This window comes from Cornus florida, unplaced genomic scaffold, assembly GCF_030987335.1.
Source record: "Cornus florida cultivar Cherokee Brave unplaced genomic scaffold, ASM3098733v1 CherokeeBrave_3.0.0_Hap2_Chr09, whole genome shotgun sequence".
NCBI classification, from domain to species: Eukaryota; Viridiplantae; Streptophyta; class Magnoliopsida; order Cornales; family Cornaceae; genus Cornus; species Cornus florida.
This window is the reverse complement of record NW_026775579.1, coordinates 85467156-85530645: the sequence shown is the minus strand read 5'-3', so window position 1 is coordinate 85530645 and position 63490 is coordinate 85467156. Positions and strand designations below refer to the sequence as shown.

At 34.6% G+C, this 63490-nt stretch overlaps 4 protein-coding genes across 4 annotated transcripts; all 4 read right to left on the bottom strand.

Annotated features, from left to right (window-relative positions):
- Positions 1–6890: 6890 nt before the first annotated feature.
- LOC132273045 (F-box protein FBW2-like) lies at positions 6891–8510 on the bottom strand. Its single transcript, XM_059774078.1, has 3 exons — positions 8173–8510; positions 7287–7385; positions 6891–7194 (listed from the first exon to the last, which is right to left on the bottom strand). The coding sequence occupies exons 1-3, from the start codon at positions 8508–8510 to the stop codon at positions 6891–6893; spliced, it is 741 nt and encodes a 246-aa protein (XP_059630061.1).
- A 3025-nt stretch (positions 8511–11535) lies between these two features.
- Positions 11536–18206, bottom strand: LOC132273044 (uncharacterized). The gene is made up of 3 exons (XM_059774077.1): positions 18135–18206; positions 16136–16582; positions 11536–12905 (listed from the first exon to the last, which is right to left on the bottom strand). The coding sequence occupies exons 1-3, from the start codon at positions 18204–18206 to the stop codon at positions 12525–12527; spliced, it is 900 nt and encodes a 299-aa protein (XP_059630060.1). The 3' UTR covers positions 11536–12524.
- On the bottom strand, positions 17445–19643 carry LOC132273422 (F-box/LRR-repeat protein At3g48880-like). Its single transcript, XM_059774378.1, has 2 exons — positions 18849–19643; positions 17445–18740 (listed from the first exon to the last, which is right to left on the bottom strand). Exons 1-2 carry the CDS (start codon positions 19172–19174, stop codon positions 18278–18280), a joined length of 789 nt encoding a protein of 262 aa, XP_059630361.1. The 5' UTR covers positions 19175–19643; the 3' UTR covers positions 17445–18277.
- Positions 19644–26716: 7073 nt separating this feature from the next.
- On the bottom strand, positions 26717–27907 carry LOC132273420 (F-box/LRR-repeat protein At3g48880-like). Its single transcript, XM_059774377.1, has 2 exons — positions 27754–27907; positions 26717–27645 (listed from the first exon to the last, which is right to left on the bottom strand). The coding sequence occupies exons 1-2, from the start codon at positions 27900–27902 to the stop codon at positions 27183–27185; spliced, it is 612 nt and encodes a 203-aa protein (XP_059630360.1). The 5' UTR covers positions 27903–27907; the 3' UTR covers positions 26717–27182.
- Positions 27908–63490: the final 35583 nt, after the last annotated feature.

Genomic DNA, 63490 nt, shown 5'->3' with positions numbered 1-63490 from the left:
GCCACTTGGCTTTAAGTTTTTAGCAAGCGTCTGGCGTTCGGCTTACAGTGCCAGCTGCCACTTATCTTGCTTAAGTGCCTGGCGCTCGGCTAGAATGCCACTTGCCACTTGGCTTTAAGTTTTTAGCAAGCGTCTGGCGTTCGGCTTATAGTGCCAGCTGCCACTTATCTTGCTTAAGTGCCTGGTGCTCGGCTAGAATGCCACTTGCCACTTGGCTTTAAGTTTTTAGCAAGCGTCTGGCGTTCGGCTTACAGTGCCAGCTCCCACTTATCTTGCTTAAGTGCCTGGCGCTCGGCTAGAATGCCACTTGCCACTTGGCTTTAAGTTTTTAGCAAGCGTCTGGCGTTCGGCTTACAGTGCCAGCTGCCACTTATCTTGCTTAAGTGCCTGGCGCTAGGCTAGAATGCCACTTGCCACTTGGCTTTAAGTTTTTAGCAAGCGTCTGGCGTTCGGCTTACAGTGCCAGCTGCCACTTATCTTGCTTAAGTGCCTGGCGCTCGGCTAGAATGCCACTTGCCACTTGGCCTTAAATATTTATAGTAGACCGTTGGAAAAGAAAGTTCTTTTTTGTAAATTTCAGTAACTTGCTCATTCATACGTATTTAATTGACAACAAACAACATCCAATTAAAGCCGGAACTTAGCTTTTATTGGTAGTACCTCTTCAGAGACGTGGCGTTCCAGGGCTTGCTGACCAACCTTCCCGCCATGGTTTCCAACGTATATGCCCCCTTGCCAATGACTTCTGCAATTCTGTATGGGCCTTCCCAGGGTGGCATCATTTTTTTGACCATCCCCACCTTTCTTTTCAGAACCAGATCGCCAGGGGCAAAATCCCTGTGTTTTACTCTCTTGTTGTGACTATTCGCCAACACTTGCTGATACGATGCTAACCTTATAGCCGCTGCGTCCCTCCTTTCGTCTATCATATCGAGGTTCAATCTTAACATCTTGTCGTTCTGATCTCGACTCCATGCTAAGCTTCTGATAGTGGGGACTAAATGCTCAACCGGTATAACTGCCTCGGTACCATACGCCATTGCGAACGGGCTCTCCCCAATCGGCCGCCTTGGGGTGGTTCTGTAAGCCCATAGAACGTTCGGGAGTTCATCCAACCACTTCCCCTTATGATCTTTCAGCTTCTTCTTAATGCAGGCGAAAATGGTTCTGTTTGTGATTTCCGCTTGTCCGTTGGCCTGAGGATGACTTACTGCAGCCAACTTCTGGTTGATTCCATACTCCTCCAACAGCTTTCTTACTTGCCTGCTGTCGAGGTTTGTGCCATTGTCCATGACTATTGATCTGGGAACACCGAAACGGCAGATAATATTGTTCCAAATAAATCGTCTCACATGAGTCTGAGTCACGCTAGGATATGGTTCTGCTTCCACCCATTTAGTGAAGTAATCCGTGGCCAGTAACACATACTTGTTCTGAGCTCTTGCAGTTGGCAGAGGACCGACCACATCCATCCCCCATTGCGCGAAAGGCCATGGCGAGGCCATTACGTGCAATTCCTCAGGTGGTTGGTGGATCAATGGTCCATATCGTTGGCATTTATCGCACCTTCGAGAGAACTCCTCCGCATCTCTTGACATGTTTGGCCAGAAATACCCTTGTGTCATTGCTTTATGCGCTAACGATCGCCCCCCAGAATGATTGCCACACACACCCTCATGAATAGCTCGCAATACCTGCTGCGACTCCGCGGGGGTGACACATTTCAAGTATGGGCCAGAATAGGACCTTCTGTACAGCTGGTTATGCACGATGGCGTACTTTGCAGCATTCTTTTTGAGTCTCCTAGCTTCATCCCTTTGCATAGCCAAAACGCCATCTCGAATATAGGTAATGATGGGGTCAATCCAACTCGGTTCATACGGTATGACGTTGACTTGCCAAGGGTCAGAGCCCAACGGTTCTTCGAAAATAGATGGTTGGGTCACTATTCCTACTGGAATCACCCTCGCCAATGTTTCACCGCAATTCGAAGCACTACATGCTAACCGGTCTGCATCTGCATTCTGTTCCCTCGGCAGCTGTATGAATTCAATCTTTGCAAAGTCCTTGGCTTTATGCAGAACGGCAGAACGATATGCCCCCATCGTGTCATCCTTGGCCGCGTACTCACCATTTATCTGCCGAACAATCAGCTGCGAGTCACTATACACTGTCAAACTTTTGATCTGTAGCTCTCTGGCCAACTTTAATCCATTTAGCAACGCCTCGTATTCCGCTTCATTATTAGTGGCTCGGAACTCAAGTCTGAGTGCTTGGCTCAAGGAAGTACCCTCTGGGGTTTGCAGTTTGATCCCAATTCCAGCCCCCATCTGGTTAGAGGAGCCATCCACAAAAAGTTTCCAAGAGCCGCATCTAAGGTCTTCTTCCGTATCTTCGGCGTCACATTCTAGCAGGAAATCGGCCACCGCTTGCCCTTTAACAGCTGTTCTCGGCTCATACGTTATGTCAAATGAACTCAACTCTATGGCCCATTTTGTCATTCTGCCCGAGAGCTCTGGCTTGTGCATAAGCGTTCTGATTGGGAAAGTCGTTAGAACAGCTATGGGGTGGGATTCGAAATAATGCCTCAACTTTCTTTTTGCATTTACAAGTGCAAGTACCACCCGTTCGGCCTTTGAGTATCTTTTTTCTGCCTCCGTCAGTGTTTTGTTTACATAAAATACCGGGTATTGCACCCCTTCCTTGCAACGAATCAGAACAGCACTCGTCGCGACACCAGATACTCCAAGATATAGAAATAACTTTTCTTCCGGATCTGGGGCTGACAGGACTGGTGGATTCTGCATATATTCCTTCAAATGAGTCAATGCTTGCCGTTGCTCATCCCCCCAGACCTGCCTTCCATGGCTCCGAATCGTGTCAAAGAATGGTTTGCAGTGATCTGACAATTTTGAAATAAATCGACTTAATGCAGCTATTCGTCCTGTGAGGGCTTGCACCTCTCTGATCGTCTTTGGCTCGGCATTCTTAATCAAAGCCTCTGCTTGAGCGGGGCTAACTTCGATGCCTCTGCGGTTGACCACGTGTCCCAGAAACTGTCCGGAACTCACACCGAACGAGCACTTGGTTGGATTGAGCCTCATCCCATATCGCTTTAGTACATCAAATACATCTTGCAGATGCTTCAGATGATCATCCTTCTTTCTACTCTTTACCACCATATCATCAATATAGGCTTCCACAATCTTACCCATTTGATTCTTAAAAACTTTGCTAACAAGTCTTTGATAAGTTGCTCCCGCATTCTTTAGTCCGAAAGGCATAACTTTGTAGCAGTATGTTCCTCGCTCGGTGACAAAAGAAGTTTTTTCTTCATCTGCGGGGTCCATAGGAATCTGATTATAACCTGAATAAGCGTCCAGAAAGGTTAAACGCTCATACCCAGTGGTGGCATCCACCATTTGATCAATCTTAGGCAGCGGGAAGCTGTCCTTCGGACAGGCTTTGTTCAAATTGGTGAAATCAATGCATACTCGCCATTTCCCATTCTTCTTCTGCACAACAACGACGTTGGACAACCAATCAGGGTAGTGCACCTCTCTGATAAATCCCGCATCAAGCAGCCTATCGACTTCTTCCGCTATGATCTGATTACGTTCTGGAGCAAATCTTCGCTGCTTCTGTTTCACTGGTTTGAAATTGGGATTGACATTCAGGGAATGACAGGATACGGAAGGACTAATTCCAGGCATGTCTAGGTGACTCCATGCAAATACGTCGGCATTGTGGGACAAGAAATCCACTAGCTCTTGCTGCTCTTCTCTGGTCAGTCTTATACCTACTCTGGTAGTTCATTCTGGCCTGGACTGATCGATCTGCACATCCAGAAGGGGCTCCTCGGTCAAGTCAACTGACTCCTCCACCCCATTCTGCTCGAGCGGAGGTTCCTGTAATTGCTATCTGGGGCTTGCCGAACGGACGGGCGCCTTTCCTTTCCCAGCATGCTTTAGTGTGACGGAATAACACTCTTTGGCTGCAACCTGATCCCCCCGAATGTCTATCACTTTATCTCCATCGGGTCCGAGGCACCTCATGACCTGATGCAGAGTTGAGGGTACACCTTGGACTCTGTGAATCCATCCTCTTCCCATCAGGAGATTATACGAGGGGTGAATTTCCACAACCACAAAAGTTTCCATAAGAGCTCGTTCTGCAGCTTGAACTTCCACTTCCACCATCCCGACGGGCTCCACCCTCTTCCCATCGAACCCTAACAAGGGATTTCCAGTGGGCTTGAGCCTCTCTGGTTTAATCTCGAGCCTGTCAAATGTGTCCCTCGGCATGACATTCGCACTGCTCCCAGGATCGATCAGAACTCTGCGCACCAAGCAATCTGCCACTGTCAAACTGACTACCAACGGGTCGTCATGAGGCAGTTGAACACGCTGCAGGTCTGTCCAGTCGAACTTTATCTGCATCGACGGGCTCTGCTGGTGTAGAGTATTCACACTGCCGATCCTTTTCTTCATCTGCGCCTGCCGCAGGCGCACCCGGAGCAGCTCGTCTGACTCTTCACTAGGCTCGGGTCGACCATGGATAGCATTGATTATACGAACTGGTTGTGAATTGTGGGAGCTTTGTTTATGACTCCTTTTTATTTGTTCCACCGGTCGATTCTGCTCCATCGCCGAACCTTAAACATAACTCGCGAACTCCCCTCTAGCTATCAACATCTCCACTTGCCTCCTCAGGTTCCTGCACTCGTTAGTCTGATGACCGAAATAAGAATGAAAAGCACAATGTTTAGTTTGATCCCTCTGTTCGAGGGGTTGCCTAATTGGCAGTGGTGGATGAAACTTATCTTTGTTCTCCTGATACAGCCTCGCCAGAGTGACCTTCAGCGGAGTAATCAGCTCTTCCTCCCTGGACCTTTTTTCTGCCTTCCAAGAGGTCTGACGTTGCGGCTGAGCCTGCTTCTGCCTGATCTTTGCCTTGGACTTTTCCTCGGTCGACACAAGCGACGTTGTCCGAGCATTAGCTACCTCCTCTTCTTCTAGGCGCACAAAGCCATCGGCTCTTTCATTGAGTTCATCCATAGTAGTCGGCGTGTTCACTACCAGACTGGTGTGAAACGGAGTTCCGCGTGTCATGGCTAACTTGAAGGCTTGAACTGCTGTAGAAGGGTGACATTCGATCACCATACTCTTAGTGAGATTAAACCTGGTAAGAAAGGCCTGGAGACGTTCATCCTTGTGCTGCCTCATCGTGAATAGGCTCGAGATGTCCTTCGGCGGGCGCTTGTTCCCATAATACTGGCTTATGAACCGATCGCACAGGTTTCTGAAACTACCAATGGAGCTCCTAGGCAAGTTTTTGAACCAGCTGAGTGCCGGTCCGGCTAGGCTTGTAGGGAAACATTTGCACATTAAAGAATCGTTTTCCGTATTCAGGGCCATCTTCAACTGGATATGATACACATGATCGATCGGATCGGTCGTTCCGTCGAACAGAATAAAGACTGGCATAGCAAACTTCCTTGGATGCGGGGCATTCAAGATCTCGTCGGTGAATGGTGAATCCACCGTCCGAGCTGCGGATCGGAGAGCTTCATTCTCTCTCTGGAGTCCAGCGGTAGCTCTGTGAGTTACGGTTCTGCCCTCCGAACCGTGATGAGTGATAGTAACCATGGAGGGCCGGTAAGACGGATCGAACGACCGTTCCTCTATGAACTCTCTTTGCCAAGGCGACGCTACTCGACGGCGATCAACCTCCATCACTTCCTCTCGGTTGAACCTTTCCCGATGCGGATCAACGTGAGTCGATCCTTCGTGATCTTCAACTCGACGAACATTTGGCGGCAAATTGTCCATCATCCTTTCATCACGGTGGTGAGCTGACTGATTGTTCTCGTCCTGTTCGCTTTGATGCGCGATATTAGATTGAACACCTCCTTCTCCGACCGGAAGTGGATGCGAAACCGCAGGTATTTGCCGATGTTGCATTCCAGCTTTCAATTCTGCATTCTCTTTTTTGAGAGCTTCAATCAAGTTCATCAATTCCTCAAGCTTTGTTTGCTGGACAGCCTCCATCGGATTGGAGCTTTCACCTATCATTATTCCCGAACGGAGTAAAGGCATTAATCTCAAGTTCGCGAGTAGATCCGAGCTTCGTGAGTAGGAATTTTTAGATCTGGCTTCTAATTCTCCAAATTATGCTCACTGTTTACGAGATCTGAATTGTCTGAACTCTAAATCCGTCAGATCCTGCCACAATCGAACAACTCGTTGTTGCGTAGATCTCAAGTCACTCCTGCCAAAGCTTCAAGAATTGTAATTCCTCCAGAGTAGGTCACAATCGCTCAGATCTGGATCCAAATCCCAAAGATCGAGTCTCGATCAACCGAATTGGTTTGAATCCACTCGATATTCCTCATTGATCAACCAAACTTTCATGCGTTTCCCACAGACGGCGCCAATTGAAGATGCAAGAAATTCCTTCCCCTCTTTCTCTCTCTAGAATTCTTACACCTCAACCCCAAAAAGATCCCCCACCTTTCCATTCCTTATCCTATTTATAGATATTTACAAGATATTTACAAGATATTTACTGATTGCTAGATCTGGGCCTATTCCTCCATAAGTCCTGGTCACCTTTGATGGGCTTACTCGCGTTCGGCCCATATGGCAGTGTCTTTATATGGGCCGACCCAGCTGTACGGACTGAATGTAGTGTTTGCAAGTCGGATCCGGCCCATGTCATCCGGGGCCTCCTCAGTACTAGCATAGAACCATTGTTATATAATGGATTGTCTGAGAAATGGATGATAAGAAATGACGAAATAAAGAAAATAAAAAATCTGTTAACAAAAACCTATTACAAAATCAAGTTATAAGATAAAGTTTAATATAGTATAAGTCCCTGCATAATTTTCATCCATATATAGGAGGATAAAGTTCTTTTTGTCTGGACCAAAATTTATTTACATGGTATGCTTCTTCATCATCTGACAAGTCCCCTCGTATTGAACCCTCACACAAGAATGTAGGAATATGAGAGGCAAGCTTCAATATTTCATCATCATCCTCCTCAAAACCTACGCAATACCGAACATCAAGATAAAGAAGTTCTTTGCAGCCTTGCAAAATAATATCTAGATGGGCATCGTAAAGGTGTGCATAACTCAGATCCAAATACTTAAGGTTTGGCAGTAATGCGGCTACATCCCATGCATCCCTGTCCCAAAAGCTAACCCAACAAAGTTCTTGCAATGAAGGCTGACTTGTGTAAGAATTTCTTGCATATAAGAGCTGTATTCTAGGGTTAACCTTTCCAAATTTTTCCATTTGCTTATAAGGCCGGGAATGATGGACATTTCACTCGCTGATAGATCAGTAGACAATGTCAAATCTTTCAAGACAGGACACCTGAAAAAAAAAAAAAAAAATTCAATGTCAAATAAATTCCAAAAGAATTGAACTTAAAATCTTTTATGGAGATATTCATTTTCCGGGAGAGACAGATAAGATATCCCGACACGGTGGCATCTTGATACCACCAGAAATTCCATGGAATCCAAAAAATTGAAAAATTGGATCTATGTTCAATGGATCACACCTACCAAGAATTTTTTTTGTTTTGTTTTAGTTTGACCTAGAGTCGCATATGAAATAACGGATGGTATAAATTTAGCAACACTTTTCCCCCCGGATCTCACCCATCAATGCATGGTGTTATTCAACTCATCGTTACGCTAGATGGTGAAGATGTTATTGACTATGAACCAATATTGGGTTATTTACACAGAGGGATGGAAAAGATTGCAGAAAACAGAACAATTATACAATATTTGCCTTATGTAAACGTTGAGATTATTTAGCTACTATGTTCACAGAAGCAATAACCATAAATGCACCAGAGCAGTTATGAGTTTTTCTATGTAAGAAAGACATTCTTTTTTAAGGCTATAATATTAGGTCACAAGCTAACATATGACAGATTCCGAAAAGATAAGAAGTGTTCAATTTCATTGAAAAAATGTCAAAGGTTAGATATGTCTCAAAGTTAATTTCCTCTCAGCAGATTCACGTGTACTAATGTTTCATTCAACGTATTTTTCACTTGGCACTTCATCTAATAAGACTAAACAATTGTCAAAATGGTTAAGAAACACTGGAGAAACAGGATTCTCCTAATGTAGTTTAGATAACTTACTCATTTGCAATATAAACTAAGAGATCTTTATCAGATTTGCAGGAAAGATTGCCGGGCATCTCTAGTGAAACAACAGATCTAGCACTACGCTTGATGGCAAACTTAATGATTCCACGAACACCAAGCTCTTCAACACGATCCGCATACTTTAATCTTGACCCGAAATCACATGATAACATAGGAAGCTTAATGTGCCGCCAACATTGTGGACTGAGAGTTGCTTTGTACCATGACTTGCACACGAAGGGAATGTCCAATACCAGAGATTCAACTCCCAATCTCTCATACACATTCAACAAGCAATCCAAGTTTAAATCCTCCCATTTTCGCTCTTCCATCTATCTACAAGGGAAACAAAGATTAACTTTGAATTGTATGCATTATAGTAACAGAAAAAGCACACACAATCTCTCTTCCATTCTATAAGATGGAAGATATTCTGCATCGACTACATGATGGAAAATGATACTTTTTTACGGCACACATAATTAAAAGTATTAATGGATCAGCATAGCCTCATCCTATTGCATGGATCATATATATGTGAGCCAAAAGGAGACGTATTCGATTAAAGTTTCCTAATTTTTCCTAATTTTTTTAGGGTGAAGTGGTTTTAACACCCTTGTAATATACTCGGCATCCTCTATTTTTTAAAATGAATGGTGTCAAGCTTTTTTTTTTTTTTTTTTTTTTTTTTTTTTTTTCAAATGTAAAACATATGCTTTGGGTAAGAATAGTAGAAGGTTGGTAAGTCACTTACCGTAAGTGCACTTCACCCTATATTTTTTATTATTTTGCCACTTGATTTATACAATTAAATTTCAATGGTAAACTTTAAACAGATAACATTGAAGTCCATTGATGCATGTAGCCAAAAATCTAACCCGATTAAAATTCCCTAAATGACCTTCTTTTCATAATAATACTAGAATTTAGTCATCAAAGCAGTTACCTTAAGATGAAGAAAGAAAACTAGTAAATCAATACCAACATATTATATGGAAGCTTGAATTGTGAAAAAAGAAAAAAGAAAAAAGAAGCGATCCTTCAGACAAATCAATACCAAAATATTATATGAATAACACTTGAACTGTTAAAAATAAATAAACAAAGCCAACCAACTACCCATCTATAATAATAATTTAAGCATGAAGATGGAAGACTAGTAAAATTACAGAATCCTATCTGTCTAAAACCTATTGAATACCATTGTGTGTGCATGTATATAAAGATGGCAAATTACCCAAATTACCGGTTCGTGTGGATATCAATCCTGTCCCAATTTGGGACAGTTACCATTCCGTTTATATTGCATAATTACTTTAATACTACAAAATAATCCTAATGATAGTAGCATACTTTTCATAAACTAAAACGCAATTAATATTTTCATCCCTTTACCAATTCATAAACTAATATAATTTCTTTTGTTTTATTTAAGAAATCATTTTTTTTTTCCGGAATGTGATGGAAAAGGGGGCCTGCCCCAAACCTGTCTCGGACAATTTTGATGTGATGATTAGGGTCTGACTATAGAACTCTAAATGATTTTCCATATATATATATAGTATCAACAATTGAAATTAAGATTGAGATACACACGCAATCAGTGCAAAAAAACTAGAAAACAACGCTAAAGTAGAAACAAATATGGAACATATTCAAAACAAAAAGTTCAAGAACAACACGGATATAAACCAGTTAATTATACAAAGTTAATACCAGCATATATAGATAACACATGGATAAATAAAAAATCAAGAATGAAAACCATAAAAAGCAAATACAAAATCAAGAATGAAAACGACAAAAAGCAATACAAAATTACTTACTCTGCAAATTGGGTTTCAGAACCTGTATATGGACGCAGAAGAGGAACCTTGTCTAATCTAATTGTGATCACTTAAGAAAATAAAGCAATTGAATGCTTAATTAATATTGTATCTCTCTCTCTCTCTCTCTCTCTCTCTCACAAACGCACACACACACACAACAGTAAGGCCCACCACTGTTGGAAGTCGATGGCCCACGCAGCGAGAGATATGTTCCTAGTAGGAAAAGACAAAAGTCACCCTTGTTTACACTCGTATTAGGCCTAAATTTTTCCATGTGACCGAATTATATGAAGTGCTTTAAATGGCCAAAATAATTGTTAAGTGGTGTCTCCTTTTTTACTTTTTAAAAGTGGATGGTGATTGTATTAGTTTTCGTGGGAACAAAGTGAATATATGAATAGTATATGTAAGTACTTGTCAATAAAAAATTAAAAAAAAAAATTATAATTTGTGCATCACTGTGCATATTCAGAATTTACATTATAATAATCAAAGGTGAATCTACGTTCAATATCCTCCATTTTTCTTGATTAGTTGATAAAAATATATTTGTGCAAAAATAAGTCTCATAGTTGAGAGTTGAACTCCATATTGTTTTAAAAGGAATAGAAATGCCGTGCACTTTGCCTTGTAAGTTTGTAACTAATGAAAGTGATTATTTTCAATTATTAGTTCCAAGAATTTAGCCAACTTATTAGTTCAACTCATTCTTTTGGATCCTACTACTAGCTAATTTAATGTTAATGTCCTCTTGATTAGTTAATGTCACGACCTATTCCGCGTAGATATTATTTTTTTTTTTTACAGTCTGCACACTCTTTCTTTCGGTGCTAATTAATGCACGACTTGCCCTACTATGTGTATATATTGTCTTCTTTGCATACCATATTTCAGTGTTCACGGTTGTCCTGCCAAAAAATTCTCATCCTGTAGAAGGTCACTCTTGGGACCCAACCTCTTCTCTTCCATTTTCAACTAGAGATTGGCTCCGGATGCTCAAAGAATGGGTCCCCATTTTCGTAGTAATAAACCAAATTTGTAGTAGCATTGCCTTTAAAGTACATAAAATACATAACTGCATAAATGACAAGATTTGTTATAAAGATACAAGATTATATCAATCTAATAAATAGTTTTATATATCTAAAACTCAAAAACTTGCAATTTTATAAGTGACATCACAATTTTGCATTACATTGATATGTTTAAGAATACTGAATCGGCGGTTTTAAATTTCCTCTAATTCCAAATTCAAAGCACCCGACTCCAACAATCGTGTATATATTCAAATTTCTCGAGTACATTGGTTAACCAACCAATAAGCAATCCAGGAAGCAGTGAACACAACAGTCTTTTGTTGACTTCAATTAGGGTTTCAGACCCTGTCACCAAGTTTATGTGAGTTATGACGACGACTTTCCAATGTATATACAACGATTAATTGTTACACAAAGACATAGAAAGATGATATGAAAAAACATAAGGCAGATTATAAAATCAGGCAATTAAGAGCTGAAACAAGAGGACATGTTAACAAAAGCGGAAAGCCCATGTATTAAATATAGTTCGATAATACAAAGTACCTGGATAGTTTTCATTCGCATGGTAAATAAATATAGATATGACATATACAATTCTTACTTCATAATACCAACTAATTATTCACAAAGACATCATAATCGTCACCACCTACTACCCGTCTGCAGTCGAAACCTTGCACTTGAATTTTGCAATATGAGAGGCAAGCTTCAATATTTCACCATCACACTCGAAACCTATGCAATTCTTAACATCAAAAAACACAAGTTCTTTGCAGCATTGCAAAATCATCACTAGAAGCTCCCGTTCAAGGAATGCACTGCCCAGATCCAAATACTTAATGTTTGGCAGATATGTGACGATGGCTGATGCACTGCCCAGATCCAAATACTTAATGTTTGGCAGATGTGTGACGATGGCTGATGCTTCCTCTTCCCAAATATTGGGATTTGTAATAGCTAACCAAACAAAGTTCTTGCAATGAAGGCCGACTTCTGCAAGGATTTATTGCATATTAGCGTTGTAGTCTAGTGTTAACCTTTCCAGATTTTTCCATCTGCTTATAAGGTTTGGAATGATGGACATATGATCTTCAGGTAGACCCTGAGACAACGTCAAATATTTCAAGGCAGGACACCTGGGAACAAAAATTCAGTGTCAAATAAATTCCAATATTTTCCATGTAAGAATGGCATTCTTTTTTTAAGGCTATATTAGGTCATATGTTAACATATGATGGATTTCGAAAAGATAAGTGTTCATCAGGATTGAAGAGCACCCTTCATTTATGTAACCAAATTAATCACTGGCATGGTCATCTTTCCCTTGACAATTAAGTAGAATCATATGTAACGTCTCATTCAGCGTATTTTTCACTGTAGCACTTCATCTAATAAAACTAAACAATTGCCAAAAATGGTTAAGAGTCACTGAACTATCTTAATGTAGTTTAGAAAACTTACTCGTTTGCAACATAAACTAAAGCCTCTTTAGTAGAATTGGAAGGCATAGATAGCGAAACAGCAGATCTAGCACTATGTTTGACAACAAACTTAATGATTCGAGGGATTCAAGCTCTTTTTTTCGATTTGCAAACATTAATTCTGACCAGACATTGAATGAAAACATATCAAACTTAATGTCAAGCTCTTTTTTTGGATCTGCAACCCTTAATTCTGACCTGACATTGAATGAAAACGCATCAAACTTGAGGTGTCGCCAACATTGTGGATAGCGAGTTGCTTTGTACCATGACTTGCATACGCGGGGAACATCCAACATCAGAGATTTAACTCCCAATCTCTCAAACACATACAACAAGATATCCAAGTTCAACTCTTCCCATTTTCGCTCTTCCATCTATATAAATGGGAAACAAAGATTAACTTTAAACTCTATGCATTATAATAACAACAAAAACACTGAGAATCTGTCTTCCATTCTTAAAAGATGAACATATTTTGGATTGACTATAAGATAGAAAATGATATTCTTATCCTAAAAAAATTCATGGTACACATCATTAAATTTCTAATAGGTCCACATAGCCTCATCTTATCATATGGATCATATAAACTGAAAGGAAATTTATTGGATCCGTTTTTTCATAGAACATTTGATTTATGCAATTAAATTTCAATGGTATACTTCAAATTGGGTAAAATTTAAATTCATTGATGCAGGTAGCCAAAAATCTATCCCAATTAAATAAACAAAGGGTGATAGCCAAAAGTTTAAGCCCAACCACTTTGTATAATGTAAGTTTAAGTGTATGAATAATAAATCAAACAGATTTATATATTAACTGATCATTACAATGAGTAACAAACAAAAAATCCATCAAAGAATGTGATATTTTGTTCATGACCATCTGTGAAATAGAGATAAAGTGGGAACAAACTCAAAAAATAAAAAACTTTAAACATACTCAAAAGAAGCAGATTTATATATTAACTGATCATTACAATGAGTAACAAACAAAAAATCCATCCAAGAATGTGATATTTTGTTCACGATCATTCTGTGAAATAGAGATAAAGTGGGAACAAACTCAAAAAATAAAAAACTTTAAACATACTAATAAGAGGAAATTCGAAAATTCGCTACAATTTAAAATTCCCTAAATGAACATCTTTTTATAACGATACTAGAATTTAATCATCAGACAAATTACCTTAAGATGAACAAAGAGAACTGACAATTCCGTACCAAAATATTACATGAATTAAAACTTGAAAGAAAAGATAAAAAAACTATCCAACCTCCCATCCATAATAGTCATAAAAATTTAATAATAAAGATTTAGTATCGAGATAAACTCCAGTAAAATTACAGAATTCTGTTCGTCTAACCCATTTCATACATAAATATGTGTGTATGTATATATGTAGAATCGACAATTGAAATTATGATTAAGATACATAAGCAAACAGGCATAAAATCTAGAACACAACACTACACTAAAAACAAACATAAAACATATTCAAAACAACAAATTGGGTCATTTGCGAAATAATTAAACTGAAAACTTCCACATATTCTATATATTAACAGGGATCTAAACCAGTTATATAACACTTTGTTGTGTAAATAAAGAATCAAGACCATTAAAAGCAATACAAATTTACTTAAAATTCTAGCAACTGGGTTTCAAAACCTGTATATGGACGCAAATGAGAGCACTTGTGTAATCGGATTTTGATCACTCTAGCAAATTAAGCAATTGAATAATTAATATTGCAATCCTCTCTCTCTCTCACACACATGTCTATGTGTACGCATAGAGTTGGAAGGAAAGGCTTGGCGAAAATTCGAATTTTCCAGTCTGATTGCTTTTTATTCACTTGGAACACATTGATGTGAATTATTAAAGATATATCTAGGAACAAAGAGTTGGCTTTGGCTGAAGGATTGGTTTGGTGATTTACTCAAATGAAGTGTAATTGATGATCAACCTTAAAGGAAAAAATAAAATTTAAAAGATATGTATCTCATCCTCAGTTTTTTGTTCCATTGTCGATTTTTATATGGTGGATCCTTGCCGCCCCTCCATTTCCAGCCTCAAGGGTGCACCAAAAAATACAGTAGTCAAAAATTCAAAATAAGGTTGGCCTCAGTGCATGACATCTAAAAAGAATGGGGTTTTCTAATGCAAAAAATGTTACCAAAAGAACTTGTTTGAAAAATCATTTTCACTCAAGCACGTCATAACCTCATCAACCTCAAAAATTTATTCAACCAACGAGGACAGGGGATATGCCTTTTCTCAACCCTCCAGTGCTACCGGGGTTGACATTTACGCTGCACCGTATCTGTATTTGGCCAGTTATATTTAATAAATACTTTCTATAAAAAGAAAAAGAAAAAACTTTAAAAGTAACAGCAACACACAAACATGTGCAGGCAGTGTCACAGGGTGTCGCAGCAATGGCCTAATGTCCTTGCATCACTAGTGTTTTAATCTATAAAGTTAGAAACTTTGAGTGAAAATGAGATTTTTGAGCCGTTTTATTGGTACTGGTTTTCTTTGGGTCCTGTCAAAAGAGAGAATTTATTCTATAGGGTCCATTTGGTTAGCGGGAAATTGATGGCGGAAAGTGAAAAGAAAAGAAAGTAAAGTGAAGGAAAAGAAAATTATGTTTCTATTATACATTTGGTTAGCATGATTTTTTTATAAGAAATTTGTAGGAAAATGTTGTTTCATTAGTTTGGATGGCAAGAGAGTGAAGAGAAAATAATTTATATGTCAAAACTACCCTTATAAATCCAATACTATGTAATATACATTATGAAACATGCATAATTAAATAATATAAATAATTGTTTTATGAATAAATATATATGTGCATGCATATAGTCCTAATTAAAAGAGTTAGAAAGTTGTAACCTACTTAGGGGTCCTAATTTATGAAAAAAAAAAAAAAAAAACTCACTCCTTCTGTGAGTCTGGAGAACTTCTGTGAGTCTGGTAAAGAAGGAAAGAAATAACTACATATATTGATACAACTATCATGGGAAACTTAAATTTTCGAGAAAATATTTTGAGGAAAATAACTTTCCTGAAAATTTTCTATCCAAACTGCAAAAAATATTTATGTTCTTTTCCTTTCTAGCTAATTCATGCTGACCAAACTAACCCATAGAGATAACCTCAAACTTCCCATTGGACTGATCCTTTCCTAAAATCTCTACCACGTTCATCTACAATGCCAGGAGAGGGTGATCCTCCCGGTGCTGACCGTACACAAACGACACAGGTATAATTCTCTAGATTACCACAAATCATCATAAGTAATTAAGAGGTCATAAGTAGGTATTAACGTTTAAAGGTTCTGCAAAAATCTTCCTAATTTGAAAAATGAAAAAATAACTAATCTTGTACACAATATGTATATGACCAGGTTTAGTCATCATAACTAATCAATAGCTAATACATTACTAACTTTAAAATGATGAATTAATCAATATTGTCACTTCAAATGTGAAGAAATCCCCATACACACACAAGAAGGGCAAATGAACTGCTATGTAATCACTGCAAAAAATCCGAACACCAAGAAAGTTGTAAGCAAAACTTGCATTATACCTACCTGATTAAGAATCTTCTGAGTAGCTTCCTCGGATAGACCATTTCTCGAGGTGGAGACATGGTCATGCTCAATTGGAGCTTGCTGTTGAGCTTGAACTCCATTGATCTCTTGATGATACTGAATTGGAACATAGTGAGGATGTGGGTGATAATGCACGGTCACATGGCTCCGAATTGGAACCCTAAATGGAGAATTGGGACCCGGATACACATGGGCCAACCAAGGGTGCGGAGAAGCTTGATGAGGAATCACGAGTCTGGGCTGAGTCGGTGAAGAGGATGATGAGCTGCGAGGGACGAACTCCGGTGCCGCAGTGTTGAGTCGACTGAAGCAGACGCTGCAGACGTTTCGGCAGAGATATGGATCTGAAGAGGATGTGGTTGAGGAAGAAGAAGATTGATGATATTCGTCGTCGTCTGCGATTTGGCCGTCGACAGAGAGACGAATCTAGGGTTTCGGATGGTGGGTCCAAATATAGTGGACAACCCATCTTGAGGTTTTGATCTAGGGTTTTTGAGGAAGAGGTAGAGATTATGATGAAGTGAGGGACGATGAGGCAGAGATGTATATATACTACGTATATATTTGTTCACAGGGTGTGTACCGAAATTATTTTATTATTATTATTTTTTGTCATATAAATTTACGTAGATGTAGTGATTTCTAGTATATGTAAATGGAAGTGTCCGTCGTTATAGAATGTTTAGCTTGTGAAGGATGGTTTTATTTATTAGAAGAATAAAATAAGCTATTTATATGAAGTACCAAGCTCATATCATTCAATGAATAATATTGTAAATATATTTAAAATAAATTGGTATTTTACTTTCTTTTGAATTAAAGAATTTTTTTTTTCTTAAGACAATTATTTTTGAAGTTTTCACGTGAAGTCTATAATAAAAGTATATATAGTTTTCAAAAAAAAAAGTTTTAAAAATACATAAAAAATAAACATACAAACTCTAATTAGACTCTTAAATAACCAATTTTCCTTAGAATAATTGCCCAAAATTTCAAATATCACAATTCCTGATTTAACCCAATGGTTTGACTTCTCTGTCATCAAATCGAATGGGAGGGATTAAAGTTTGAACAAACAAGTTTTTCCCTGAATGTTTATGAGAAAGAGAAATGGGACTATTAGCTTTCATTTGTTGAATGATGAAGTTTTAAGTTTTTTGAGATTATTCAAGGTTGAGAAAGTATAATATAATACATCCAAGTCTTGAACCTTCCTACTTAAAAGTAGGAATATGAGAAAAAAACTTCAATATCTCATTATGAACAACAAATTTTATCATTAATTTCCAATTTGGCCACATGAGGCCATGTAAAGCAGACTGCAAAAACGCTCACCAAGCTTCTAAGTAATTAACCTCCTAGTATATGTCGATGGCCAGGCTTACACCAATGAGCCATAAGGCCCAAGCTTGGTTTGTCTACGCATCTATTTGGCATAGAAAGAGGCGTGGGCAATTTTATGCGTTTTGCTTTCTTGAAATTTAAAAAAGAAAAGTATAAAAAAGAAAAAGAAAAAACGGAAGGTACTTTGGAAAGAACCCTTTAGCCCTTGCTTCATCATCCAATGCACCAAATATCACTACTCAGAGAAAATGTTATACTACACCATTGACTAGGTTGACAGCAGGATTGTCGAGCAATATTGTAAATATGACCCTTGTAAAAAAATTCAAAAACGAACTAGAAAACATAAGCCTACATGTATGTATACATGTGTAGAGTTAATGAGAAAAGCAGACAAGTCCTTGTCCCACAACAATTCATCCAAGTTATACAAAGAATTTTCTTAAACCAACAAAAGGTTGGCAAACCGTTCCAAGAATTCGTCACGTCATCACTTGAAAGTAAGAATACGAGAAGCAAGCTTCAATATCTCATCATCACCCTCGAACATAACTCAAGAGAGGTAGCAGCTCAAATTGGTGACCAAAGATCAAGTAGGAATAAAAAAAGGAACAGTGTCTTAGGACTAACCTACCGAATGCATTACATAAAAGAAATTCAAGAGTTCGTCAGCAAATTCAATCTCCTCGGACATCTGAATGTCCATACTCGAAAGTAGGAATACGAGAAGCAAGCTTCAATATCTCATAATCAACTTCAAAACAAATGCTGTCGGCATCAAATTGTTCCAAGTCTTGAACCTTCATACTTGAAAGTAGGAATATGAGCAGCAAGCTTCAATATCTCGTTATCAACTCTAAAACGAACGCCGTCCCTAACATCGAAATGCACAAGCTTTTTACAACCCCGTAAAATCATCACTAAGTTCTCCGGTGCAATGATTGCATTTCTTAATTCCAGATGCTTAATGCCTGGCAGCAAGGTCACAATCGCCAATGCTTCCGCTTTCGTAATGCATGCTAAAAAAATGGTCAACCCAACAAAGTTCTTGCAGTGAAGACTGATTTGGGCAAGTGTTTTTTCAATAAAACCTATGCCCCCAAATTTGATCACTTCCAAATCATGCCACTTGCATACGAGGGACATCAGAGCAGACGAGCAAGTACGGGAGTATGACCAAGATTTTAAGTAATTAGCGCGCGAGTCATTGCGCAGCTCCAAATATTTCAAGGCAGGACACCTGACAACAGAAAATTCACGTCCAAATAAATTCTCCGAATTTTGGTGTAATTTACAATTTTGCAATTCATTATATTATAAGATAATTAATTAACAAACGAGCACTTACCCTTGAGCTACATAAGTTATTGCTTCTTCTGAACAATTGTTAGAAAGCACTAGCGAAACAATACACCTATTACTTCGACTGACAACAAACTTAACCAGTTCGGTTTCATCAAGCTTTTTTAGTCGGTATTCATTGGATAATCTTGACATGATGGTGTCTGGTTCTTTAGGAATAACAAATGTTCGCCAACATAGAGGAGAACGAGTAGCTTTGTACCAAGACTTGCACACAAAGGGAACATCCAATAGAAAGGATTCCATTCCCACTTTCTCAAACACATTCGCCAGGCAATCCATGTTCAAATCTTCCCATTTACGTTGTTCCATCTATACCAATAAAAAACAACAGAAATAAATAAATAAGTTTCTAACTAACTAATTCAAAAAAAGTACTTTCTAAGCATGTATGCATATGTAAAATTGCACAATTGCATGTATAAATATTTGCACATATGCATTAGTAACTTACATAATAATTAGAGGACAAAAAATGAAAAAAAAATACCTAGCGCCTGTTTGGTTCTGTTTTTTAAAAGCAATACAAATCAGTTTAAGCAATTGTGCAGGCGAAGAAACGTGGGACGGTAATCAAAATTCCCTAAATGACCATCTTTCCATAATAAAGAAGTAGAATTTTATCTTCAGAGCAGTGAGAACTGACAAATTAGTACCCAAATATTATATAAATTAAAATTGAATTGTGAAAATATATATATATTGGCACCCAACCTCTCAGGTACGAAAACATTGTATGAATTAAAATTAAATTGTTAAAAAAATAAATAAACAAAGCCACACAACCCACTCTCATCTGACCCATTGCGTACTAGTGTGTGTACGTGTATATGTATGTATATATTTTATACATAGAATCAGCAATTGAAAAATTATGATTAATATACATACACAAACACGCTTAAAAACAAGAACACAACTACTAGAGTAAAAACAAACATGGATCATATTCAATACAAAAAGTGTCATTCGCATATAGATAACACTTCACTTGGGTATGTAAATACAGAATTAAAACAATTAAAAGCCATAAAAAAAAACTACTAAAACTTACTCTTTCAACTGGGTTTCGACGCAGATGAGGACTCCCGTGTAATCCAATTTTGATCACACACTCGCGCGCACACACGTATAGATGGTCGTTTACTTTATACATACCCTCTGTTTGGAACCAAATCCCATAAGGTTTTGGATTTGAAAAAGGAATTGGGATGTGATTGGAGTTGAAATAGGAAAATTTAATTTACATGTTTGGAACAAATTGAATTTGAGTGGAAAGAGTCCTTATTTTGTTTGGATGTAAGATGAGATTTAAAATAAAAATAATATTTAAGGTTGCAACTTGAAGGAGTTGGACGGGATGAAGGTAAAACTCGATCCCAATTCCAAACTAGAGATATAAAATATAAAATGTTTAATTTTAACTAACTCTAGACCTTCAATCCTATCTACTCAACTTGAGTTCAACTTATGTTTTTATTTTTAAACTATAATCTGCAACTCTAACTAAAATTTGAGTTAAAAAATTAGGTTAATTCGGGTTTTACCATATCACCAATCCATTACATAATAAAAGTTTAATTTGATCTTGAGTTAATTTCCGATTAAATTACACAAAAAGTTTTAAATTCTCCAATATGTCAAAGTCAGTTGAAAATAAAAAAAGTTCAACATAAGTGTGAATATTATATATATATATATATATATATATATATATATATATATATATATATTATTAGAATTTGAATTAAGGTTGGCTTGGGTTGCTAATAGGTCTAAGCCCAACTTTAATTAAGTTCGGGTTAAAAATTTTAAATCCAATCCCGATTCTAATTATAAATATAGTTACCAAGCTTGCAAAAAAAGTTGAATTGGGTTCGGGTTTACAAGCCCAATTTGCATCCCTGATATTATACCATCTTTGCTCTTGTTAAAATAATAATAATAATAAATATTTATTTTAAAAATAGGATTATATAGATATAAAATTGTAGGATGCAATAAATAAGAAAAAACAAAGTGCGAATTACCTGACTTTCCTTAAGGTTTGACTTTATGATGGTTCCCTTGAGGTTTTGCATGATGACTTTGACCACTCTTGACTCGAATTGGGGTCAAGTCTAAATACCGAAAAATTTCCTAAGTAATTTTATTTTAAGTAAGCACTAGAGAAACAATACACCAATCACCGCAGTTGACAACAAATTTAATCAATTCGCTGAGATCAAGCTTTTTAAGTCGGTATTCATTGATTAATCTTGATAATAAGGCGTCTGATTCTTTAGACTTAGTCGGTATTCATTTATTAATCTTGATATCAAGTTTCTGATACTTTAGAAAAGATAAGGGTCCGTCAACATCAGTGACGGATTTACTTAGGTTCAATGGGGGCCACTAAAATTTGTTGTTATTATATTTTATATTTATAAATTTGTAGTTTTTGTATTTATATTAATAAAATTTTGAAATTGTCTCCAAAAAAAAAAAAAAAAAAAAAAAAAAAAAAAAAAAAAAATCCTATACATAAATTTACCTCTCTCATATAAATTTCTAAATCCATCCATGTGAATATATTTCCAACGCATTCACCAAGCAATCCTTGTCCAAATCTTCCCATTTAATCTCTTCCATCAATACCAATAAAAAACACTACAAAAAATAAAAAATTACCAACATTCTATCTAGCTAACTTTACAAAAATTCTTTTTTTTTTTTTTTTTTTTCTTAACCGGCTAAATCGAAAAGGGGCTTTCTAATCATGTATGCTTATGTCTAATATGTCTAATTGAATAATTACTAACAGGTTAGTGACCTAACGTTATCAGCCTCTTGCCTCTCAAAGGGAAGTCATAGGCTCAAATCTCAGTAGAGATATGTGTATGTGAGAATCAAATATGAAAATAAATAAATAAATAATAATAATCTAATTGCACAATTGCATATGCAATATTTGTAAATATGCATTAGTAATTTGCACGGTAATCAGAGGACAAATGCGTAAAAAAACTAGGGACCGTTTGGTGCAATTTTTTTTAAAGTAATAGTTTATAAAATAGTATTCATTTTCTGAAAAAAAAAAAAAAAATACAAATATAAAAGAGTAGAAGCCAATACAGAGCATCTGGGGGGTTTTGAATTAGAAAATGTCACATTCTATATATTTTTATCACCACATGCATAGTAGGTAAAAACAGAATAAGAGATTACGAAAAGCCTTTACAAACCAGGTTACGCAATTGTATGGTATTGTATCAAATATATATACAAGAATATAAATAATTGGGCAAGGAAAGAACCCTAGGAGATCATCTTTAATTTATGCATACGTGTATATGTATCCATACGTAAACAGGTATAAAAAAAGAACGCACCGATAAAGTAAAAATAAACATGGAACATATTCAAAACAAAAAGTAAAAACAAACATGGAACATATTCAAAACAAAAAGTGGGTCATTCGTGAACGAAACTGAAAATTCTCACATTCTCTAAAGCAGTAAATTTGACAATTAAAAACAATACAAAACTACTTAAACGTACTCTTTCAATTGGATTACAAAACCTGTAATTGGATTTCATATATGGATAGATAGTTGTTAGATATACATATGCTCTGTTTGGAAGCAAATTGTTTTGGGATTGGGATTTGAAAAAGGAATAGGAATAGGAATAGGAATAGGAATGTGATTGGAATTGAAATAGCAAATTGGATTTGAAAGAAAAGAATTCCTTTTTTAGTTGGAATGTAATAACATTGAATTTTGAATGAAAATTAATATTATACCATCTTTACCCTTATTGCACTCCAGTTGCTTATTTCATCATGAACTCATTAATCCTTCCTAGTTCCTCCATTATTTTATAATGCTATAACTATCCATTACGCTATAAACTTAACTTTTTTTTTTTTTTTTTTCACATTTTTACTTCTTTAAATACCCTTTTTTTTTTTTTTTTTTTTTTTTTTCTCTCCTAATTTCATATAGTACCTTTTAGGTTTTGAGTATTTTTTTTCTGTCCAAAAAGATAATTTATTCAATTGATGTATATATATATATATATATATATATATATATATAATATTCAAAAAAAAATTAAAAATAATAATAATCATATTCTTGTGAAGTTTAGACTATGTATTAATTTTCTTTTAAGATGGAAGTGAGAATGTAAGCAGAATTTTTTTTATATATTCCTATTTTCAGAGTTACAAACAAAATATATCATTAACTACTGCACTAACCCACCACAGCCCAACCCTTACCAACCGTCCAACCCTTGCCAATAATAGTCCTTTAAGTGATAAAAGGTTATAAGACCAATATTCTTTTACAACATTTTCAATTTCTCCAATTTCTTTTCCATAAAATCAGATAGCATTCCCAACCCCATTCTTAGCTCTTAAAAATAGTCATCTTAATATTAGGATGCATTATCATCAATAACTACACATCCCATCTTTATATAAACATTTTATTCCTAGTAGACGGTGGGGATACATTATAATTAGGGATTTTTACATATAAATGGAGTTATGGAGCCATATTTACTCATAGATGGAGTCAAAATCTTATATTTTCATAAAAATGAATTTGACCTAAATGATGACATGGCACATGAAGTTTTACTGTTTAAAATTTTTGTTATCTAAAATGTCATTCTCCTTATTCCAATGCATTTACCTTATCACCCTTGTTCAGAAAATATGGTACTTGGAGGCCAAAAAGTGGTACATTCAGTTCAAAAATGTGGTACCTTTAGAACAAAAGTGGTACCTTCGTAAAAGGGAATTGTTTTTGCAATTGAAAATGACATTGAACCCCACACCGCTAATTAAGTTGCACATTACATCCATAAACAGCTCCATTAGTGCCATGAATAACACAAATTATTCTTCAAGCTAGCTAAACGAGTGTTTAGAAAATATGGTACCTGAAGGCCAAAAAGTAGTATCTTTAATTCAAAAACGTGGTACATTTAGAACAAAAGTGATACCTTCGTAAAAGGGACTTATTTTTGCAATTGAAAATGGTATTAAACCCCACACCGTTAATTAAGTTGCACATTAGATCCATAAACTACTGTTGAAAAATTTATAAACCTTCTTATTAAATATAAGAGCCTAACATGCATGTATTTATTAAATAGAACAACCAAAATCCATTACTTTTCATTAAATCAAAACCATCAAGTGAAGTACCATATCTATAAAATACTTTAAGTCATCACGAATGTCAAAAAAGTTATAATCCATCCAATCTAATAAAGTCAACAAAAAATAAAAAACTAAATCACTAAATTTAAAGAAAGTAATCATTTTTTGCAAAATAAGAACACAATTATTAAGTTTGAACATTTATTAGCCCCTACTCGTCCATACAAAGTCTTGATTGCAATATTAGCCCCCACTCATCCATACAAAGTCTTGATGGCAAGAATCGATCCTCCAATCACACTGTCAAAAAAAAAAAAAAAAAAAAGGTTACTACATTTAATTGTATCACATTAACGAAAAAATTAACCAACCTTAAAGAAGTAAGCGAAACGGAAAAAGTGAAGGAGAGGAACTGAAAACGTGGACAAATTTTCAAACTCTTAAACAAAATGAAAAAATATAATTAAATGCATAAGATGAGGCATTCCAGAATTTCTAAACTGGGATATTCCAAAATTTCAATAACACATCAGTATAATTATAATTGTATGCAAAGAAAAATATAATTCTAGACTGGGGTATTCTAGAATCTCAATAACACGTTAATCTCTTTAAGTTATAATGTATAAGATGTCTAATCATTATATTCTTATCATACAATTAATATATATATATATATATATATATATATATATATATATATATATATTAATTAGGACCCAGATATATATCAAAATTCTAAATGGTCTTCATGTATAAGAGGTCTAGAGACCAAATTGTCTCCTTATTATCATTGAAAAATTCTAAAGATTTAATTATGACCCAGATCCATATCAAACATGATCTTTGGATACCATAATTTTTTTAACAATTGCATTATTGAAATAGTTATTCAAAAGTCCTAAACAGCCTTGCCGATTAAAATGGTGCGAAAAAAAAAAATCTACCATACCAACTATTTAGATGTAGTATATGATAATTAAGAAATATTTGTGTTATTTATGGCGCTAATGAAGCTGTTTATGGATCTAATGTGCAACTTAATTAGCGGTGTGGGGTTTAATACCATTTTCAATTGCAAAAATAAGTTCCTTTTACGAAGATACCACTTTTGTTCTAAAGGTACCACATTTTTGAACTGAATGTACCACTTTTTGGCCTCCAGGTACCATGTTTTCTAAATACTCGCTTAACTAGCTTGGAGAATATTTTGTGTTATTCATGGAGCTAATGGAGCTGTTTATGGATATAATGTGCAACTTAATTAGCGGTGTGGGGTTTAATGCCATTTTCAATTGTAAAAATAAGTCCCTTTTACGAAGGTACCACTTTTGTTCTAAAGGTACCACATTTTTTAACTGAAGGTACCATTTTTTGGCTTCCAGATACCATGTTTTCTAAACAAGGGTAATAAGGTAAATGCATTGGAATAGGAAGAAGGGCATTTTAAGCAACAAAAATTTTAAACAGTAAAACTTCATGTGCCATGTCATCATTTAGGTCAAACTCATTTTTGTAAAAATATAAGACTTTGATTTCATACATGAGTAAATAAACCTCCCTAACTCCATTTATATATAAAAATCGCTTATAATTAATAGCTACGATTCACTGTCTAGGATTATGCTGTAAAATATGTTAGATATTTACAACTGTACATCACACCCTACTTTTGAATACCCTCTATCAAATATTTATTAGGACAACTTTTTAGAATTCTCCGACACCACATAATTCTAGACACCTTAGAGTCCACTTTTCACTTATGCCAAGTAAACGACATCCAAGGTGTGACCACATTGCCCAAGTGGTAAATGCCAGTCTTCAAGTGCGCCGCCATATGTTCCTAAGTTCGAATTACACCCCCTCAAAGGCCCTAATCCCTACTAACTCCTCACTCTCTAAGTATTGCCAGATAATATATATATATATATATATATATATGTGTGAAGTGCTAAAATCGCGACTGCCCTTCCATAATCGACCTTTCTAAATTACAATTCTTATAATTACACGTTCATTTATAAAATGTCCTTTAACTTTATAAAAATTAAAAATATAAAATTTTAAGACAAAATTACCCTTTAATCTTTTCTTATTTCTTCCTTTTTATTCTCCTCTCCTCAGTTTTATCTAGTATATATATATACAAACTGTCACATGCACATATATACATAGTATATATATATATATATAACATTCTAGATTGCCAAAAAAAAAAAGAGAATATATTATTTTCTTTGTTTTTGAATTTGTCAAAACGAGTAACATTATGAGAATTGATTACTTTATTTCTTTTTTTTCTTTTAATTATATTTTAACTCTATATATACATTCTCTAAAATGACATAAAAAAAAAACTTAATCGTATATATATAATGATATATATATATGTGTGTGTGTGTGTGTGTATAATATATACATACATACATGTAGTGATGTACATTGATTAAGTGAGGAGACATAAAAATAAAAATAAAAAATTTATACATATATGAAGTTAGTTATATATATATACATGTACATCAATTAAGTGAGGAGAAGAAAAATATATATAGAAAAAAAATATATGAATAGGAATTGAACGTAAATCCATATATAGAAAAGAAAGAAATAATATATTTGCATTTTTTTTTTTTTTTTTTTTTTTTTTTTTGTGGCAATCTAGAATGTTATTAATATAAGGAATAAAACTGATGACAGGGAAATAGTAGGAGAGAAATAAGAAGAGGTTAAAGAACAATTTTGTTTTAAAAATTTATATTTTTAATTTCCGTAAAGAGAAGGAACATATCCTTTATGAAAAAAGCACAATCTACAATCTTTCATCAATGTCATAGAAATACTTTTGGAGTCTTGCATATATCTTTGGCATCAAGATCACAGTAGTCGATGCTTTATCTTTCACAGTGAAGGACGAGTTGGATAAGAATTTCTTGAATGATTATTATCCTCAGACCAAATTGGTGACCAAAGAATCAAATAGGAATAAAAAAAAGGAACAGTCTTAGGACTAACCTACCGAATGCATTACATAAAAGAAATTCAAGAGTTCGTCAGCAAATTCAAGCTCCTCGGACATCTGAATGTCCATACTCGAAAGTAGGAATACGAGAAGCAAGCTTCAATATCTCATAATCAACTTTAAAACAAACGCTGTCGGCATCAAATTGATCCAAGTCTTGAACCTTCATACTTGAAAGTAGGAATATGAGCAGCAAGCTTCAATATCTCGTTGTCAACTCTAAAACGAACGCCGTCCCTAACATCGAAATGCACAAGCTTTTTACAACCCCGTAAAATCATCACTAAGTTCTCCGGTGCGATGATTGCATTTCTTAATTCCAGATGCTTAATGCCTGGCAGCAAGGTCACAATAGCCAATGCTTCCTCTTTCGTAATGCATGCTAAAAAAATGGTCAACCCAACAAAGTTCTTGCAGTGAAGACTGATTTGGGTGAGTGTTTTTTCAATAAAACCTATGCCCCCAAATTTGATCACTTCCAAATCATGCCACTTGCATACGAGGGACATCAGAGCAGACGAGCAAGTACGGGAGTATGACCAAGATTTTAAGTAATTAGCGCGCGAGTCGTTGCGCAGCTCCAAATATTTCAAGGCAGGACACCTGACAACAGAAAATTCACGTCCAAATAAATTCTCCGAATTTTGGTGTAATTTACAATTTTGAAGTTCATTATATTATAAGATAATTAATTAACAAACGAGCACTTACCCTTGAGCTACATAAGTTATTGCTTCTTCTGAACAATTGTTAGAAAGCACTAGCGAAACAATACACCTATTACTACGACTGACAACAAACTTAATCAGTTCGGTTTCATCAAGCTTTTTTAGTCGGTATTCATTGGATAATCTTGACATGATGGTGTTTGATTCTTTAGGAATAACAAATGTCCGCCAACATAGAGGAGAACGAGTAGCTTTGTACCAAGACTTGCACACAAAAGGAACATCCAATAGAAAGGATTCCATTCCCACTCTTTGAAACACATTCGCCAAGCAATCCATGTTCAAATCTTCCCATTTACGTTGTTCCATCTATACCAATAGAAAACACAAATCAGCAATAATTTTTATACACTGCAGAAAAAATATATATATTTGTACATATGCATTTGTAACTTAAGAGGACAAATGCAAAAATACATTAAAAAAAACACACTAGGGACTGTTTGGTTTTGTTTTCTAAAAGCAATACAAACCAGTTTAAGCAATTGTATGTTATTGTATCAAATATAGAAGAAAAGAAATAACTGTGCAGGCGAAGAAACGTGGGAAGTAATCAAAATTCCCTAAATGACCATCTTTTCATAATAAAGAACTAGAATTTTATCTTCAGAGCAGTGACATTAAGATGAACAAAGAGAACTGAAAAATTAGTACCCAAATATTATATAAATTAAAATTGAATTGTGACCTCTGAGGTACGAAAACATTGTATGAATTAAAATTGAATTGTTAAAAAATAAATAAACAAAGCCACACAACCCCTTCTCATTTGACCCATTGCATACTAATGTGTGTACATGTATAAGTATGTATATATTATATACATAGAATCAGCAATTGAAAAATTATGATTAATATACATACACAAATACGCTTGAAAACAAGAACACAACTCCTGGAGTAAAAACAAACGTGGAACATATTCAATACAAAAAATGTCATTCGCGCGCATATAGACAGCACTTCACTTGGGTATGTAAATACAGAATTAAAACAATTAAAAGCCATAAAAAAAACTACTAAAACTTACTCTTTCAACTGGGTTTCGACGCAGATGAGGACTCTCGTGTAATCCAATTTTGATCACACACTCGCGCGCACACACGTATAGATGGTTTCCTTTATACATACCCTCTGTTTGGAACCAAATCCCATAAGGTTTTGGATTTGAAAAAGGAGTTGGGATGTGATTGGAATTGAAATAGGAAAATTTAATTTACATGTTTCGAACGAATTGAATTTGAATGGAAAGAGTCCTTATTTTGTTTGGATGTAAGATGAGATTTAAAATAAAAATAATATTTATGGCTGCAGCTTGAAGGAGTTGGACGGGATGAAGGTAAAACTCTATCCCAATTCCAAACTAGAGATACAAAATATAAAATGTTTAATTTTAACTAACCCTAGACCTTCAATCCTATCTGCTCAAACTTGAGTTCAACCTATGTTTTTATTTTTAAACTATAATCTGCAACTCTAACTAAAATTTGAGTTAAAAAATTAGGTTAATTCGGGTATTACCATATCACCAATCCATTACATAATAAAAGTTTAATTTGATCTTGAGTTAATTTCGGATTAAATTACACAAAAAGTTTTAAATTCTCCAATATGTCAAAGTCAGTTGAAAATAAAAAGTTCAACATAAGTGTGAATATTATATATATATACATATATATAATATTAGAATTTGGAGCAAGGCTGGCTTGGGTTGCTAGTAGGTCTAAGCCCAACTTTAATCAAGATCGGGTTGAAATTTTTAAATCCAATCCTGATTCTAATTATAAAAATAGTTACCAAGCTTGCAAAAAGAGTTGAATTGGGTTCGGGGTTACAAGCCCAATTTGCATCCCTCATATTATACCATCTTTGCTCTTATTAAAATAATAAAAATAAAAATAAAAATAATTATTTTAAAAATAGGATTATATAGATATAAAATTGTAGGATGCAATAAATAGGAAAAACAAAGAGCGAATTACCTGACTTTCCTCAAGGTTTGACTTTATTATGGTTTCTTGAGGTTTTGCATGATGACTTTGACCACTCTTGACTCGAATTGGGGTCAAGTTTTTCCTAAGTAATTTTATTTTAAGTAAGCACTAGAGAAACAATACACCAATCACCACAGTTGACAACAAATTTAATCAATTCGCTGAGATCAAGCTTTTTAAGTCGGTATTTATTTGATTAATCTTGATAATAAGGTGTCTGATTCTTTAGACTTAGTTGGTATTCATTGATTAATCTTGATATCAAGCTTACGATACTTTAGAAAAGATAAGGGTCGGCCAACATCAGTGACGGATTTACTGTAGGCTCAGCGGGGGTCACTAAATTTTTTTATTATTATATTTTATATCTCTAAATTTGTAATTCTCATATTTATATTAATAAAATTTTGAAATTGCCTCCACTGAAAAAAAAAAAAAAAAAAAAAAAAAAAACTATATATAAATTTATCTCCCTCATGTAAATTTCTAAATCCGTACCAGCCAATATATTTCAAACGCATCCACCAAGTCATCCATGTCCAAATCTTCCCATTTAATCTCTTCCATCAATACCAAAATAAAAAATAAAAATAAAAAAATTGGCAAAAAAAGAATTTTGGTAAAGTTAGCTAGATAAAATGTTGGTAAATTTTTTTTTTTTTTTTTTTTTTTTTTTTTTTTTTTTTTTTAACCGGCTAAATCGAAAAGGGACTTTCTAATCATGTATGCCTATGTCTAATATGTCTAATTGAACAATTACTAACGGGTTAGTAGCCTAACGGTATCAACGTCTTACCTGTTAAAGGGAGATTATGGGTTCAAATCACTGTAAAGATATGTGTATATGAATACCAAATATGAAAAAAATAAAATAAAATCTAATTGCACAATTGCATATATAAATATTTGTACATATGCACTAGTAATTTGCACGGTAATCAGAGGACAAATGCATAAAAAACTAGGGACTGTTTGGTACAATTTTTTTAAAGTAATAGTTTATAAAATAGTATTCATTTTCTGGAAAAAAAAAAAAAAAAAAAAACAAAACAAACCAGAAGCAAAAACAAACATGGAACATATTCAAAACAAAAAGTGGGTCACTCGTGAACGAAACTGAAAAGTCTCACATTCTCTAAAGCAGTAAATTTGACAATTAAAAACAATACAAAACTACTTAAACGTACTCTTTCAATTGGATTTCAAAACCTGTAATTGGATTTCATACATGGATTGATAGTTGTTAGATATACATATGCTCTGTTTGGAAGCAAATCGTTTTGGGATTGGGATTTGGAAAAGGAATAGGAATAGGAATATGAATGTGATTGGAATTGAAATTGAAATAGCAAATTGGATTTGAAAGAAAAGAATTCCCTTTTTAGTTGGGATGTAATAACATTGAATTTTGAATGAAAATTAATATTATACCATCTTTACCCTTATTGCACTCCAGTTGCTTATTTTATCATGAACTCATTAATGCTTCCTCCATTATTTTATAATACTATAACTATCCATTACGCTATAAACTTAACTTTTTTTCTTCTTTTTTTTTTCACATGCTTTACTTCTTTAAATACCTTTTTTTTTTTTTTTTTTTTCCCTCCTAATTTCATTTAGTACTATATTTTTGCTGTCCAAAAAGATAATTTATTCAATTCATATATATATATATATATATATATATATATATATATATATATATATTATTCAAAAAAAATTAAAAAATAATAATAATCATTAAGATGGAAGTGAAAATGTAAGCAGAATTTTTTATATATATTTCTGTTTTCAAAGTTACAAACAAAACATACTCTTAAATACTGCACTAATCCACCCAAATACTGCACTAATCCACCCGATGACTCTACTCTAAGCACTGTATTTCTTTTACAACATTTTTAATTTCTCCAATTTATTTTCCATAAAATCAGATAGCATTCCCACCCCTATTCTTAGCTCTTAAATATGGTCATCTTAATATTAGGATGCATTATCATCAATAACTACACATCCCATCTTTATATAAACATTTTATTCCTAGTAGACTGTGGGAATACATTATAATTAATAGCTACGATTCACTGTCTAGAATTATGCTCTAAAGTATGTCAGATATTTACAACTGTACATCGCCCCCTACTTTTGAATACCCTCTATCAAATTTATTAGGACAACTTTTAGAATTCTCCAACACCACACAATTCTAGACTCCTTAGAATTCACTTGTCACTTCTGCCAAATAAACGTCCCCCACCCAATGCCCTAGTCCCTAACAGGACCGTTAACCTGTTTGTTGGTGTGCAAGAAATTTATACACGAATTAAATCTTAACCGTTGAATATAAAAGAATAAATTACCTTTTTAATTGTCCAATATAATCTAACGGTTAATACTTGATGTGTGCATACATATTTTTACACACTAAGGAGCAAGTGAACAATTCTATATATATATATATATATATGAGAAGTACTAATTGCAGACTGCCCTTCTACAATCGCGCTTCCTTAAGATGTTCCCTGCCTGTATGGAAATTAAAAAATATAAAATTTTAAGACAAAATTGTCCTTTAACCTTTTTTTATTTCTCCCATTTTATTCCTCTCTCCTCAGTTTTATGTGATATACATATATACAAACCGTCACATGCACATATATATGTAATGTGTGTATATATATATATATAACATTCTAGATTGCCAAAAAAAGAGAGGGAATATATTATTTCTTTCTTTTTGGATTTACCAAAATGAGTAACATTATGAGAATTGATTATTTTATTTCTTTTTTTTTTAAAATTATATTTTAACTCTATATATATGTTCTCTAAAATGACATAAAAAAAACTTATACGTATATATATAGTGATATATATATATATATATATATATATATAATATATAATATATATACATACAACATGTAGTGATGATGGACATTGATTAAGTGAGGAGAGATAAAAATAAAAATAAAAAACTTATACATATATGAAGTTAGTTATTTACATAATATATATATATATATATATATATATTACATACTATATATTTACATGTACATCAATTAAGTGAGGAGAGAAAAGATATATATGTGAATTCATATATAGAGCATATTTATATTTATATTTATATATAGTTAAAATATAATTTAAAAAAGGAAATAAAATAATCCATTCTCATAATATTATTTGTTTTGACAATCCAAAAAGAAAGAAAATAATATATTTGTTTTTTTTTTTTTTTTTTTTTTGACAATCTAGAATGTTATTGATATAAAGAATAAAATTGATGACATGAAAATAGAAGGAGAGAGATAAGAAAAGGTTAAAGGACAATTTTGTTTTAAAAAACTATATTTTTAATTTTCATAAAGGAATGGGACATATCCTAAATGAAAAAAAAGCACAATCTACAATCTTTCATCAATGTCATAGAAATACTTTTGGAGTTTTGCATATTTATTTGGCATCAAGATCACAGTAGTCGATGCTTTATCTTTCACCGTGAAGGACGAGTTGGATAAGAATTTCTTGAATGATTATTATCCTCAAACCAATCACCATGACTAACAACAAACTTGATGAATTATGTGACAAAAAAAATAAAATAAAATTATTAGTCAATATTCATCCATTAATCTGGATATGAAATGTCTGAATTTTCAACAAAACTAAGGGTAGGCCAACACTGAGGGTTGAGAGCAGCATTGTACCAGTTTTGCATGCAAACGGAAAGGACTTGGATTCTATTAGGTAAATCTTTTCTAAGTTATCCTAACTTGATATGTAAATTCTATCTACAATTTGTGTTAAATCACTTTGAAAATTGCACTCTTTTGAGATACCAACAATTTACCAAAGTTTAAAAACTGCACCGTTTGAAATATGAAAAATTCACTATACTTTAACGACTTTCTTTCATTCTCATCTTTTTCGAAATGATCGCTCCCCATCTCTTCTCTTGCTTATTCTCACGATTGGGGGGACATTTTGCAATTTAGATTTCAACATCCAAAAAAAAAAAAAAAAAAAAAAAAGATGAACAAGAGCTTATAAGCTCCAAAAATGGTGGAAAAGAATATTCATTTTTGGAGTGAAATATTCTTCCAATCGTGGGAATGAGCAAGAGGAGAGAGAGAGCCATCTTTTTTGGATGAGATGAGGAAGAAAGAGTTCACAAGAAATGCAAGTATATATAGATTCAAAAGCTAAGGGCCGATCCAAAAATTGATAATAGGGTGGGTTAAAATTAAATATAAATTTAATAACACAATTTCTTAAGTAATTTTTTATTTTTTTTTAACATAATCTAGATAAATATTTGAATTCAAAAATTACAAAATATCTATTTAAGTTATTTTCAAGAATTCATCGATAATAAAAATGGGCTCAAAATATCTAAGTCATGTATTAGGGCCTGTATGGATTAGGTTTTCATTTTAGTATTGTAGCTTAACCAGTAGACTAAATTTACCCATAGTAATAGGAAGAAAAAAAAATATATATATATATATATATATAAATTTGTCTTTCCAGCCCACCCCTCCCTTGGATGTCGTCATTGTCTGACAGCAATTCCTGCTGAACAATCTTAACTAATCGTAACTAATTCTTGCTCAACAATCCAACTAATCATCGTTACAATCATCACAGAAAGCCACACCACGTCAGTAACGAAGAAATCTCACTCATAGAACAAAATTTGATATTACAAATTCATTTTTACATTAAAGAGTTCCAATATCTTATCACCACCCCCTATCATTTTAAGTCATCCATTGTGCTTGAAAGTACGAATATGGAAAGCGAGCTTCAATATTTTATAATTGACCTTGAAACTTATACAGATGTCATTACATTACTGCAACATAAGTAGCACAAAGCGGGAGCTGGAGTGAATTTGAGAACATGAACGTGAGAACGGCGGAATTAAATCATAAACAGTGAAAATTTAAACAAGAGCACGATACGTGTTGACAATAATTGTGTAACTTAGACTACTGCAAATTATATCCATCATATTTTGTGTACGCGTATTTACATTAATAAAAAAAATGGGGAACTTCCTTCATTTCCTTGAAGAAGGATCTAAACCACATTTGTCTATAAAATAAACTAAAATAAATGGTATTGGCATTTAGGATTAATGAAAGCATTGTTTTAGATACTTACAATTAAAATTAGATGAAAATATGCCTTATTTTTTTAACTATAGCTAACCATTAAATTTAGGAATAATTAAATGTGCAATAAATCTATCCTCGAATACCACTTAGCACGTGTAGAGATAAATAAGGAAAAATAATTCAGAAAAAGTAAAAAAATAGTTTGTTTAAGATGATTCTAGATGCCAAAATATTTTTAAGATTAGATATTTAATCATAAAAGAGCCCCCCGATGATCTATTGGATGTGCATATTTTAAATTAGGGCCTCTATTATCAATACGCATAAAAAGATTATGATACAATAGCATGAGACCAGTTTTTTTTATAATGAAAAATAACAAGAGTTATATTATATATATATTTTTTGTTTCATCATAGACCCCCCCCCCAAAAAAAAAAAAAAAAAAACATATTTGAAAAAGTAAAAGTAAATGATTTTATATGTATAATTTAAAAATTAGAAATTCGATACCAAAATATATTAGGAAGAATAAACAAATAATTTGAAAGCATTAGATAAAATATGAAATTATATCTGTATAGTATTTATATAATTTCAGACCTAAAGAAATAAATATTAATATTTAATATGAATATATGCTTCATATTAAAAGTAAAATTGTATAGTATTCATATAATATGTGACCTACAAGATTAATTATTTTACATTTAATATGTTTTATAATAACACCAAAATTGTAAAGCATTCATATAATCTTTGACTTAAAGAAATAAATATTTACATTTAATATGATTCATTCTAAAAAAATAAAAATAAAAAAGACAAAGTAAAAGAAAACATATTATTTGATCTTCGTGATATGAGAAAAGGGCAAATTAGGATTTTTAAATTTACATTATGTCACTTCTGACAAAAAAAATTGTTAGAGAGATTAGTTGTACTTTTTTAAATTTTATGGACACATTTTAAAAAAAGAAGGATACATTATACACATAACCTATATTATCAGATCAGATGCATACATGGTAGGTAAAAACAGAATCAGAGTACGAAAAGCTAGACAAACAGGTTTAACCAATTGTATGGTATTTATTTTGTATTAAAAGACCAGAAATAATTGTGTCATTCGCCAATAATAAACTGAAAACTCTCACATATTTGGGATCTAAAGCAGTTAATTACACAAAATCCATATGAGCATATAGGTAACACTTCACACTTGGGTGTGTAAATATAGAATCAAAACCTGTAATTGGACGCAAAAGAGGACCCTATTGTAATCCAATTTTGATCACTCTACCAAATTATTGTATTATTCACACACTTGCGCACACACACATAGATATGCATAGATGGTTGGTATATATATATATATATATATAACCCTCACTCGTAAGGCCCAGTGTTGGAAGGCCGTGGCCCAAGCAACGAGAGTTATGTTCCTATGACGAAAAGCCGACATAAAGAAGTGATTTTAGTAGAAATGTTAATTAGAAAACCCACCTGATGTGATACAACAGCCCAACACTACTGACAAGACATGCGGTCCAATTATAGTGGTACAAATAATTTGTAATTAGAATATTTTAGAAGTGATAAATAAAAAAATAAAAAAGGGTGACTAAATTATTTTTAAAAAAAATTACTTATTATCTTTATTTATAATTTATTTATTATTTTTTAATTAAAAATTATTTGTGCATTTGTTATTAAATTACATTGATGATGAGATGAGAGGTGAGTAGGTAAGGTAACCAATCAGCAGGCAAGTCTTGTACCAACACTTCAACCCAATTGTTGGGCCCAAAGCATTCCATCTGCATAACAATGAAATAATTTTTTAATCGGTCAAACGGTACACCTAAGAGGGAGTGCGAGAACATTGGAATAAAGGGCTTAGAATTGCTTCTTCATTCAGTTCAAGGTCATTCTAGTTCAAATTGAATTAATAAAAATCTCTCTTTTTTTTTTTTCCCTGAAGAAATTGCTTAGCTAAGAGGCTAAAACACAACAAAATGACTAAAATATTAATGCAATCGGGTTTTATTTATTTTTTAACTATAGCTAATCATTACATTTAGTTAGTAACAAATTACTTGCAATTAATCAACATATATAATACCACTTAAGTAAATGAATATTATCTAAAATATGAATAAAACAGGAGAAATAAATTTATTTTTTTTTTAAAGAATATTTTATCATATTAAAAAGATGAAGAAAGCTAAACTGTTGGGACAATTAAAAGCATAATACTTGGAATAGTAATTAAAATCATAATTCATGATTAAATATCTTTCAATTGATAATTGAATTGTTAAGTTTCACATTCCATGTATAATCTGGAACAGGAACCTTTTGATACCAACAATCCATAAGAACTTATATATATATATATATATATATATATATATGTCACATGCACAATCAAAACTAAGAAAAGGTATACAAATCAGTGAACACCGGCTACTGGGTTTCAATCAAACCTTAAAATGGACCAGGATGAGGATTCTGCAGGTTATCAATCTAGCAATTTAAGGAGTTGTTCGTGTTCTCTTCCTTGCTGAAGACTCGCTGTTATGACTGAACACTAGCTGTTATGATTGGTCTAGACTTATTAATGTCTAGCAATATTAGCAATATTGTAATTAGAAAATGTAGATACTAAAATTTAGTGGGCTTTGGTTTAACGAATGGACCCATTAAATATAGGCCTAATGTTTAAATAAATTATTTAATTTACCAGGCTTGGTCCACTTAAATTATTTAATTAGCCCAACCCAGATAATTAAATGAAACGATAATTATTCCTAATAAAATATATTTTGAATAATTATCTTTAAGGATAATTATCACAATATAACCGGCCCGGCCCAGTTATAATTTTATCCTTATCAGGAGATGACACGTGTCATCATCCTATTAATCCAAGAAGCCTATAAATAGAGGCTTGGAGGAAGAAAAAAAGGGGGGATTCAAAATTCAGAAGTTTACAAATTCAGACACAAATTCAGAATTCAGAAGTTCAGAGACTCAGAAATCCAGAGACTCAGAATTCAGACACAAATTCAGAATCGAAACCCAAAAGCGAAGAACATCAAACACATCCAACAACGTGCCGTTCTTCATCAAATTCCACAGTGATTCAAGAATAAGTTCGTGCAGCCCTTGGATCTAACCAACCAAAAACAAGGAGATCGAATCAGAGGACCATTCTTTTTTTGTAAAAGATATTACAAAGCACTGTACTCCAATTTTTTTTTCAATTAATAAAATTCTATTTTGCTCCATATTTTGTTTCTATTGCAGACTTACAAAATTTGTGTGTACAAATTTGTGGCACGCCCGGTTGGACCACCTTTGCCTCTCATCTCTTTCTCCTACCATCAAGTTTCTTCTCTATCAGATTCTACGGCTCCCCCTAAGATTCAGACAGACAAGAAAGCCCAAAAGAACATCGCTATTGCAAAGGTCGACGTTAAAGCCACCATGAAGAGTGGCACGAAGACCAAATTAAGCGATGGAAGTACCTTGACGGGCCCTGTGACACATAGCAAGTCCCAGGCGATAGCGTCATCCAAATTTCAGCAAGATGTGGTGAAAACTAATCCTGCAACACCGGCGAACGTGAAAACTTAACATGTCAAAAACCTTAACATTGTTCCAGAGGAGGCTCCACCACCAGATTCACTTCGTTCTATCTATGATGCTCACTCTAGTGTCGGTTCACCCCCAGAGTCACCACGTCAGACTTTGGAGCAATCAATCACTTCAAGGAACGTGGATTCTCAAGGCCTATCATACTCAGATGTGGTTGCTGCTATGATGACTGGAGCTGCTACGGTGGAGGAACAACTAGCAACTATGGCTCATTCCATTGAGAACCTCACAAAGACTATTGAAGAGAAGGACTTGCAAATCGCTACACTAATGAATAAATTGGAAGTTCAGACCTTCGGTGAAACACCAATGCCATCCGGGAATCGTGCAACTTTCACACCACCACCGTCTGGGAAACCTACATCTTCCACAGCAATACTAACGGAGAATCCTAATTCTACAGCACAAGATACTCACAGGGAGAATCCCAAACAGACGCCGATGACAGAACAAGCGATCAGTCAAAACCAGACGCCGGGGATAGAACAGACGACTGGTCTAACCAATCATACCTCTTCTTCAGTCTCTTCATTATCTGTCGAACAATTGCAAGATATGATAACGAATACAATCCGAGCTCAATATGGTGGTGTCTCACAGAGCACTCTCATGTACTCAAAACCCTATACAAGGAGAATCGACAGTATGAGAATGCATGTAGGATACCAACCTCTGAAGATTCAGCAATTTGACGGAAAAGGTAACCCCAAGCAACACATTGCCCATTTTGTTGAGACTTGTAACAATGCCAGAACAGAGGGGGACTTACTAGTCAAACAGTTTGTCCGGTCCCTTAAAGGAAACGCGTTCGAATGGTACACTGACCTAAAGTCAGAATCAATTGATAGTTGGGACCAGATGGAACGAGAATTCTTAAACAGGTTCTATAGCACTCGTCGTACTGTTAGTATGATAGAGTTGACTAACACGAAGCAATGGAAGGATGAGCCTGTAATCGACTACATTAATTGATGGAGAGCCCTCAGTCTTGATTGCAAGGACCGATTGTCAAAAGTATCTGCTGTGGAGATGTGTATGCAGAGAATGCATTGGGGCCTGCTCTACATTCTGCAAGGCATAAAACCTCGCACATTTGAGGAATTGGCTACGCGTGCCCATGACATGGAGATCAGTATGAAATCCCATGACGGCAAAAGTCCCGTGACTATAGAACCACGCAAAGATAAGAAGGACTGGAAGAAGGGCGACAAGTCATCAAAAAATGCGGCTAAAGATTCAATGGCTATCTCAACCACCCCAATCAAGATATCTGTTAAAGATGACAAGAAGGATGATAAAAAGCCTCGCCAGTTTCAAGAGAGGGAAAGACAGCGTCCTACGCTAAAGGAGTTGAAGAAGAAAAAATGCCCCTTCCCCGATTCCGATGTTCCTGGGATCTTGGAATGTTTACTTGAGAGTAAAGTTATAGAACTCCCTGAATGCAAACGTCCTCCAGAGATGGGACGTATCAACGATCCAAAATACTGCAAATATCATCGCATTATCAGTCATCCAATTGAGAAGTGTTTTATTTTCAAGGAGGTGGTGATGAATCTGGCAAAACAAGGAAAAATCTTGTTGGATACAGACGAAGTTGTAACTTCAAATCATACTACTGCTACTTTGACAACCTCTGTCGTGGGGAGTGCTCATTCTCAACCTTTAACTTCGGAGGTATCTTGCACAACTATCCAATTTGGTTCATTGGAACCAATCCCAATCTATATTGGCCAAGGGAGTGTACGTGACATTTCAACATTTGGAAGGATTTTTCCTCATGATGATGAAGAAGGATGAACTCTGGTGACAAGAAAGAAACCACGGAAGCAACGAGCTGATATTTTTCAGACTAATTATTCTGACAGATGGCAAAGGAAGAAGAAACCCCAATATCACCATAAACAGTCTGGCCATAACAGAAAATGGGTCAAGAAGACACAGTCAACTAAACACACCTCTATAAGCAAAAAGAGTCAGAAGCCTATTACTTTGCAAGAGTTCTTTCCAAAAGGATACCTAAATGACGAAGTTGTAACAACTTACATGGTTTCAACTAAGAAAACAAGCCTTAATGATGAGAAGAACGAGGATCAAGATGAAGTCCAGACTGTAGAGAACCATAATACAGCCATCATTGAAAAATCTGATGATGATGAAGTGGTCAGAGGTACGCTTGAGTCATGTTGTGCACCAATTGTTTTCACGGACGAAGATCTTCAGTTGGGTTCAAAGCCGCACAATTGTCCTCTATTCGTCTCCGGTTACATAAAAGAACGAAGAGTGACTCGTATTCTTGTTGATGGTGGCTCGGCGGTGAATCTAATGCCAAAATTTACGATGAAAAATCTTGGTATCACAATTGACGAGTTATCGCGTAGCCGTCTTATTATTCAAGGTTTTAACCAAGGAGGACAGAGAGCTATCGGCATGATTCGGGCAAAGCTAACTATTGGCGAGCTCCAAGCAGAAACCTTATTCCATGTGATTGATGCAAAGACGTCCTACAATTTGTTGTTGGGAAGGCCTTGGATACATAGTAATGACGTCATTCCATCGACTCTTCATCAGTGCTTCAAATTCTACAAAAATGGCGTACAAACGGTTGTGGCGGACCATAAGCCATTTACAGAGGCAGAATCTCATTTTGCCGATACCAAGTTCTATATCGATCATGATACACCTTCAGAAGTGCCCATCCCAAGCCTTCCGTCTACACAAGAGATTCAATCTACAAAAGCAAAAGAAGCATTAAGTGATCCACTAGACGTTTCAGTGACAAACATTGTAACGGTAGCTAAAACGCGAGGGGTCTCGATAAAAGCACATCGGACGAAACCTATTTTAAAGTATATTCCAAAATCTCAGCGACAAGAAGGGCAGGCACCTGTTATCGAGATAATTGAAACTAAGGCCCAAACCAAGGAAAAAGAAGATATGCAAAAGCTTAAAGAAGAGTTAACTCTTTCTCTCCCTAAGATTCAGAAGTCTTCGCCTTCCAAGTCTCCGTTAAAAGGGTTCGTGCGGCCTTCTCAATCTATGGTTGATCATTTATCACTTCCAAAACAAAGGACCGACGAAGGATTCGATCCTAAAGCATACCAACTCTTGGCTAAGTCGGGGTATGATTTTACAAATCCTGCAAGCCTTGGAAAACTGAATGCTGAGGTCACTGGTGAGAAGGTGCACGGCCTCAATGAGACACAGAAGAAGTTAAAAGATCAAGGGCATAAAATCATTTCACCTAAGTCTGGTCTCGGTTTCGTAGCTTCTGAGCCACTTCGAATTCAAATCACAAAGAGGGATAAGAAGTCAAGCACCTTATACATTGGGTTTGAAGAAGTTGAGGATGAACAAGATCAGCAGACTGGGCATCAAAAATCAGTCTTTGACCGTATAAAAGCTCCATGCGATCGAACATCTGTATTCAACAGGTTGTCAAGTCGAGAATCAAATGTTTCAAGTTCTCATATCAGCAATTTGCCTCGTAACTCTATTTTTAACAGAATGAGTTTTCATGACCAAGGAAGAAAATCTGCACAACCTCAATCTCGAAAGTCAATATTTTCTCGAATTGGTACTATCCATGATGCACCACTAAAAAACAGCAAGATTGTGAAGTCAGAAGAAGCTAACATCAACGTGGTGAATAATAGTGAGGTTCAAAGCCTAGTGTCTTCGCAAATGAAACGTAAGACAGAGATAGATGTCACCAATGATATTACATTGAAAGCTCGAAGGCGAACCATTGTATTTACAAATCAATCAGCAGAAGTGGATAGAATAGAAGGCACTGGCGAATCGTCTTGTGTTACTTCATACCACATCACTGTTGAAGAGGAACCTGACTGTGAACAACCAGATGATATCGAGAAAGCTCCACCAACACTAGAAGACGGGGGGCAGGCTACTGTTGATCAACTCAAAGAAATCAACTTAGGAACTGACGATCAACCTAAACCAGTTTTTGTTAGTGCATTCCTAAACCCCTCAGAAGAAAATGATTACTTTCAATTATTGTCTGAGTACAAGGATGTCTTTGCTTGGACATACAAAGAGATGCCCGGTCTTGATCCTAAAATTGCAGTGCACAATCTCGCTGTCAAACGTGGGACTCGTCCGATTAAGCAGTTTCAACGTTTCTTCCGTCCAGAGCTAGTTCCAAGGATAGAGGAAGAACTCAACAAATTGATTGAAGTAGGGTTTGTCCGTGAGGTCAAATATCCAACATGGATTTCGAGCATTGTTCCAGTGAAGAAGAAAAATGGACAGATTCGAATCTGTGTGGACTTTTGTGATTTGAATGAGGCATACCCAAAAGATGATTTTCCTCTTCCCATCCCTGAGCTCACTGTAGATGCAACCACTGGACATGAAGCTCTCTCTTTTATGGATTGTTACTCTAGGTACAATCAGATAAGAATGACTCCGAGGGACGAGGAGTTAACTGCCTTTCGCACTCCTAAAGGCATATATTGTTACAAAGTTATGCCCTTTGGACTAAAAAATGCGGGAGCAACATACCAGCGCGCTATGCAAAGGATCTTCGACGACATACTCCACAAGATTGTTGAATGTTATGTTGATGACTTGGTGGTTAAGACGAAAGAACGAAGAAATCATTTACAGGATTTACGTACTGTCTTTAATCGCCTTCGAAAATATCAACTTAAGATGAATCCCCTTAAATGTGCATTTGGTGTGACTTCAGGGAAATTCCTGGGATACGTCGTACGTCATCGTGGTATTGAGATTGATCCTAATAAAATTGAGGCCATTCAAAAGATGCCGCCACCAAAGACTTTACGTGAACTTAGAAGTTTACAAGGTCAACTTGTGTTCATTCGTCGGTTCATCTCAAATTTAGCGGGTCGTTGTCAGCCTTTTAACCGACTCCTAAAAAAAGATGTTCCATTTAATTGGGACCAATCATGCCAAAATGCTTTTGATAGCATCAAAAAGTACCTTCTCAATTCTCCGGTATTGGGAGCACCGGTACCTGGAAAGCCACTCATACTTTACATTGCTGCGCAAGAAGAATCGCTGGGTGCCTAACTTGCTCAGAATAATGAAGAACATAAAGATAAGGCATTGTATTATTTAAGGCACAGACTCACCCCGACGGAGCGAAATTATCCTCCAATTGAAAAAACATGCCTCGCACTTGTCTTCGCTTCTAAGAAATTGAGGCATTATTTCTTGGCTCATACGATACATCTTGTTGCAAGGGCAGATCCTCTCAAATATGTCATGTCTAAGCCGGTCCTTTCAGGACGATTGGCGAGGTGGTCAATTTTGTTCAACAAATTTGAAATTATTTATGTGCCACGAAAAGCAGTAAAAGGACAAGTTTTAGCTGATTTCTTAGCTTACCATCCTATTCCAGCCGATTGGGAAATTTCTGAAGATTTTCCTGATGAAGAAGTCTTCCTTGTGGACATCCTCCCTCAATGGATGATGTTTTTCGATGGGGCAGCACGATCAGATGGGGCTGGAGCAGGTGTAGTTTTTGTTTCTCCAAAGAGACATGTTATTCCATACTCTTTTGCACTTGCTAAAAACTGCTCAAATAATGTAGCTGAGTATCAAGCCTTGATTATCGACCTTCAAATGGAGAATGAGATGAACATCACGGACCTCGAAATATATGGAGACTCTAAGTTGGTGATCAACCAACTTCTTAAAGAATATGAGATTAAAAAAGATGATCTAGTACCGTACCATCGTTACGCCTCTCATTTGTTGGAACGGTTTGATAGCGTCATACTAGAGCACATTCCAAGAAAAGAAAATCGGATAGCTGATGCTTTGGCAAATTTGGCTACAACATTGGCGTTAACTGATGAAGACCTGGTTGATGTTCCTGTATGTCAACGATGGGTCTTGCCACAAGTCTTGGAGGATAAATTTGAAGAAAGTAATGTGGTTTCTTGTTGGACACAAGAGGAAGAAGACTGGAGAATCCCTATCATTGATTATCTGGAACATGGAAAGCTTCCCGAAGACCTACGCCATAAGACTGAAATATGAAGGCGAGCACCTCGTTTCATCTATTACAACGATATATTGTATAGGCGTTCCTATGAGGGTCTTTTCCTTCGCTGCCTTGGAAATGATGAAGCAACGCATGCAATGAAGGAGGCACATTCTGGGATTTGTGGAGCTCATCAATCTGGTCTAAAGCTACACTTTCACGTCAAAAGAATGGGTTATTATTGGCCCACCATGGTCAAAGATTGCTTGGAGTATGCAAAAAGATGTCAAGCCTGTCAATTCTATGCCAACTTCATACACCAACCACCGGAACCATTACACCCTACTGTGACGTCATGGCCGTTCGATGCATGGGGATTAGATGTAGTTGGTCCTTTAGAAAAGTCTTCAAAAGGCCACTTGTATATCTTGGCTGCAACTGATTATTTTTCAAAATGGGCGGAAGCTGCACCCTATAAACATGTGAAAAAGGAAACAGGGTTGACTTCATCAAGTCCAACATTATTTATCGATATGGTGTCCCTCGATACATCATCACTGATAACGGGACGAATTTTAAAAACAGTTGGGTAACTGACCTTTGTGAGAAATTTGGATTCAAACAACGTAAATCCTCCATGTACAATGCCCCTGCAAATGGTCTCGCAGAAGCATTCAATAAGACTCTATGTGAGCTATTGAAGAAAGTAGTCAACCAAACAAAGCGAGATTGGCATGAACGAATGGAATAAGCATTATGGGCATACCGCACTACGCATCGAACACCTTCTCAAGCAACTCCATATTCTCTGGTCTATGGCGTAGAAGCAGTTCTTCCATTGGAACAACAAATCCCTTCATTGAGGATAGCCATACAAGAAGGTCTTACAAGTGAAGAAAATGCCATTTTACATCTTCAAGAACTGGAAGCATTGGATGGAAAGAGATTAGAAGCTCAACAACAGCTAGAGTGTTATCAAGCTCGACTTTCTAAAGCGTTCAATAAGAGAGTTCGACCTCGGTCATTTCAAGTTCGAGACTTAGTATTAGCTGTTCGTAAACCGATTGTCATAAATCGCAAGGAAAATAAATTTGTATCCAAATGGGATGGACCGTATAATGTTCGCGAAGTTTATACTAACGGAGCATATCTCATTATTGATGAAGACGGAGTAAGAGTGGGGCCCATTAATGGCAAATTCCTGAAGCTCTACTACCCATGAAGGCAATGCTTCTGATCGTACGAGCTTAAACTGCACTATGTTCCTGGCCTACATGAGTTAAAACTGTGATTGCAAAAAAAAAAAAAAAAAAAAAAAAAAAAAAAAAAAATTCTTTATAAACTCCTGGCCCGCAAGAGTATAAACTGTGAACGGTAAAACAAATAAATAATGATAACATCTTTGTAAATAAAATGGAGATAATAAATCATTTGTTTTATTGCTAAAATTCAAAGTTACAACTTTTTTTTGGAAAAAAATGATGATCAATACTAAAATTCCATAGCGATAATTTCGTCACGTTCTTGCCATAATATCTCTTCCAGTTGCTTCACTACTTCAAGATCGCGATTCGAGATGACGTTAGCTTCTTCTATTGATTTTCGATCTTCCCAAAGTTTGGTGATGGCTTCCTTCTTCTGAGATAACTGTGCATCCGTTGTTAATATGAGGACTTTAAGCCCTTGAGTCTCTTCCCTGGCTTCTTACAATTCTTTCACTAATCTAGCTTCTTTAAATTCAGCTTCACTCAAACTAGATTGAAGTGATTCTATACGCTTAGCACCATCATCTTCTATAGACCCAGTGTTGGTGAGCTGTGCATCAATACTGGCCAATCGTTAGGATTGAGAGTCTGAAGTCATCATACAGGCATATGAAAAAGATGTAGCAATATAATTGGCCGCATTATTGGTATATGAGTCAATTCGCCTCTTCAAAGCTGAATGGTCTCCAGGGAGTTTTGCGAGTCCTTCATAAAGTGTTTGAAGTTTAAGTGCTCGAGACGGTATTTTATCGGTAGGAGTATCGCGTATGATATTCTTTATGAAATCAATAAAGAATAAAGCAGCACGACGATGAACATCAAGAACGATCTCTTTCGCATTGAAAATTGACATTTCAGAAGGGGCAACACGATGCAAGGGTGGACCCTGTTCTTTTAAAATCAAAGAAGGGATAACTACATGATCTTTACCAATATTTTCAACCACCTCCATAGCTTGACTAGTCACTTCAGCAACCCCCAAAACATCCGAGTGTTGACTAACTCTGCTTCTTTGTAGTGAAATCTTTGTACCTTTTCCTATCGCAGTGGCCAACTCTAAGGCAGACGGTCCATAAATAGATTCTTCACTACATGTTAGGTTAGCAACAATGACGACATCTTCCCCAAGAAATCCCTTGCTGTCTTTTATCTATTAAAAAAATAATAATAAATAATGGTAATTTGCAGTACAAAAATATATATATATATATATATATATATATATATATATATATAATAACAGTTACCTGTATAGGTTGTGAACTGCTAGGTACCCCAGTAAAAAATTGATCAAGAGAAGTGGCAACACATTCCTGTACTGAATCAACTCTCACTTTGTCGGTGACATGTTTTTAGTTACGATCCTCATCATAAGCTTTCACATCCTCATCTAACTCCATTGACAACTGACGATGGCGATGGTTATTGATTAGTGGTGGGACATTTTCTGCTGTTTGGTGATGGCTACTAGATCTTCCAACAACGTCACAATCATTATGAGATTTGATGGTTAACTTTGGCACTGGCTTAGATGGGAGATTTGACTTCAGCCCCTTAATTAAAACCTTCCTGATTTTAGTTGGTTTCTCTGGTGGGGAAATCGTACGTTTAGATTGCTTTGAGGTAGTTTCTTTCTGTGTAAATGGATCAATATATACGCTGGACCACCATTTGGCATATGCTCCGGTAACTGAGGATTTTTGGTGGCTGAAGGTTGAAGGAAGCAACGCATCACAACCAGAAGAATAATGAATGGATGAGTTCCAATGTTTTAAAAATTCCTCTAAGGTGCAAATACGAAAGTCATTTTTTAATTTTCCAGGAATATCTTGATGGTACCCAAATTGTCGGCTAAATCTGTGTGGACTATACGGCTCAATGATAAGACGGTCATTTTGGTGCAATGTCAACTAACATAATCGAAGATTGATTAGGGTGTTAAAGTCAGCCTTTATCATCTCGCCATTATCTACAATAAGTCGCTCTTTTGAAGATCTTTTAGCCATTCGAGTTAAGTTTATTCCTTTACATGATCTGAATAAATTTTGGGCTTCAAAATGGTCAAAATGTCATTCTAGGCCAATAGTTGATATTAGGAATGGTGAAATTAGTTCTGAAATATTCACTCAACCATCCGAATACATAGTGAATAGGAAATATCGCAGAGCAACTTCCAGGATCTGGTGAGGAAACAATCTCGTTCAAGCCTCTGTAAATACTGGCCAGAACCGGGATGGAAAGACAAATGTTGCAGCCATCTGCTAACATGCTTGCGACCTTGAAAGTCCCAGGACGAATTATGTTGCCAGGGTGTGCAGGTAAGGCAAATTTGCAGAGCCAACATGCTAAAAAAGCAGCTAGATAAGTGGTGTCTCTCGATGTTTCATCTACACCAAGGTTGATAAATACTTTTTTCTCTTTGGTGGACATCGACCGGACAGGAGGGATCACACCAGACGAATTTTGAGTCCTCATAGGGCGGTGAACTTTATTTTTTGTTGATTTCTTTAAAGGTTTGGCATGTTTTGATGCACCTTTAAACCAGAAATTAATCCAGTCAGATATCTTCACATTCTGATCTCCTTTATACTTCTTGGAAAGTCTGTGGAAGGCCAAAAATAGGTGTTGACAACTCAAAGGGATAGAATTTTTGTTGTTGCCAACTTTTGATAGTTCATCTGCACAAGGAATAACTTCATCATAAATTGTTCCTTGGTGAGGGAGACCACCTAACATATATAGATCTCGAAGAGAAATTGATAGCTCGCCAATAGAACAATGAAGTGTATTAGTGGCTAGGCACCAACATTCAAGGAATGCTTTGAATACATCTTTATGACGATCATAGGAAAATAGGGAGGCGAATAAAACACCATATAGTTGTTGTTTTGATAGAAAGTCGTGGAAACGCGCCAAGACATCTTCTAACCACTCCCAATATAGTTCGGTGTATAGCAATTCAGCAGGAAGTTTATAGGGAATACTCCATGATATTTCCTTCGCCTGAACATTAAGACCCAATAGTGAAAACTGGTTTTCTTCAACAACTCTCTCATGAAGTGAAGAATTTAGTATCAAGGCTTTAGAGACAATAGATTCTTCATTAATCTGATCAGGACTAAAGTCGGTGAGTTCGCATGTGGCCGTGCATGTCCAATGAGATGAACAATGTTTATTGTTAGAATCAGGCACTTGAATAGCATTGCGACCAAAAAGTGAGTCATATACACTTAATGTCGTTCCTTGGACTCGTTGACTATTTTTGCTCTCTAAGATAGTCAGCTTTTGCTTTGCGAAGTACTTGAACACCACCATGATGGATAACAAAGCTCAAATCGGTGTTGTCTAGAAGGAGGATTCAATTTCTGCTACGGTTGACACAAATCAAGTTGTTATACCCAATCAAGCCCTGCAAAGAAAAAAAAAATTTGCTCCAGTATGCGTGAAAAAAAAAAAAAAAAAAAAAAAAAAAAAAAAAAAAAAAATTGTTCTCCTACATGCGTAGAGAGAGAGAAAAAAAAAAAAAGCTCCAGCTAGCGTGGAGAAGAGAAGAGAAGAGAGCGAAGAAAAAAAAAGAAGAAGAAGAAACACACGTACCAATTATTTGTGATCTGACAAGTCTTCAGAGATTTTTGGAATTGATATCAAACCCTACAATATTGAGGGTATATATAAGTAACAAGATACCTCCAAGTTGTATTGGGATTTGGACAATTCAATTTAAATAGGAAAGTACAATTAAGATGGGAAAAAAAAAAAAAAAAAGAAATTTCAAGTCCCACTTGGAAAAAGAGACAAGTCTTGTCAAAATTGGGACTTGAAGTGGGGGCAATTTGTAGACACTAAAATTTAGTAGGCTTTGGTTTTAACGAATGGACCCATTAAATATAGGCCTAATGTTTAAATAAATTATTTAATTTACCAGGCTTAGTCCACTTAAATTATTTAATTAGCCCAGCCCAGATAATTAAATGAAACGATAATTATTCCTAATAAAATATATTTTGAATAATTATCTTTAAGGATAATTATCACAATATAACCGGCCCGGCCCAGTTATAGTTTTATCCTTATCAGGAGATGACACGTGTTATCATCCTATTAATCCAAGAAGCCTATAAATAGAGGCTTGGAGGAAGAAAAAAAGGGGGGGACTCAGAATTCAGAAGTTTACAAATTCAGACACAAATTTAGAATTCAGAAGTTCAGAGACTCAGAAATCCAGAGACTCAGAATTCAGACACAAATTCAGAATCGAAACCCAAAAGCGAAGAACATCAAGCACATCCAACAACGTGCCGTTCTTCATCAAATTCCACAGTGATTCAAGAACAAGCTCGTGCAGCCCTTGGATCCAACCAACCAAAAACAAGGAGATCGAATCAGAGGACCATTCTTTTTTTTGTAAAAGATATTACAAAGGACTGTACTCCAATTTTTTTCAATTAATAAAATTCTATTTTGCTCCATATTTTGTTTCTATTGCAGACTTACAAAATTTGTGTGTACAACGAACTGAGAAACATCCCATTTAATGTCTTTCGACCAAAACTGTCTTCACAAATTGTGATACATCTTCGTGCCACCAGGATGAACTGTGAGTCGAGTTGTACACACAAATTTTGTAAGTCTGCAATAGAAACAAAATATGGAGTAAAATAGAATTTTATTAATTGAAAAAAATTGGAGTACAGTCCTTTGTAATATCTTTTACAAAAAAAAGAATGGTCCTCTGATTTGATCTCCTTGTTTTTGGTTGGTTGGATCCAAGGGCTGCACGAGCTTGTTCTTGAATCACTGTGGAATTTGATGAAGAACGGCACGTTGTTGGATGTGCTTGATGTTCTTCGCTTTTGGGTTTCGATTCTGAATTTGTGTCTCTCTGGATTTCTGAGTCTCTGAACTCCTGAATTCTGAATTTGTGTCTGAATTTATAGACTTCTGAATTCTGAATCCCCCCCTTTTTTTCTTCCTCTAAGCCTCTATTTATAGGCTTCTTAGATTAATAGGATGATGACACGTGTCATCTCCTGATAAGGATAAAACTATAACTGGGCCGGGCCGGTTATATTGTGATAATTATCCTTAAAGATAATTATTCAAAATATATTTTATTAGGAATAATTATCGTTTCATTTAATTATCTGGGCTGGGCTAATTAAATAATTTAAGTGGACCAAGCTTGGTAAATTAAATAATTTATTTAAACATTAGGCCTATATTTAATGGGTCCATTTGTTAAAACCAAAGCCCACTAAATTTTAGTGTCTACAGAAAACATAAGCCAAACAAGAAAGAACTAGAAAACATAAGACCATATACGTAGAGTTCATGAGGAAAGCATAAGCCAACAATATGTCTAGGCAAAACAATTCCAAGAATTCGTCATTGAATTCAAGCTACTCAGACTCTTGAATGCCCATACTTGAAAGTAGAAATAGGAGAAGCAAGCTTCATTACCTCATCATCACACCAACAGCAGTGGCTTAGGGTATGTGCGTGTGAATATCAACTATGAAAAAATATATATATATCTCATCATGACCTTGGAAACCTACACAAGAACATAAATGAACCAATAAGGTCAAGCTATTGTTGACGAAAGAACCAAGTTAGAAAGAAAAAAAAGAAACAGTGTCAATTTTAAGAGTAATGCCTTTCTCTCCTGTGTGTGTGTTTTTTTTTAATAGGGGCTGTAAGCAGTGTGTTTTTTATTAATAGTGGAGAATGATGATTCCAACTTTAAAATTGACATCAAATACGATAATAGAAAAAAACCCATTCCAGTCTATTTTCTTGTATTTCATTCCACCACACCAAATTAACCCTTAGAAAAATTTCAGAAGTTCGCCGTCAAATTCAAGCTACCACCCATACTTGAAAATAGGAATACGAAAAGCAAGCTCCAATATCTCATCATCAACTCTAAAACCCATGTTGTCCCTATCATCTAAATGCACAAGATTTTTGCAACCCTGTAAAATAATCACTAAGCTCTCCCAAGGGAGGAGTCCATACCTTAATTCCGCATGTTTAATGTTATTTGTTTTATTCGGTATTCATCGATCAATCTTAATATGAAGGTGTCTAATTCTTCAGGAAAAACAAGGGTCCGCCCACATAAAGGAGACAGAGTAGCTTTGTACCAAGACTTGCATACAAAGGGAACGCTCACTAGCAAGGATTCTATTCCCACTCTCAAACACATTCACCAAGCAATCCATGCTCAAATCTTCCCATTTTCGCTCTTCCATCTATTTATACCTATAAAAAACACAAGTCAACAAAAGTACTTATATTCATGTATGCATTTTTATAGAGAAAAAATTGAACCAAATAGACCTCTAAAGCAGTATACCAAAGTACAAGCCAATACAGAACATCTCCAAAAAAAGAAAAAAGAAAAAAAAAAGATTATTTGATAATTGAATTGAAAAGTGTTACATTCTATATATTTATCTGAAAAAGGACCGAATTTGATACCAGCAATCCACCACCTGCATAGTAGGTAAAAAGAGAATGACAGAAATAATTTGGCATGCAGGAGAGGAAACTTAGACAGTAATTAAAATTCCTGTAATTAAAATTCCTTAAATGAGACGAAGAAAGAAAATTGAGATCAGTGTCAAAACATCATATGAATTAAACTTAAATTGTTAAAAATAAAAATAATAAACAAAATCCACCCAACCTCCCATCTATAATAATCAAAAAATAATAATAATTTAGTATAAATTAACCCCCAAAAAATAATAATTTAGTATAAAGATGAAGACAAGTAAAACTACATAATAATACTGATGTGTACGTGTATAAGATACATACGCAAGCAGGCATAAGAACAAAAAACACAACCACTAAAGGAAAAAAAACAAACATGGATCATATTCAAAACAACAAATTTGGTCATTCGTGAACTAATTAAACTAAAAATTCTCACATATTCTATATATTAATAGGGATCTAACCAGTTAATTATACAAAGTTTGTATCAGAATAGAGAAACACTTCACTTGGGTGTGTAAATGCAGAATCAAGACAATTAACAGCAATACGAAACAATATAAACACTAGTAATCGGGTTTCAAAACCTGTAATTGGACGCAGACGAGAACTATTCCAATTTTGATCACCCTTGCAAATTATTGAATACTTAATTAATATTGTATCATATATATGACACACACATATATATATACTAGGAAAAAGGACGTGCGATGCACATGATGAATGTTTTGTAATTTATGGAATTTTTCTTTTCATATATTTTTTAATTATTTTATTTTATTTAAATATGTCATTCTCTAATTAAATTTTCTTTTATTAAAAACCTCATAATAAATAGATAAATACAGAGGTTATATGTGATAGAGTTCTCTTTTTATATTAATTCATAAATATTTTTTTGTATTAAAAAATAAATACTGAAATGCATAAACTCTTTACACGTTTATATTTTATTTATATTTATATGTATTATTATATATATATTTTAAATATATCCTTGTATAATGTGATAGAGTTTTATAGAAAATAAAATAGGTAATTTCTGTTACAGTTTTATAGAAATTATTTTATTTTCTTTAAATATATCCTTATCTAATTAGATTTCCTTCTATTAAAAAAATCATAATAAATAGATGAATACAGATAGAGTTTTACTGAAAATAAATTAATTAATTTGTGGTAGATTTTAGATAATTTGTGTTAATGTTTTATAGAAACTTTTTTAATATATCTCTGTCTAATGTGATAGAGTTTGTGCTAGAATTTTATAGAAATTATTTATTTTCTTTAAATATATATATCCTTATCTAATTAGATTTTCTTTTATTAAAAAACTCATAATAAAAGGTAATTTGTGTTACAGTTTTAGAAAAATTATTTTATTTTTTATATCAATTAATAAATATTTTTATATTAATAATTCTTGTCCAATTATATTTTCTTTTATTAAAAATTCATAATAAATAAATAAATTATTAATTGTGTTCAAGTTTTATATAGAAACTCTTTTAAAAACTCTTTTTAAATCGATTAATAAATATTTTTTTATGTTAATAATTCTTGTCTAATTAGATTTTCTTTTACTAAAAAACTCATAATAAATAGATATATAGGTAAATTGTGTAAGATTTTTATAGAAACTCTTTTAAAACCTCTTTTTTATATCAATTAATAAATATTTTTTTATATTAATAATATTGTATAATTAGATTTCCTTTTATTAAAAAAAAAGACTCATAATAAATCGATAAATAGGTAATTTGTGTTAGAGTAATATAGAAACTCTTTAAATATATCTTTATTTAATGTGATTGAGTTTTATTGGAAAAAAAAATAGTTAATTTGTGATAGAGTTTTATAGAAATTATTTTTATTTTCCTTAAATATATCTTTGTCTAATTAAATTTCCTTTTATTAAAAAATCATAATAGAAAGGTAATTTGTGATAGAATTTTAGAAAAATTATTTTGTTTTATATATTAATAAATTAATATTTTTTATATTAATAATTTTTGTCTAATTAGATTTTTTTATTAAAAAACTCAAAATAATAAATAGATAAATAGGTAATTTTAATTTTATTAGGTAATTTTTAGAGTTTTATAAAAATTATTAAATATTTTTTTTATATTAATAAATAAATACTGTAATACTAACAAATTGATAAATAGGTAATTTGAATTTTATTAAGTAATTTTTAGAGTTTAATATCAATTAATAAATATTTTTTTATATTAATAAATAAATATTGAAATACTGAAATACTGAAACTCTTTGCATATTTAATAATAGTATAGATATAGATTATTAGGTAATTTTTAGAGTTTTATATTAATTAATAAATATTTTTTATATTAATAAATAAATACTGAAATACCAAAACATTGAAACTCTTTGCACATTTAATAATAGTATAGATTTGCACATTTAATAATAGTATAGATATAAATTATTAGGTAATTTTTAGAGTTTTATATCAATTAATAAATATTTTTTTATATTAATAAATAAATACCAAAACACTAAAACTCTGTCCATTTAATAATAAGTATAGATATATATATATATATATATATGCATAGATGGGTTCATTGGAGCCCTCACTTGTAAGGCCCATTGTTGGAAGGCAGTGGCCCAAACTGAGAGAGATACTATATGTTCTTGAGACGAAAAGACAAAATCACCCTTATAGATTTCCACTCAATTGGCATAAAGTGAGCTAATACGAAAGCCGAACCCAATACGAGTTAGATCAATATTATGTGCGTTGCTTTGTCTGATTTGATTTGATTTTTATTTATTATTATTATTATTATTCTTTTAAAACTTCGGAGAGAGATCTCTAAGTTTGATTCATCATCCGATGAAACAAAGGGCTTTGTTGCCCGATTGTTTTAATTCATTGTTCCAAAGCAAAAGTTAATGTTTAAGTGTCCATCTTGTCAATAATAATAATAATAAAATCTTACGATTAATTTAATGAATAATTCTATACAAGTTAGAAGTAAGTTTATATTAATTAAAATTAAACAATCTCATGTGAGTAATACTAGATGACGTGTTTTATTTAAGACTCACATGATCTCATTTACAAGTATTGTGTTTTTTGAATGCTTGAGTGTGTTGAGTCTTGCACCCTCTCCTTCCCCTCTAACAATTAACTCCTAACATTTTCGCCATAAATAAATAAAAATATAAAAAAAAAAAAAACAAACTTCTATTTGCCTTGATTAGTTGGTAAGAATTTCCCTTACTTTTCTATTTTTTATTTTTGGCACAATGCAATTGAGGATTTGAGACTGTCTCAGAGAAAAAATACCATGGACTTAGGTCACATGCTTTTGTAACTCCACGGAATTGATTGTAATCTTTTGAATTATAAATTCTTCTTAATACAGAAATTTACAATTTATTAACTCAAAATCAAAGTAACTAAAAGAGTTTCATGAAACGGAATCACATTGATCCACCTAAATATATATATTGAAAGTTTTCAATCAAATAAAAGATTTAACAAAGTCCCGCAACATTACTCCCTGTTAGCTCACCAAAATTTACATTTTAGAAAATTGTCTAGAATTCCAAGAAAATGAAAATGAAAATGAAAAAAAAAAAAAAGAAAAAGAAAAAAACAAACAAACAAAGCAGATCATCACAAGACTAAGGAGATGAACTTTTCACAGAAGCCTATGCATCATCATGTGTAACTTTCAACCATATGATAGGTAAATCCAATATAGTCTCATTATCGTCAACAATCATCATAATTGAAGGTACGAATATGCAAAGCAAGGTTTAATATCTCATAATCGGCATTGAAACCTACACAATTACTAACATCAAAATGCACAAGTTCTTTGCAGCTTTGCAAAATATCGCTAGACTTTCCCATTCCAGAAATGATTGCGTTATACACAAATGCTTTAGGTTTGGCAGTGAGGTGACAACGGTATCTGTATTACATAACGCAACAAAGTTATTTTTAACCGAATTTTCAATCGATCAAACAGATTTTTTGTACAAAAAAAATTGAACCAAATAGACCTCTAAAACAGTATGCGAAAGTACAAACCAATACAGAACATCTCCAAAAAAAAATTGCATATTATAGCTGTCTCCAATACTTGACATCACCAAATGCTTCCACTTTGTATAATGTAATCATCTTGACCATTCCTCTACAAGAACCAAGGAGAATGCAATTTTTAATAAAACCATTCGGAGAGTTTTGTTTTGTTCCATGAAAATGCATTTAAACAATATTAAATATCATAATCAATGTCTTTCATAGTACCATCTCGAGGAAGCACTATTGAAATAGCAGATCAATTACTACGGTTGACGACAAACTTAATGAATGTCATCATAGATTGATTATGCCTCTCTAATCGATATTGAGCAATAAATGTAAAATAGAGGGAGTGTGAGGACATAGGAAAATCAAGATGTCGGGTTTAGAGTCACTTTGTACCATGACTAGCATACAAATGAAATATGTAATAGCAGGGAATCCATGTCAAGCAATCCATGTTTAGGCTCTTCTCATTTTTGCTCTTCCATCTTTATGAATGGAAAATGAAGAAAACTGTTAAATTTTTTAATGAAACAAAAAAAAAAAAAAAATTACACTACCAATTTTTCCCTTTTTTTCGCATCCATTAGATAATTGCAACCCGCAAATCATATCAGGATACCTTTCAAGCTGGGTTAGCTGGCTATGATGGTGGAGAATGTCATTTAATTTCCACCTTCATATGTGTCTGCATATAAAGGAAAAAAATGGGAATCTATGGAAGATAGAAGACAGTCACCTTTCTTTTTTCTACTCAAGAAATTGGACTTTCATACAACATTGAGAAATTAAATTTCCTTCGTAGAAGTATCTAAACCACATTTGTCAATAAAAGAGACTAAAAAGAAATGGAATTGGCAAGATTAATGAAAGCATTGTTTAAATAAGAGGCTAACACTGATAATTAAAGATTAGATGCAATTATGCCTTATTTCTTAACTATAGCTAATCATTAAATTTAGGAAGTAAATATGCAATAAATCTATCCTCAAATACCATTGAAATTATTTTCAAACTTCTCCAATTTTTCCTTTATAAAATCGGATAGCATTCACACTCCCACTCTTGGATCTTGTCGATTTACAATTAATGGTCATCTTCATACTAGGATGCATTACAATCAATAGCTACACGTCCCTCCATATAGACATTTCATTCTTGAGCCCGAATTTCCATGAGTTAATTAAAAATAACATTCAAAGTTGAGTAAAGAAAAAAATAAATTTGTCGGATTTAACTATAAAAAATTGGGTATAACCCATGTTTTGTATTTTTTTAAGTTTAAAAGAGGTGTCAACCTCTTATTGAGATAAGTGGTTTTGTATTTTTTTTTAAGTTTAAAAGAGTTGTTAACCTCTTATTGGGACAAGTTAGTGTGCAAGACGAAATCTGTCTTGATGGGACAGAATTGAAGCATTGTCTTTTTTTAAATACTTTTTTGTACGTCTTATCTTCCTTGCTAAAAACACGTTGTTATGACTGAACACTAGCTGTTATGATTGGTCTAAACTTATTAATGTCAAACTTAGAAAACATAAGCCAAACAAGAAAGAATTAGAAAACATAAGACCATATACATAGAGTTCACGAGGAAAGCAGAAAAGTCCTTGTCCCAAAATAATTCATCCAAGAACTAGAAATTCATTGACTTTCTTAAACCAACAATATGTCTAAGCAAAATAATTCCAAGAATTCGTCATCGAATTCAAGCTACTCAGACTCTTGAATGTCCATACTTGAAAGTAGAAATAGGAGAAGCAAGCTTCAATATCTCATCATCACACCAACAGCAGTGGCTTAGGGTATGTGTGTGTGAATATCAACTATTGAGGCTGAAATTTGCGCAGTCCGATACGATACCGTATTCCTGCAAGGAAGAAAGGAGAAGATCGATGAACCTTGACGACACCGGTGTGGTGCCTGCCAAGAGCTCTCCGACGATCAAATTAGTCACGGATGTCTAAAAAGAAGGTAGGGATTAATAATAGTTTTTACGTCGTACCTTCTTTAATGGCTTGATGCCCTATTTATGGCTGTCGATTGGAATCAAAATCATTCCGCCGATGTCGATGGTTGACCTTATCTTCCGCTTGTGTGAAATTATAAGAGATTTATTACCAGATTTGTCGGGATATGATTTAATCCTTTTGACCTTCTCCAGTTATAGTAGGATTATTCTTACCTGTTGAACCACGTCAGATTTGATTTCATTATCCTTGATAATGAAATCTAATCAAACTTATCGAGGGTATGGTAGGTTTATATTTTTCCCTATTAGTATCAACTATGAAAAAAATATATATATCTCATCATCACCTTGGAAACCTACACAAAGACAGAAATGAACCAATAAGATCAAGCTATTGTTGACCAAAGAACCAAGTCAGAAAGAAAAAAAAGAAACAATGTCTTAGGAGAAGTGGGAAAGAGAGAAACGGTGACTGCTTACAGCCCCTCTTGAATGCACAATTTCGTTATTAAAAACACACACACACACAGGAGAGAAAGACATTACCCTTAAGGCTAGTTTGGTGTGATGGAATGAATTTAAATGGAATGAGAATGGAGGTGAGGAATGGAACGAGAATGGAGGTGGTGAATAGAATGGTCATTCCTTTTGTTGAAAGATGTAATGATTTTGATGGAATGACCATTCTCCAAGAATAGTGGGGAATGATGATTCCAACTTTAAAATTGACATCAAACACGAGAATAGATAAAAGACCCATTCCATTCTATTTTCTTTTATTTCATTCCACCACACCAGATTAGCCCTTAGAAGAATTTCAGGAGTTCGCCATCAAATTCAAGCTACCACCTATACTTGAAAATAGGAATACGAAAAGCAAACTCCAATATCTCATCATCAACTCTAAAACCCATGTTGTCCCTAACATCTAAATGCACAAGATTTTTGCAACCCTGTAAAATAATCACTAAGCTCTCCCAAGGGAGGAGTCCACACCTTAATTCTGCATGCTTAATGTTATTTGTTTTATTCGGTATTCATCGATCAATCTTAATATGAAGGTGTCTAACTCTTCAGGAAAAACAAGGGTCCGCCCACATAGAGGAGACAGAGTAGCTTTGTACCAAGACTTGCATACAAAGGGAACGCTCACTAGCAAGGATTCTATTCCCACTCTCTCAAACACATTCACCAAGCAATCCATGCTCAAATCTTCCCATTTTCGCTCTTCCATCTATTTATACCTATAAAAAACACAAGTCAACAAAAGTACTCATATTCATGTATGCATTTTTATAGAGAAAAAATTGAACCAAATAGACCTCTAAAGCAGTATACCAAAGTACAAGCTAATACAAAACATCTCCAAAAAAAAAAAAAAAAAAAAAAAAAAAAAAAAAGATTATTTGATAATTGAATTGAAAAGTGTCACATTCTATATATTTATCTGAAAAAGGACCGAATTTGGTACCAACAATCCACCACATGCATAGTAGGTAAAAAGAGAATCAGAGAAATAATTTGGCATGCAGGAGAGGAAACTTAGACAGTAATTAAAATTCCTTAAATGAGATGAAGAAAGAAAATTGAGATAAGTGCCAAAACATTATATGAATTGAACTTAAATTGTTAAAAATAAAAATAATAAACAAATCCACCTAACCTCCCATCTATAATTGTAATGTTTGTGTTATGTATATATATACATATGTAATTGTGTGTGTGTATGGAGTGAATTTAAAGGCAAAAGAAAAAAAGAAAATAAAATAAAAGAATAGGTGGGACCCACCACCATCACCTTAAGCCCTCAAGACCACATTTGGTCTGTAGCTCTCTTCTCCCGCTGCTCTCTCTCTCACTCCCTTTCTGTTTTTTCTTTTCTTTTCTTTTTCCATCAAATTTTAGAACTTGATTTCTCCCTCATTTCTTGGCGGATTAAGGTGCCGTTTGAGGCAAAACGAAGCCCACTACGAGCTCTACGCATCCATACGGACTATTCCAGATTTGGTACCCTCCTTGGAGTTCGAAATTCAAGACCTATTTTAAGAGTTTTGTGCAAAAGTGAGGTAAGGGCTCTTAATTCCAGTTTTTCTTACTCCTATGTGAATTACATCTCCTAAATTGTTGTAAAGCATGCTTGATTATGAATTAATTTTCTTGAGGATGATGTAGATGTTATATGAGAAGTTATGATTAAATGGGCTATGTGAATTGTATGTGAACGTGTTTATTTGGTTAATTTCTTGTCTAATAGTTGATATAGCATGCTTATATTGTTGTAAAATTTGTTAGAAATGATATGTGATGGCATGTGTAATTTTTCCTCAATATTTGTAGAGTATGTTTAAATGTGAAATATAAAATCCCTTAATTCTATGGCATTGTGAAAGTAAGACATACATGCATACCATGGGTCATGATTGAGAAGATTGTTTTGAAATGAAAAAAGGGGATTTTGGGAAAGTGTTTGATGAAAAGTGTTTTATGAAAACCCGGTCGCCGCGGGGGTACCAAAGGGCCGGAGTGTTAATATAGCCTAGAGGGAATTAGGGAGTCGTCTTAGCGTGATTCAGCTAGCTGGGCCCCATAATGACGCCGCGGGGGTACCAAGGGTCAGGGACACTAGCCAATCATTCTCTCGTGTCACTGCGGGGTCACCAAAGGACGGGTTATATTAACAGTTTGAAAGTGATGATTTTTGAGATGTGGAAATGGGGAACGACATCGACATGCATTGCATTCCCATTACATTACATTATATTGTTTATATTTGAGTTGATTGTTAAGTGATATGATCCCGACATAGTGTGACCCCCATTCCCATTATTCTATTCTTTGGTTGAATTCACTGGGACACAAGAGGCGTGTCTTAAGTGCTACCTACTGAGTTTTATGCTCACCTTATTATTTAATAATTTTTTTCAGAAAACGGGAAAGAAGTGGCGGATGACGTTCCACCACAAGCTTAATTTGGATTAGAATACTTTTTTGCTATTTTTGTATTAAGTCCCATATTTTTTAAAAAATCTTAGTTTGTTATATTTGGTATAGAAATTTGTGAACTCTTATTATTGTAATTATATTTATGGACATTTGATATTAATCTTATATTTTGGGACTGTAATTATGGTATCTAGATGATATAGTAGGTGGTTGTACCACTATGAAATGAATTAAGTTAAGGCATGGTGAATGGATGAAAGGGATGTTAGAATGTATTATATGTTTATTGTGCTGGGACAGGTTAAAAATGCATTTAAACAGGTTGTGGTAGGCCCATTTTTAGGGGAGGTTATGCCGAAATTTTTTTAAAATTTTGACATCAGCTAGGGTCGTTACAAATTTGGTATCAGAGCGATGGTTCGAATACCATTAGGATGACAGGTAGAGGCTTACCTAGAATTGTCTGGGAAGTCATTTGCATTGTTATTTCCTTATTTGCAAAAGTGTTTTGCTATGTGAAAAAAAAAAAAAAAAAAAAAAAAAGCTTGTTTAACTGCTTACTTGCTTACGTGCTTATGTGCTTATATGCTTATATTAATGTGTTCATTGCATAGTATTACATGCTAAATGTTTGTACAATATCTTTTTGCGTTGGGTTGTTCACGGTTGGACCTTAGTGTTATCGTTATTGAATTGTTTTCTTTGTTTTATAGAACGATGTCACGGCGTGAGGAAACCAGGGAAGTTGGCCCTAGACCGACTAGAGGTGATATTGGCGAGAGCTCCAGCTCCGATCCGGATGAGCTAAATGATGATGACACACTTATTAGGGAATTGATTCCCCCGAGAGTTGTCCCCACAAGGAGGGATAATGTTGAAGCACCCGTAGAAGTAGGTGAAGGTTCTGTGGCACTGAAGTTGAATCGTTTATTGCAAAATGCCGTGAGGGCAACGATTGCTGCTCAGTCGCAGTCGGCACCACAACCTACAGTTCAAGTTGAGGAGACGCCAGCTCAGAAGCGTCTCAAGATCATTAAGGGGTTTTCTCAGCTAATGCCGGTTATGTTTAAGGGCGGTGTGGATCCAATGGCAGCAGATGACTACCTGGATCAAGTTGAGACTCAATTAATTTCAATGGATGTGACGGAGGTTCATTTGAAGATCATCTTAGCTACTTATAAGTTTGCTAAGGATGCCAAACTATGGTGGAACTCGGTTACGAGCCGGTACAAGGTGGAGGAGATGAGTTGGGACAAATTCAAGGAATTATTTTATGAAAAGTACTTTCCGCTTTCCAAAAGATGGGAGTTATAAGACCAGTTTCATAACCTTATTCAAGGGAGCATGTCAGTGGCGAAATATGAGAACAAGTTCACTTCACTTTCTCGCTTTGCTCTAAAAATGGTGAGAGATGAAGTTAACAATACTTGGAAGTTTGTTTCTGGTCTTAATGATCGGATGAGGCCGTTGATCATGACACAGTTCATTAAGGAGATTTATTCTTAAGCAGTGGAAAGCGCTGTGATGCTGGAGGCTGATAATAAAGAGAAGGATGCAAGAAGAGAGCAGTTGAAGCAAAAGAGGAGTGCAGGGCCATCTTCAGAGAGATCTTCTTGGAAGAGGAACAAGAGTGGTTCATTTCAGTTTCAGGGGCAGCAGTCTGCACGATCCGCTCCTACCACTTCTTTGCTAGCTGGGTTTGATAAGAGTGGAGTCGTCTGTTTTCAGTGCCAGCAGCCTAGACATTACAAGTCCAGATGTCCTATGAACTCAACCACAGTTTCTGCACCATCGAGAGCTTGTTATGGGTGTGGCCAGCAGGGCCATCTGATCCGGGATTGTCCTACTCGAGGAGCAGGCACCGGTAGTGGCAGAGGGTCACAGCAGAGGCCGTCACAATCAGCTACAGTTCAGTCAGGTTTCAGACTACCACCACCACCACCACAGCTTGCCGTATCTTCTCAGGGTTCACGACCAGCAAAGAGGGATACTTCTACTGTGTCAGTACAACAGTCTGGTGTTCAAATTAGTAGTTCACATACACAGGCACCGCAGGGACATGTATTTGCACTTACACCAACTGATACATCTCCTGGATTTTCAATTCTCCGAGGTATATTCCCAGTGTTTGGTTGTTGGGCCCGTGTTTTGTTTGACTCTGGTGCATCTCATTCCTTCATATCATCATCATTTGCATTTGCATCGGG

Coding starts and splice junctions, on each gene's coding strand:
- LOC132273044 (XM_059774077.1), bottom strand. CDS start 18,206: ATGGACATTCAGATGTCCGAGGAGATTGAATTTGCTGACGAACTCTTG. Junction 16,583..18,134: donor TCTTTTATGTAATGCATTCG/GTAGGTTAGTCC, acceptor CCGAAACCCTAG/ATTCGTCTCTCTGTCGACGG. Junction 12,906..16,135: donor CTCAGAAGATTCTTAATCAG/GTAGGTATAATG, acceptor CCATTTATATAG/ATGGAAGAGCGAAAATGGGA.
- LOC132273045 (XM_059774078.1), bottom strand. CDS start 8,510: ATGGAAGAGCGAAAATGGGAGGATTTAAACTTGGATTGCTTGTTGAAT. Junction 7,386..8,172: donor TTAGTTTATATTGCAAATGA/GTAAGTTATCTA, acceptor TTTTTTTTTCAG/GTGTCCTGTCTTGAAAGATT. Junction 7,195..7,286: donor AAATGGAAAAATTTGGAAAG/GTTAACCCTAGA, acceptor CTTTTGGGACAG/GGATGCATGGGATGTAGCCG.
- LOC132273420 (XM_059774377.1), bottom strand. CDS start 27,902: ATGTCAAGATTATCCAATGAATACCGACTAAAAAAGCTTGATGAAACC. Junction 27,646..27,753: donor ATAACTTATGTAGCTCAAGG/GTAAGTGCTCGT, acceptor TTCTGTTGTCAG/GTGTCCTGCCTTGAAATATT.
- LOC132273422 (XM_059774378.1), bottom strand. CDS start 19,174: ATGGAACAACGTAAATGGGAAGATTTGAACATGGATTGCCTGGCGAAT. Junction 18,741..18,848: donor ATAACTTATGTAGCTCAAGG/GTAAGTGCTCGT, acceptor TTCTGTTGTCAG/GTGTCCTGCCTTGAAATATT.